Raw genomic sequence first — 67,439 nt, 5'->3', positions numbered from 1 at the left:
CTCTGAGCTGGCTCCACTGTATACAGAAGGGCCAGAAATAGGGTTATGCAGGTGGCAATGACTATGACTTTGCTGCCTGGGTATAACTTGCTTTCCTCACTCACCTGCATGAGAGAATAGAAGGCCATTAGGGTATAAAAAATGGGGAACTCCAAACCCCAGAGCTATGTGGTAGCTATTAGACAAATAACCATCACTGTGCTTATAGTTTAACTTTCAGAGATTAAATTATGGAATGCTCACTGTAAGTTAGGGTTAGATCTTGACAAAGGGATCCAATTATTGGACTATTAAGAGGAATAAAAACAAAAACTTTTTTTTTTTAAGGAACTTAGTGCTGGGGACTAAAGATGAGAGGTCTTGGTAGCCAAGACTCTGAGGGAACAAGACAAAGCAGAGTTTTTATAAGTCCTCTAGAGTAATCAGGCAGCTAGGTGGCTCAGTGGCTAGAGTGTTGTGCCTGGAGTCAGGGAGACTCATCTTCCTGAGTTCAGATCTATCCATAGACATTTTCTAGCTGTGTGACTCTGGGCAAGTCACTTCACTTTGTTTGCCTCAGTTTCCTCATCTGTAAAGTGAGCTGGGGAAGAAAACGGCAAACTACTTCAGTATCTCTGCCAAGAAAACCCCAAATGGGGTCATGAAAAGCTGGAGACAACAACAAAACCAGAACAGTGATGTTTTGCCTTTTCTAAAAGAGCTAGGAAAGCCCATAGCTTTATGTAAGCTTTTCCATGAGGAAAAGATGGATGAGCATTTCATATGGGCCAGGAGGTGGAGGGGGTGGAGGTTATAGTCAAGCAGTGTTCCATAGAGACTACAATAGAGTAACCTCTTAGCAATGGAGATTGAGTCCAACACAAGACAAAGGCAGTGCAACAACATTACTAGAAGACATCAGCAGCCCAGCAGTGTTGGAGAAATGAACTGCCTGTCTGCACATGTGTCTTGGTCACACAGGTTCCTTAAGGGTGTCTACACATTTCCCTACACATTCATACTCTTCCCAATGATACTGTGTGTACTTGTGGGAGAATGCACCCCAGCTTTAAGGGGGAAATTGTCACTAATTTTCTTACTCTGCCATTTCACTAAATGCCTGGAGAAAGTCTGCAAACCATGTGGATGGGTTCACTAGAAATTTATTACATAATCTTACCTGCATTCTCAGTGTCCTGTTCACTATCCCATCTTCCTTTCTTTGCATCCTTGGTCCTTGACACAATGTCTAGTAGATAGCACATGCTTAATAAACTATTGTTGACAAACTGACTGAATCTGCTGTTTGGGGGTTACCCGCATGGCCTTACATCTTGTTTCTTCTGTGTGGCCAGTCCACCTTATTATTAGATCATACACTTGCTTAAGAACTACTTATCCTGGGCAACTCCTTGTTCATAGTGTGCTATAACCTGCTATTTGATTCATCCCCATTTTTAACAGATTGTATGTAGTCTTCCCTAGCTTGTAGTCATACAACATCACCAGAGGGGAGTTTGGTTTAAAGAAGAAGAGTGTTTCAGGGAGAAATCTGGGGTAACTAAAAGGCTCTGCAGCACATTCTCATCTTTCTGTCCAGTTTTGGACCCTATTCATCGTCTATTTGCAATATTTATTAGATAGGTATTGATAGACAGGTTCCATAGGTCGTCTAATCAACTGCATACAGTAGGCTGCAAAATTGCTATCCTTTGGAGCAGTTAGGTGGCGCAGTGGATAGAGCACCGGCCCTGGAGTCAGGAGTACCTGAGTTCAAATCCGGCCTCAGACACTTAACACTTACTAGCTGTGTGACCCTGGGCAAGTCACTTAACTCCAATTGCCTCACTTAAAAAAAAAAATCCTCAAAATTGCTATCCTTTGTCACCACCATTATGTCTAATTCAATACAAATGCCATAAACCCATACTCTATATAAGATCTCTCCACTAAAGTCCTACTCCGGTGTCTCACTGTGCTATAGAGGTGACTGAATTTTTTAGGACCATGTCTGCAGAACACAAGTTTTGTGCTAAGCCAGAAAGACTTCAAGTAAGGACCTGCTCAAACAAAATGTAGTTATCACTTGAGATTCAGCCTAGTCATGTTTTTTTTTTTAATTAATTAATTAATTAATTAATTAATTTTATTTTTTTTAGTGAGGCAATTGGAATTAAGTGACTTGCCCAGGGTCACACAGCTAGTAAGTGTCAAGTGTCTGAGGCCGGATTTGAACTCAGGTACTCCTGACTCCAGGGCCGGTGCTCTATCCACTGCGCCACCTAGCTGCCCCCTAGTCATGTTTTTAAAACAGCACAGTCCCTGCCCTCTGGGAGTTTATAAAAACTTCCACAGGAGCACTTTCATAGAAGGTAAACACAATCTCGTTTTCATTAGCCTTAACATCAAGCCATGCTACTACAAGGAGAGGGAAGAGGAGCAGAGGACATGGACCAGTCCCATCATTAGCAAAAAGAAAAATTTCCCAGAAGTCTCAGCTATAGTTCTTGAAAGCAACAAACATATGGTGTGGATGGTTCTATGAGAGAAGCATTGAGGGGTGGAGCCAAGATGGCAGAGAAAAGATAGCAAGCTGCCTGAGCTCTCCTTTGGTTCCCTCAAAAAGAAAAGCATTGATCCAATTTTTTTCCTCGATGTTTGGCCTCAAAAGGTTCTTGAGCACTCAGGGGATTTTGTTGCTGCTTGTCCAGTCAATGGGGTCCCTTCTCTGTGTCTGCAGCCACTACAGCAATGTGGCATGTGTATATGTTGGGGGCAGGGCATATATGTAAATCACTGGGGCCTGGAAAGTGGGATACAGCAGCCCAAGAACACTGAATGGTGATTGGTATATTAACAACTTGTCCCTTTGTGTACTAAAAGCATCCTATACCTGCCTGGATTAAGAATAAAAATTTAATTTGACATGTGTTGTGACTTTGTTCACGCTCATCAGGTCCTTAGAACAGTTAAGGGATCTTCTATCCAAAGAAGTGCCAAGGCCTCTGAGCTTTCATTTTTGCTGATCCCCTGAGTCCATTGCTCCATTTTTCAACTGAACTGATATTCCCCCTCCCAAATCATCTCTGTCTCTTTCTATTGCTCTCTGTATCTCAGCCTAGGACAAATATGGGTACTTGTTTTTAGTAAATAGGCTTAAGCTGAGTTAAACAATCCCATTGCCCATTGAAGAGTGAAAGAATTCGTACAAACCAGTTATTTGCTGATTTATTCCCTGTCAGTTCTTTTGGTGTCACACAGATCAAGTTTTAGAATTTCCCCTATGCAGGTCTTCATGAAGGTAAAACAAAAAATGGGAAAGAAAGGAGAGGAAGCTGTAGGCCTGGAAAAGATCTTAGAGTTCATCTCCAGGTGGTACAGTGGATAGAGCGCTTGGTTTGTAGTCAGGAAGGCCAAGTTCAAATCTGGCCTCAGACACTTATTACTTCCACTTATTACCACTAGCTTTCCTCAACTATAAAATAAGGAAGATAATAGCACTTGCCTCTTCAGGGTTGTTGGGAAGATCAAATGAGATAATATGTATAGGGGGCAGCTAGGTGGCTCAGTGGATAGAGCACCGGTCCTGGATTCAGGAGTACCTGAGTTCAAATCCGGCCTCAGACACTTAACACTTACTAGCTGTGTGACCTTGGGCAAGTCACTTAACCCCAATTGCCTCACTAAAAAAAAAAAAAGAGAGATAATATGTGTAAATCATTTGGAATAGTTCCTGGAATATAGTATATACTATATAACTATGTACTATATTCCTCTCTTCTTCCTCACTCAATCCAAGCCAAATCCCTCATTTTATAGATTAGAAAACTGAGGCCCAGAGATAAGCTAGAGAGCATATTTTTGGTTTTGTTGCTGTTGAGTTGCAGTTGTGTCTGACTCTCTGTGACCCCATTTTTGGGGAGATTGTCTTAGCAAAGATGTTGGAATGATTTACTATTTCCTCCTCCAGTTCATTTTACAGATGAGGAAATGAAACAAATAGGGTTAAGTGACTTGCTCAGGGTCACACAGCTAGCAATTGCCTAAGGCCATATTTGAACTAAGGAAGATGAGTCTTCCTCACTCTATTTACTCTTAGCTGCTGTTAGCACAGTCAGGATGGTGAATGGCCTTTGGTGTCTATGTCGTATGAGGACAAGGTGAAGGAAATGATGATGTTCAGCCTTGGACTCGGGGGACATGGCAGCTGTCCCCAAGCTATCACTGGGGAGAGGACTTAGACTTGTTTTATAGCCCCAAAACAAAGAACAGGAAGCAGTGGGGACCAGTTGTTATAAGATACAAATTTAGATAGGATGTCAGGAAAAAACTTCTTAATGACCAGAGCCAGCCAGAAGTGGTGGTAGGCTTCCCTTTGTTGGAGGTCTTCAAATTGAATCTGGATGACCACTTGTTAGTTATGAAATATTAGAATCTGCAAAAAAGATGTAGATTAGGCTACATGGACCTTGAGGCCTCTTATAACTCTAATTTCAGTAAATAAATGATCTAATCCTCATAAAGCACTTTTCAAACCTTACAGGTCCATCTCTATGTATTATTGTCCTTATCACCATCACTACCTATGTGAAGTGCCTTTCTCAAGGTTGCACATGGAGTTAGGAGCCCAGCTGGGATTAGAACCCAGGTTTTTCCCACTATACATAGAACAAGTTCTTTCTAGGTCTATAGTCTGATTTCCTGTTGGTCTGCCATGATTCCTGTTAGGCTTCAACTTGATTTTACAATTGTCTCTTTTGCAATTAGAAAACTATATTTAGGGGGCAGCTAGGTGGCACAGTGGATAGAGCACCGGCCCTGGAGTCAGGAGGACCTGAGTTCAAATCCAGCTCAGACACTTAACACTTGCTAGCTGCGTGACCCTGGGCAAGTCACTTAACCCCAATTGCCTCACAAAAAAAAAAAAAGAAAAGAAAACTGTATTTAGAACATTATACGAAGTAACAGCAACATTGTGTGATGATCAACTGTGATAGACTTAGCTCTTCTCAGCAATATAATAATCCAAGACAATTCCAAAGGACTCATGATGAAAAATGTTCTCCACATCCAGAAAAAAGAACTGTGGATTCTGAATTCAGATTGAACCAGACTGTTTCTACTTTTTTTGTGTTTTTTTCTTTTTTGAGGTTTTTGACTCTTCTTCTGAATGCATAAGTATGTTTAATGTGATTTTACGTATATAACCTATATCAGATTTGCTTTCTGCCTTGGGGAGAGGTGAGGGAAGGGAGGGAGGAAGAAAAATTTAGAACTAAAAATCTTATGAAAAATGTTGAAAACTATCTCTCCATGTAACTAGAAAAATAATAAAATCCTTTTATGATTTAAAAAAGAAAACTATATTGAGACAGATACATATTAAAGAATATTTCATTTATTCAGACATATATATGTTTATACACATAAAAGACAAGGAGGTTGGTTTTTTACACATTTACAAGAAAACAAAGTATGTCATTTAGGAATATGCCAGGCTATGATCTCAGTTTCATTATCTAGGCTACATCTGGTATGACTGGCAATCTTTAGCAGTGACAGCATTTAACTCCCTGGGATGTGATAATAATTAGCAAGGACAGATGTGCCAAGAATTTTCCAGAAGTTTCATATATATATATATTTACTGAGAGAGCAATCAAGATAGTGTGCAGGGGGGTTAATTAGAGCAGTGATGCTGCTTCCCTTTTTTTTTTTTAAAAACTCAATGGCAGGGGCAGCTAGGTGGCGCAGTGGATAGAGCACCGGCCCTGGAGTCAGGAGGATCTGAGTTCAAATCCGGCCTCAGACACTTAACACTTACTGGCTGTGTGACCCTGGGCAAGTCACTTAACCCTAATTGCCTCACCAAAAAAACCCCCAAAACAAAAAAACCTCCTACCATTGGAAAAAAAAAGTATAATTTCTCCTTTAGGAACCATTAGCCCTTGTCACGATGACTTAAAGAATTAATATCATGTAACGATTGGAATGACGCCACCTGCTGGAGACTTACTGTAGAAGAGTTCTGCCCATGAAGCGAAGGTCTTTGAGGGCAAGACCAGGAGTCTTTTCTTTGGTGTCAGGAAGTGACGCGGGCTAGCGGGAGGAGGAAGGAAGACACTGGCGCTCGCTCTGAGGCTTTTTCCTCTGGACTCTGGTGGAGAGCGGAGCTAGAAATGCACTATCCCTTTAATAGCTAGGAATCTAGGCCTTTCCCTCTCTCTTTACCAAATTCTTATTCTCCTTAATAAACGCTTAAAAGTCTAACTCTTGCTAAAGCTTATAATTTATTGGCGACCACTCATTAGATATTTTAGACAGTTTAGCTAGAATTTTAGCCCTTAACAATCAGGTATTTGAAACGTCCCCACGGCTGTTGGAATACACTATTATGGAGACTTTAAATTCTTGCTCACTACCTCAATGACGGAAATGGGAAATTTGAAGTGGTGAGAACCTTGGCAGCTACATGATCTTTCACAAACCTCTTTTCACTTGATTTGTTGTGGCCACCACCACAGCTTTTATGAATGTAAATATGGAAGTTATGCCAACTTCTTTCTACCTTGTCTTTAATAAAGACATGGAAGACCCAGTAGAGAAAAGAAAGCTATTAACCCCAAATGCTGACAACTACACCCTCTCCAAAATATTCCCACTTCAATAGCTTCTAGATTTCTTAGGGAATAAACTGACCTGGCCAGCTAGGATAAAAAGCAAATAGTTTGTTAAAGCCATCACCCAAAATCCCAGTCCACTTGGATACATATTGGGTGCTAATTTTAGAGAGAAAATATGTCCCATTAAGTCACTGAGGAAGTATGCCAGGTGTTTGTGGTGCTATGTGGGTTGAGTAGTTAGAAGTTGAGTTAGTATGTAACCCCTCTTCCTTCCAAAGGTAACCTGGCTAAAAATTCACATTGAATTACTCATTACAAACATGTTAATGTTCCCTTAGTCAAACTCTAAGGGCACATTCCTCCTTGCCTCCTGTGAAGGGAGGCATTACTTAATTGTTTATCTATTTGTGACAGCTAGCAATGGTGATTAAGTGTAGTTAATGTCCAGTCAGTCAAAGGATTGTGAAGAAACTCAGGAATTTTGGGACTGCGGGGTGGGGGTGGGTGAATATCCAGAACTTCAAAACTTGCACAAACACATTGGTAGAACTGCCAATCTCTGATTGTTTCTAGGTAATGATCCCAGAATTGAGATGGCAGGGTAGTCCAGTTCCTAGGCCCAGGGGCACTCTTTCTGCAGATTTTTTTTCTGCATGATGGAACAGGTAGAAAACGAATTCGTTTTTTTCTGCTTGACACTAGAGAAAAGAACCAGGAGCAATGGGTGAAAGATGGAGAAAGACCTACTTTGGCTTGATGTGAGGAAAAACTTCCTAATAATCAGACCTTTCCAAGGTCTGACAATGACTCCTTCCGGAAGTGGTGGGTTCTCCCTCCTTGGATATCTTTAGAAGCAGAAGCACCACTTATCCAGAAGGCTGTTGAGGGAATTCTTGGTTCAGGATGGGTTGGATGAGATAGCCTTGGGGGTCAAGCTTGGTAATGCTGAGATTCTGTGATTCAGGGTCAAAGTTTCTCTGTAGGAAAAACTTTCCACTTAAAATCTTATGGAAGTTTTCCCGTGAATAGGTATCTCCCACAAATGGAAAGGGGGTATTGTAGTAATAGAGAATAGAAGTGTTTAGTGTTTTCTTGCATCTCCCTAGCAATCCACAAGCAAACCAAATCTGGCAGCCTCAGCATCCCTACATTTCACTTGCTGGACATTTCAATGGTATTTACCCTGGGATATCACAATATACATGGCCATGACTTTGTACTTCCAGCATCTAGCACAATGCCTGATATTGAGCAGACATTTAATAAAGGCTGGTCAAATTAAATTGAACCATGTCAATCCCTCTAGTCCCTAGCATGGAGAGGCCCCCCCGGTTGTAGGGCACACAAGAAGTCCCATTTGTCACACAGACTAGAGTGTTTGGCTGAGGTTCACCACACCAGCAAGTTTGGCTCCATGAGGGTCTGGTCATCCCAATGTGCCTGGATATTGCTTTTTTTTTCCTTTTCCCTTCCCAATCAAGAACCTGTCCTCACTTCCCTAAGAAGTGTGTTTCAGTTTAATATTTTAGGTCTCCATTCACAGAGGGAACAGAATGGGCAGTGACAAGTCCTTGCTGGTCATTCTTCTTTTGCCAACAATTCCTGATGAATGTGTAGATGGCGAAGAAGGGGATGGTGAGGCATGGGATTCCCGCTACAAAGACCACGACAGCATACACCCAGCTAGGATAGGGCTGTTTTTCTAATTTAGGAAATTCCTCCTGGGGAGAGAAATATAACCCATGGTCAAGTCCAACAATTATACCCATGACACAATAGAGTCTAAAACTGAACATGGGGAGGAAAGGAAAAAATTCCTCCACTTGCCCTGCTTCTCCCAGGTCTTTGTGAATCAGAAGGGTAGGGAACAGCCTCCCTTGGCATGCAGATAGGCTTCCCCATCCCCAGGCCTTTGGACAGTCACCATGGATCTGTGTATAGGTATACTTCCCTATACTTACGTATGCAGGGTTCCAGATGCTGTATATCAATTCCTCGTTGACTTTTATAACAAAGTAGAACAGGAATATAACTAGCATGATGAGAGGACTGACTACCCTCCAGGTGACCTGCCAGAAGATATTTGGCTTATGACCAATCATAAACTCAATATCCTTGTTGAACCTAGGAATAAAGACCAAGAGAAGAATATGACCTCATGGACAAAACAAAATGAGAAACAGTCTTTTCCCCCAAAGTGGTGCTAACAATGTTCTACTGAAGTTAAATTAGATAAGTGAGGTTTTCTTAAAGTGAGGCACAGTTATGTCAACCCCCATTACAACATAGCTTGAGGGGGCAGCTAGGTGGCGCAGTGGATAGAGCACCGGCCCTGGAGTCAGGAGTACCTGAGTTCAAATCCGGCCTCAGACACTTAACACACACTTACTAGCTGTGTGACCCTGGGCAAGTCACTTAACCCCAATTGCCTCACAAAAAAACCCAAAACAACATAGCTTGAATGTAGGTCCAGCAGTGTATAGTTACTGCAAAGAGTGAAAAAAAAGTGTTGGTCCTGCCTATCTATTTAAATGCTACCTAACCTTCAAGGTCCAATTTGGGTATCATCTGCCCCCATGGTATCTTCTGTGATTACTCAAGAGTTCAAGTCCTGAACTAACTGTGTGATCTTGGGTAAATCACTTAACCTCTCTTTGCCTCAGTTTCCTCATCTATAAATTGTGTGTGTGTGTGTGTGTGTGTTGATAATAACACCTGCCTTCCAGGGTTGTTGTGAGGAACAAATGAGATAATATTTGTAAACCATTTAGCATGGTGTCTGGCACATAGTAGGTACTTAATAAATGCTTATTCCCTTCCTCCCCCTCCCCCTTTCAGAAGTGTTCTCTCTCTCTCCTCTGATTTCCTATAGGATTTAGCTTATACCATGTTTACATGACTTATGACATGCTACTTTATCTTGAACATGTTATTGTACCTTTCTTGATGTCATAATATATAATACATAATGCCTCCCACTAGAAGCCTTATGGAATCAGGGAATGTGTATTGGATACCTTTCGGTCTCCACCAGAACTCAAAACAGTGCCTTCAACATAGAAGGTAATAGTAGGGTGTTCAAATCAATTTTTCCCTCTGTAATCCATACCCCCATACAGGTATCAGATCGATACTCCTTAAGCTTGAGTCTTACTACATCACTTCCATGCTCAAGACACTGTAGTGGCTCCCTCTCACCTCCTGGACAAAATCCACTCCCCTGTTTAGCCTCAGAAATCCTTCAGTCTAGCTGCAGCCTCTCTTTCCAGACTGACTTTACATCATTCCCTCTCAGGAACTCTCTGCTCTGGGCAAAATGTTCCCCATACATGACATTCCATCTACTGCCTGTCAGCCTTTGCACAGGCTCCCTGTCACCATCGAACGGCACTTCACATTGCCTCTGCCTCTGGAATCCTTAGCTCCCTTCAAGGTTTTTCTCAAGTGCCACCTCCCGAGAGAGGCCTTTCCTGATCTACCCCCATCGTTTGTACTCTCCTCCCACCCTCCCTAATTACTATTTATGCATTTTCTCCTTACTTCTCTGTATATGTGTTATTTCTTCTATTGTAAGCACCTGTTTTATTTTAGTCCTTGGATCACCAGTGCCTAGCCGGGTGGTTGGCAATTAGGAGGAACTTCAATATTTCATGAATTATTGAATTTTATTTTAGAGATTTCTGGTGGCCCTTACACTGCTTGAATTTGTGAGAGAATTAGACACATTTGTACACTCATAGCTATTGAATTTTCTTGGCAATTTACTTCATTTTTTTTCTGCTTTTACTTTAATTTAAAACAGAGGTTCTTAACCTGAGGTCTATGAACTTTAAAAAAAAATTCTTTTGATAATTATATTTCACTCTAATTGGTCTCCTTTCCAATCCTATATGTTTTATTTTATACATTTTAAAACATTCTGGGGAGTCCATAGGCTTCATCAGACTGTTAAACAGGTCCAACACACACACACACACACACACACACACACACACAGATTAAGAAACTGCATTTAAAGTTTTTTAAAATTCCCCTGTGCCCTCATAAACCAGATGGCACTGTAATTCTGGTGTTATCCACCAGGGAGCAGGCAAGACCATGCTTCTGATTTCATTCCCCAGCTCTAATTCTTTCACTTTTTAAAAAAATGTGCCTCTTTTAAGCATCTCCACCAGAAGCCCACTTTTATTTCCTACCTGTCTATTCCATAAATGTAAACAACTGAAAACATTTCACAAAAGGCAATGATGAGCAGGGGGATGGATCCAGCATAGCTATCTAGCAGGGAGAGCCAGTACTGTCCCGAGTTCAGAGTGAAAATAAAGGCAGTGAGGTACATCACCAAACAAATTAGACCTGCAGCACAAACAAAGAAAAGGCCAATAGGTTATCTCTATAAGAGTAAAACAGAATGAAATTCCAGGGCAGGGCAGACAGCAGGCTTCAGATAACCTGAGGGTTTAAGATGGTGGGATTCCCTAGCCCATGAAGTTGCTGATTTTATTTTTGAAACCTCTCGTTTTACCTGAAATGACCCTTGCTCTGCTCCCATCTGAGGAGAACTTTATAATTTAGGTTTGTTGGAAAGAGCATTTTGTGAGCCAGCCTTTAATGGATGGCAATGAACCTCGGAGTGAGGGTGGTTTTGTTCCTTTGTGAATGGATTGAAGATAAGAGTAATTCCTCCCAAATAAAACCAGGTGCAAGCATTGGCTATGCAGGTGGAACTACTTCATCCCCAGGCTGACCCACATTAGATTAGTACCATGTGATCAAATGGAATCATGGATGCAAAATACTTCACAAACCTTAAGGTGATTTATGTGTCGACTATTACTATTATTATGCAAAATTGTAATTTCATTGGACCAGGGAACTCCTTCTACCAATGCATGTCAGCCCTGGTTCTACAGTTTGTACTCTTAAATGATTGCCTGGACTATGACAGGTTAAGTGTATGACCTGTATGTGTAAAAGGTGGGATTTGAACTCAGCTCTTCTAAACTGACTCTGAGGCCAGTCCTCTATCTTCCATGCTATTCCCTTCTGGGCTGTGCTTCTGACTCCATTTTTCACCATATAACTCAGTGGCCTGCTCTCTGCAGAGCTTCTCTGAGTGCCCGTGACCTTTTCACCCTCGAAGGGTCATCTCCCACTCAGGCCTCTTTTCCTACTGTGAGTTCTATGGCAGTAAGGCTCTGTGTTGAGGATGGGCTCAAGCTGGTCATGCTTCATTCCCCTCCCCACTTCCCATCTGTCTCTCAGCATGGTCCTGTATGGGTACCTTCTCCTCCCCTCCCCCTTTCAGCTCCCTTTTAGTGTCATCTTTCCCCATTAGAATGTAAACTCCTTGAGCGCAGGGGCAGTCTTTCTTTTTTGCCTTTCTTTGTATCCTGAAGTAAATAGTAAGCTCTTTTTTTGTGTGTGTGAGGCAATTGGGGTTAAGTGACTTGCCCAGGGTCACACAGCTAGTAAGTGCTAAGTGTCTGAGGCCAGATTTGAACTCAGTTCCTCCTGAATCCAGGACTGGTGCTCTATCCACTGTGCCACCTAGCTGCCCCAATAGTAAGCTCTTAATAAATGCTTGTTGGGTAGATTGTTATTACTCATAATAAATTTCAATTTATATGGCTTATGTCTGTGTGGAAATGGAGGTTTTATACATCAAATTGTCATTCCAATGTTATTGAAAAGGAATCCTACAGTGAATCCTTGGGCACAATGCAAGAACCTTTGTTGCAGATTGGTAAGTTTTTAGTTTTATCTATTTAGAAAATGCAGTTTTCATAGGGACAGCTAGGTGGGGCAGTGGATAGAGTTCCTGGCCTGGAGTCAGGAAGACTCAGCATTATGAGTTCAAATAATACTAGATATGTGAAACTGGGCAAGTGACTTAACCCTATTTGCCTCAGTTTTCTCATCTGTAAAATGATTTGGAGAAGGAAATGGTAAACCACTCCAGTATTTTTGTCAAGAAAACCTCAAAGGGCAGCTAGGTGGCGCAGTGGATAGAGCACCGGCCCCTGGAGTCAGGAGTACCTGAGTTCAAATCCAGCCTCAGACACTTAACACTTAACTAGCTGTGTGACCCTGGGCAAGTCACTTAACCCCAATTGCCTCACTAAAAAAAAAAAAAACTTTGGAAAAAAAAAAGAAAACCTCAAAAGGAGTCACAAAGAGTCAGACATGACTGGAAAATGACAAAGTCAACAATTTTCATAGGTTGGGTGTTTTCGTTTTATTTTGTTTTAAAGATAGGAACACCTTAACAAGAGAAGAAACCCTGTATAATGTAGCCACTGTATGTAACGGGGCATAGATGAGAGAGCTAATCTTGGAACTAAGAAAACCTGTTCAAGGCCTGCCTCTGACACATAATGACTGTGTGACACAGGTGAAGGTTCTTGATCTCCCAAGGCTCTCTAAGCAGCTCTCTAGGACTATTAGTTGCAAAAAAGGTGCTGATCTGATTTGATAGAAGGAATTCCTTTACCTGGGAGTTCCCTGTACCGATGACATTCCAGGTCTGGTTCTTATCCCCTGGTATATAACAGTTAGCCCATCCATTACAAATATTAGACTTGTCCCACCAAAAGGATCATGATAAAGGATTCTACTCTTATGCCCAAAGGGCGATAAAGCTGTGCATACCCTTTGACCCAGCAATACCACTTTTGGGTCTTTTCCCCAAAGAGATCATGGAGGGGGGAAAGGGACTCACCTGTACAAAAATATTTATAGCTGCTCTTTATGTGGTAGCAAGGAATTGGAAGTTGAGGGGGTGCCCATCCATTGGGGAATGGCTGGACAAGTTGTGGTATATGAACACAATGGAATACTATTGTGCTGTAAGAAATGATGAGCAGGAGGAGTTCAGAGAAACCTGGAGGGTCTTACGTGAGCTGATGATGAGTGAGATGAGCAGAACCAGAAGAACATTGTACACAGTATCATCAACATTGAGTGTTGACCTACTGTGATGGACTAGATTCTTCTCACCAATGCAATGGCACAGAAGAGTTCCAGGGAACTCATGATAGAAGAGGATCTCCAAATACAAGAAAAAAAAAAAAAAAGAACTGTGGAGTATAGATGCTGATTGAACCATACTATTTCTTTTGTTTTGGGTGCTATTGTTTTTTTTTTCTATTTTGAGGTTTTGCATTACTGCTCTGATTTTTTCTCTTATAACAGGATTAATGCAGAAATAGGATTAATGTTATTATGTGTATATATATATGTGTGTGTATATGTATATAGATATAGATATATAGATATAACCTACATCAGATTACCTGCTGTCTAGGGGAAGGGGGGAGGGAGGGGAGGGAGAAAAATCTGAAATTGTAAAGCTTGTATAAACAAAAGTTGAGAACTATATTTACATGTAACGGAAAAAATAAAATACCTTATATGTAATAAAAAATAAATAAATAAAGGATTCTACTCTAGACAACTCTGGTAGCAGATATTCAGAGACAGCACATACCTGTTAGAAGTTCCTTAGGACATTTTTTAGGGACGATCTTGAGGTCCAGCAGGGGAACAACTACACCCTCCATGTTTCCAAACATAGATGATAAGCCCAAACAGAACAGCATTATGAAGAAGAGGACAGACCACAGAGGTGAGAGTGGCATTTTGGTGATGGCTTCAGTGAAGACAATGAAGGCCAAACCAGTTCCCTCTACTCCCTATAGGACAAAAAGATTCATAGAGTTAAGGAACAGTCCATTTTATTAAACAAATGTCAATCATAGATGAGTTTCCTGAAACACCAGAGCTGTTCTCTGTTTCTTTCTCCCCTCTCTAAGCTCTAATTCTCCAAATGCTCAAGTCTTTGAAATAAAATCTTAACTATAGATATTCTAGAATCAAACTGATTTATAATCAAATGCAAGTTTATACAGTATACTTTGGTATTTTTCCTGTGTGTGGTTTCAATAAAGCAAGGAGTAGAGTGAAGTTTTGGTAAAATACTATTAGTTTGATCCATGCCTACAACTGGGGGTGCTCACACACACACACACACACACACACACACACACACACACACACACACACACACGGACTCCAGAACAGTTATCCTTAATTCATGGCACTTTATTTATCAGCTCTCAGTCAAAACCATAGCCCTTGAGTGCTCATCGATATTCTTACTGTAGTATAGGAAAAGTTGCCCCCAGGAGCCCAGTGTGGGGTATGCTATCCCATAGATTTCAGTATCACTGGCATGGAAGGGAAGGGGACACACCCAAGAACATGTGCACCTCAGGAACATACGAAGAGGGCACATGGAAAAGGGATACACCACGGAGCCAGGGAACATATATGAAAAGTCGCAGAGCAGAAACTTGTGTTTTCTGATCTCCCCATACATGAAAAGGTCAAACTAGGTAATTCAGGACCCAGCACCTAGTAATTCAGGCTTTTGTGTATCTCCAATTGGACTTCATTCAAGGCAATGAAGTGATCTGGTACCATTGTACCTATTAATTTCCCCTGGTTTGTATCCCTCTTTCTAGAAACATCCTGACCTAATCAATCAGATTACAACTGATTCTCCATCGTGCATGGCCTATACGTTTCCTTTGCTTTGTTATAGCACTCTTCAGAACACTATTCATCCAGAGGTCTAGCAACATTGAGTTGGAAGGAATCTTGAATATATTTTGGGCCAACTTCCTTCTTCAATAGACGAGGAAGCTGATGCCCTGAGACAACTTGCTTCAGGTTGAACAGATAGTAAGTGCCAAAAGAGAGATTCAATGACAGGCCTTCTGGTTCCAAGTCCTGTGCTCTTTCCACCATGTCATCCTGTGGCTTTAATATAGAATTAGATATACCTTATATTTACTGATTGTAGTTTGTCTCCACACTACTCCCCATGCCCTAACTTATTCACCAAAATTAAGTGATTCAAGTTAGCAAAAGTTTTTTATTAGCCCTAGTACTACAAGTATTAAAAACTGGGCTAGGAGAAATGAAATGATTTGAAAGAGATAAACTAATATTTAAATAAGATTAAATCTTTGTTAGCAGAACATGAATCATAAAAATGTGCCAAGTGAATGACAATATTATATAGCTCCCAGTCAACACACATTTAGGGCAGTGTTATCTCCGTATATTCTATTATATAAATAGACATGATACAATAATAATCCCTGGTGTTCTGTACTGATAGATAAGTGGTAATTGGTAAACCACTTAACATTCATTCATGAACCAAGTTCTTTCTGCCCTAGGACCAACTCTTAATTCTTGTTATTCTGGTGTCTGGAAGGAGGGAGATGAAGGAAGGTTTTAGTTGATCCTGGTCTCTGAACAGAAATTAGTGTGGTTCCCCGCCTCTTCCCCCCACCCCCCACCCCCCACCCCTGTAGAGATAACCTCATGAGTACATTTTAAGTCCTGTCCCTAGGCATTTATCAGGAATCATCCCAGGGAGCTGAGCTGCTCAAATGTACAAAATATATCATTTTAAGGCAACATATTTTTTTTAAACAGGCTCATTATAATGTTGTAGTAAGTCCTAGTGCCACAGCACCAAGCATTTATTAGGCACCTACTATACACCAGACACTGTACTAAGTTCTGGGGATACAAAGAAAGGCCAAAATCAGCCAGCCTTTGCTCTCAAGGAGGTCACATTTTAATGTATAATACAAAACTTAGAAGTCACATATAATTGTTAGATCTGGAAGGGACCATAAAGGTCATGTAGGTCAATTCTCTGAGTGTTTAGATAAAAAAACTAATTGAGGAGCAGCTAGGTTGTACAGTGGATAAAGCATCGGCCCTGGATTCAGGAGTACCCGAGTTCAAATCCGACCTCAGACACTTGACACTTACTAGCTGTGCGACCCTGGGCAAGTCACTTAAGCCCCATTGCCTCACCAAAAAAAAACAAAAAAACCCCAAAAAACTAATTGAGACACAGAGGGGCTAAATGACTTGTCCTAAAGTCTTGCCATTAGTGGTGGAAATGGGGTTAGAACCAAGGCTCCCTAAAGCTTGGCACCTACTTAATCTCTTCTCTACAAAAAGACTTTTTTTGGGGGGGAAGCAATCAGGGTTAAGTGACTTCCCCAGGGTCACACAGGTAGTATGTGTCTGAGACCAGATTTAACTCAGACCCTCCTGACTCTGGGGCTGGTAATCTATTCACTGTGCCACCTAGCTACCCCCAAAGGATTCTTTGTGAAATATGTTGAGGAGAGCTTCAAGAAAGAAGGGATTAGTGACCAGAGTTGTCCTGTTGTTTTCCCTAGCCCGAATTTTCACATTTCTTTTTGCTCAGTTCCCTAGGAAATGTGGGTGGAATTAGGCAGACAGAAAAATGAAAACTCAGACTAGGGGAATGCAGGGAATGATAGTGTTTTCTACTTTCCTGTGACCAGCCTTGACTCTACACTATGTACAACCTAGCTTCTTAAATTATGGGTCTGAATGTGGGGATTTCTGCAACCTTGGTTCTGAACACACAGCATGCGCACATTGCACTGCACATGCTTTCACTGGGTCGCATAAAAATTTCTCTGGCAAAAAGGGGTTGCAAGTGGAAAAAATTTAAGAAGCCCTAGTGTAGAAAATGTTAGAAAGTTGAGATGTCATCTGATTGGCAGCTAGATGGCACCATAGAACATAGAATACTAAGTCAGTAAGATCTAAGTTCAAATATGACCTCAGACACATAAGCTATATGACCCTGGGCAAGTCACTTAACCTCTGTTTGACTCAGTTTCCTCAACTGTAAAATAGGGATGATAATAACACCTTCTTTCTAGGGTTGTGAAGATTGAATGAGATAATAAATGTGAAATCCTAAGTACAGTGCCTAGCACACAGTAAATTTTATATAAATGTTAGCTGTTGTTAATTATAAAAGTTCATTGGATCATAGCCTCCAAGTCAGAAGGAGTCTTAAAGTTTATGTAACTCACGCCACTCAATTTATAGCTAAGGTCCAGAGAATTTAGGTGACTTTTCTTTTCTTTTCTTTTCTTTTTTTTTCCTTTTTTTTTTTATTCTTTTTTTTTTTAAGTGAGGCAATTGGGGTTAAGTGACTTGCCCAGGGTCACACAGCTAGTAAGTGTTAAGTGTCTGAGGCCGGATTTGAACTCAGGTACTCCTGACTCCAGGGCTGGTGCTCTATCCACTGCGCCATCTAGCTGCCCCTCTTTTCTTTTTTTTTAAGTGACTTTAAGGTAGTAAGTGGGGTTGAAGCCAAATCCTCTGATTCCAAATGCAATGTTTTTTCCATTGTATCATGGTGCCTCTCTTAGAGGAAACTTGACAGTACAGCATCCAGATCTACCTCTGTGTTCTTCCTATGTTAGGCTAGCTCTCTAAACATCCTCTTCCAAGTGCAACTGAAGGGTGGCAGTTTGTTTTTTAGTAGACCATCATATTTCAGGTTCAAGGGACTCCTCCTTCAATGGGATGGAAGTTCAGGACCAGAAGAGGGAGAAGAAGCTAATGTTCATGAGGATACCTGGCTCCAGGGCCCCATCTGAGTCTTTCACTGCTTGGTAAACATGGTGAGGAGTGCAAAGTGGGAGGCAGATTGCAAACTGGAATGTTCACTTTCTTTCTTTCTTTTTTTTTTTTTGTGGGGCAATTTGGGTTAAGTGACTTGCCCAGGGTCACACAGCTAGGAAGTGTTAAGTGTCTCGGGCCGGATTTGAACTGATATACTCCTGACTCCAGGGCTGGTGCTCTATCCACTGTGCCACCTAGCTGCCCCTGTTCACTTACTTCTGATAGAAAAGAATTTATGTCACATGTTGCAAAAGTCAACTGTGCAAAGGCAGCGGGGTCGGTTGCATTACACCAAAGTTTCATTTCTTCAAAGTTGTCCTGTGTGACATTATCTTCAGGCAAATCAAATCCATTGGTCAAGGTCAGGATGTTTCTAGAAAGAGGGATACAAACCAGGGGAAATTAATAGGTACAATGGTACCAGATCACTTCATTGCCTTGAAATGAAGTCCAATTGCAGATACACAAAAGCCTGAATTACTAGGTGCTCAGGAGTATACTTGCTTCACTATAAGTACATATACTTACTAGGATCTGATATACTAGATACACAGAGTGGGCTAAAAGTCCTGAATATTTAAAAACTCCTTTATTTTTTGTTTTTAATTTATAATACCATAGCATCATATACAGTATATATAGGAAATAAGTTTACATTACATGTGAAAAATCAAATCTCATAAATGGCAAAATTTTTTTTTAAATCATTTTCAAAAAGTTATTAAGGGGGCAGTTAGGTGGCATAGTGGATAGAGCACTGGCCCCAGATTCAGGAGGACCTGAGTTCAAATCTGGCATCAGACACTAAACACTTACTGTGTGACCCTGAGCAAGTCCCTTAACCCCAATTGCCTCACAAAAAAAAAAAGAAAGAAAGAAAAAAAAAGTTATTAAAACAGAACCCTTTGTGACTTTTAGCCCATCCTGTATAAATATACTTTGTGGTATACTAAGTAAATCGGATCCTAGTATGTTGTTGTTGAGTCTTTTTCAGTCATGTCCAACTCTTCGTGACCCCATTCTTGGCAAAGATACTGGAGTGTTTTGCCATTTCTTTCTCCAGTTCATTTTACAGATGAGGAAACTGAGGCAAATAGGGTGAAGTGACTTGCCCAGGACCACATAAGTAATAAGTGTCAGAGGCCACATTTGAACTCATGAAGATGAATCTTTCTGATTCCAGGCCTGGCCCTGTATGCACTATGGCACCACACAGTATCCTAGTATTTTTTTTTTTTTTTGGTGGGGCAATGGGGGTTAAGTGACTTGCCCAAGGTCACACAGCTAGTAAGTGTTAAGTGTCTGAGGCTGGATTTGAACTCAGGTCCTCCTGAATCCAGGGCCAGTGCTTTATCCACTGTGCCACCTAGCTGCCCTCTATCCTAGTATTCTTGATTGCAAGCTATAGGGGATCTTAGAAAATATAGAGGCCAACCCCCTCTTTTCATAGAAGAGGAAAGTGAGATCCAAAGATTTTAAGTGACCTGCCCAGAGTCACAGACTTAATAAGTGTCTGAGGTTCAATTTAAGCCAAGTCTTCCTGGCTCTCAGTCCTAATCTATATTCACTAAAGAGTATACCATAAATGCCTCTATCCATGCATGTAACATAATACATAGTCCTTCAAATGCTAGAAACCTCGAGGCAACTTACTGACTGAAGCAGTCATCATATCTCTTGGTGGCCCGGAATCCAATGATGGAATATACCACAGTCGCAGCATAGACAGATGTGAAGCCATTGATCACAGAAATAATCACAGAATCCATCTCACAGTTGTTGCTATGGATCAAGAAACAAATATCAGTACAGAGGCTAAAAACCTTGCAAGTTTATTTACATGACAATGACTCATATTTGCCTGGTGATTTAAGGTCAATGAGAGCATTTATACTGACAATGCTTCATCCCCAACACATCCAGATAGGGGAGTAGAATCACAAGTCTGGTACTCATTAGCACATACCTGTGTGACCTTAGGCAAGCTGCTTAAACTCTCTGGGCTTCTATTTCATCATCTTTAAAATGAGGGGGTTAGCTTATGATTCCCAGGATCTCTTCTCCCCTCATCCTAGCATAAGCATTATTTTCCTTGTTTTATAGTTGAAGAAATCAAAGCTCAGCATCTGAGTGATGTATCCAAGGTCACACAACTACTATATGGCATGGACAAGACTTAAATTTGAACTTGGCCCCCCTGACTCTCAATCTGGGACTCTTCCTCCAACACTACATCTCTCTGTTCTTTGTGTGACACCTGTGGGGTGGGATGTCTGGGTCAGCTTGAGACTAATGCAACTTTGAGAACCCACAGTCTTGCCTTCCCTACCTTGGCACAGCAAACTTTTGGAAGGTTCTCTATTGGTTAGCCTGTCCAAAGCTGAAATCATCCTCAGAGGTTTGCTTTACCATTTATTCACTGAAAGCTTTTCCCACACGCATGATCACTTTCCCTATCCCTGGCATACATTTTACCCTTGGACTTGAGCCTTCAGCTGCCATGAATGCCCCACTGAAGTCTACAGCTTAGGTTTGCCACATCCCCTGGTACTTTCCTGTCATTTTCTAAGATGCTCCTACCTTCCCTGTGTAGAGATTTTGCTTCAAGAATACTTAGAGGGAGATGAGGAGGACTGATAAAAGGGGCTGGGGTAGAAATATATTGGAATTAGCTCAAACCAGCTTTTCAGAAAACCTGTTAAAACTGATTGTTAAATTTTCAGGGTGAGCATTTACACCTCAGAAATTGACAAAACCTACAAATGAAGGCTTGATTTATTATTCTGTTGATTGTCTACACTTAAGAAGGTTATAGAAAAAATGTAAATAATGTAGGTTAAATTTTAGAGTGTCTTGTGGCACAGATTTCCTCCTTGGAGAGCTGGTTGTTAAACATTTACTAGCACATCAATGGAAGGGCCACTGAAAGGGCCAGATAAATAGGGAAGAATGGCAAGGAACTGGGGGCAAAGCAACACCATTTTGTTTAGCAATGCCTCCCAGAAAAAAAGACCAAGTTGGCATCATTAATAAGTCCAGTCAAATTGTGCGATTATCAGCAGTGATAGACTTAGATATTCTCAATACATTTTGTTTGTTTTTTTCAGAGCAATGAGGGTTAAGTGACTTGCCTAGGGTCACACAGCTAGTAAGTGTCAAGTGTCTGAGGCTGGCTTTGAACTCAGGTCCTCCTGAATCCAGAGCTAGTGCTTTATCCACTGCACCACCTAGCTGCCCCATAATTTTTTTTTTTTTTTGGTAAGGCAATTGGGGTTAAGCGACTTGCCCAGGGTCACACAGCTAGTAAGTGTTAAGAGTCTGATGCCGGATTTGAACTCAGGTCCTCCTGAATCCAGGGCTGGTGCTCTATCCACTGTCCCACCTGACTTAGATATTCTCAACAATACAATGATCCAATACAATTCCAAAAGACACATGATGGAAAATGCTCTCCACATCCAGAAAAAAAAGAACTATGGAATCTGAATGCAGATCAAAGCATACTATTTTGAGTTCTTTTTCTTAAGGTTTTTCCCTTTTGTTCTGATTCTTCTTTCACAACGTGACTAATATGGAAATATGTTTAACATGATGGTACATATTTAACTTATATCAGATTGGTGGCTGTCTTGGGGAGGAGGAAAGGAAGAGGAGAAAATTTTGGAACTCAAAATCTTAGGAAAATGAAAGTTGAAAATTATCTGTACATGTAACTGGAAAAAAATAAAATACTATTAAGATTGGGGGGGAAAAAGTCCAGTTGAAGTGTCATGAATGTGGAGCTTAGTGATTGGCAGTCTTCTCTTTAGGGAGCTCGGCCTCATTGGATGCTTTGTCCTAGAGGGGTAGAATGAAGCGTGGTTGTGATGAGCTAAATGTAGATGACAGGTCACAGAGATAAACATGCTATAGCTCAGGGCAGCTAGATGGCGCAGTGGATAGAACACCGGCCCTGGAGTCAGGAGTACCTGAGTTCAAATCTGACCTCAGACACTTAACACTTACTAGCTGTGTGACCCTGGGCAAGTCACTTAACCCCCATTGCCCCGCAAAAAAAAAAAAAACACTTACTAGCTGTGTGACCCTGGGCAAGTCACTTAACCCCAATTGCCTCACCAAAAAAAAAACAAAACCCAAAAAATACCATGCTATAGCTCCCTGAAACCCCTTTAGCACCTAGTCAAAAGAAGTTGGGACAGGGAATATATGACTAGGAGGGAACATCTCATATATCATTCACATGTTCCCAGTTATTAGAATTATTAAAGACCTTGTTCTTGTTGTTTCAGTCATTTTCAGTCATGTCTGACTCTTCATGACCCCATTTGGGGTTTTCTTTGCAAAAATACTGAAGTGGGTTTCCATTTTCTTTTCTAGCTCATTTTACAGATAAGGAAACTGAGGCAAATAGGCTTAAGTGATTTACCCAGGGTCACACAAATTTACCTTAAAGAATATCTAATCAACTTCTTTCTGCAGATGAGAATACTGAAGAACATAGAGCCTACATGGTTTGAATACAGGACCTAGATGACTCCAGAGGAGAGAGTGAGGTTGGTGACGTTGAACAGCCCTCCCTCACTTAAATCCAATTCATTTGCAAGTCATGACATAACCTTCCTGATGTCATGGTCATCTTTGAGAATGAAGGACAGGGCCAGCTAGGTGGTGCAGTGGATAGAGCCCGGCCCTGGAGTCAGGAGTACCTGAGTTCAAATGTGGCCTCCGATGTTTGACACTTACTAGCTGTGTGACCCTGGGCAAGTCACTTAACCCCAATTGCCTCACCAAAAAAAAAAAAAAAAGAAAAGAAAGAAAGAAAAAAAAGAGAGAATGAAGGACAGACAACAACATAGCAACCCCAGAGAGAAAGGCTAGAAAGAATTTATGGGTCAGTGGAAATGAGGAGTGGACAAGCTGTCCCTTAAGTAAGTGCTTCTTCTCTCTGGGCATTTGATTATGAGCTCTGAGGGCATCTGAGGGCTAACAGATTACAATGAAGAACTTTAATGTCTGGCCCATCCTAACCATAAAATCATAGATTTAGAATTATAAGAGACCTCCAAAGCTATATAATCCAACCCCCTCATTTTACAGATAAGGAAACTGAGGCCCAGATAGATTAAAAAACTTTAATATGATATTCTAAGTTTACACCTGGAAATGTTCATGTGTATTGACATTGTTAAGTTCATAATAAAAAAGAAAAATTTTAAAAGAAAAAAAGTCAGCAAGTTCAAATGTGTCCTATTTATTCAGAATAAAGGCAAGGTGCATTAGACCCAGGAGACACACATTCAATTTTAGTAACTGGTGTGTTTCCAATATGCCTGCAGCATTCCCAGTCCCTAATTAAAGATCTGGATTAGAAGGTTGGAGCTAGGGAGCCATTTAAAGGTCACCTAGTGCAGCCCTGTTATTTTACAAGGGAGGAAATAGAAGCCCAGGGAGAGGAAGTCCTCTATTGAAGGTTCCACAATAAGTTAATAGTCGTTGTTATTGTTTGTCCTTCATTTTCAAAGAGGACCATGACATCGGGGTGAAGTCATGACTTGCACTGAATTGGATTTAAGTGAGAGAGGGCTGTGCAAGGTCACCAACCTCATTCTCTCCTCCAGAGCCATCTGGGTCCAGTGGCAAGATATATATCAGGAGGGGCAGCTAGGTGGCGCAGTGGATAGAGCACCGGCCCGAGTCAGGAGTACCTGAGTTCAAATCTGGCCTCAGACACTTAACACTTACTAGCTGTGTGACCCTGGGCAAGTCACTTAACCCCAATTGCCTCACTAAAAAAACCAAACCAAAACAAAACAAAAAAAAGATATATATCAGGACAACTGAAGATGGCCTCGAATGTTTAAGCCAATTGGGGTTAAGTGACTTGCCCAGGGTCATACAGCTAGTACGCATCTGAGGTGAGATTTGAACTCAGGTCCTCCAACTTTATGGCCAGCACTCTATCCACTGTACCACCTAGCAGCAGAGCTGAGACAAAAACCCAGGTATCCAGAGTTCCAGTCCAGTACTCTTTAGACTCTTCCCAAGCTACAAAGTAATCTCCAACCCCTTCAGTGTAAGTGGATCATGAATTTAGATCCAGAAGGAACCTTAGAGATCTTGTTAAGTGACTTTCTTTTTTTAACCCTAGGTAGTACTTTCTCTGGCTCTCTGGCTCTCTGGCCCCTTCTCTGACTCAGGTGGGGCAGTGATTAGAGTGCTGGGCCTGGAGCCAGGAAGAGCTGAGTTCAAATGTGACCTCAGACATTTACTAGCTGGGTGACCCTGAACAAGTCACTTAACCATGTTTGCCTCACTTTCCTCATCTATAAAATGGGGATAATAATAGCACCTACCTCCCAGGGTTATTGGGAGGATCAAATGAGATAATAATTACAAAGTGCTTAGTACAGTGCCAAGCATGGAGTAAGTTATATATAAAAAACTTATTCCATATATTATATGTACATATAAATATTACTTACTCCATATACTATATTATCATATATGATATACAAATTAGCTATTATTATTTCAGTAGCCACCAAGAATTTCTAATCTAGTTAGGGACACAGCATATAAACATATGAGAAGTTATATAACAATAAAAGGCAATGGTAGCTATCACATATGACTCATTGCCAAATGAATGGTGTAGGCAATTAGGAGCTAAGACTGCAATAAGAAGAGAGACCATTGAGGCTAATGGAGTCTGAGAAAGCCTCACTGAGAAATAATAATAATACAAATAATATAAATGAATGAATGAATGAATGAATAAAATGAATGACTCACAATTGTATAGCACACTGGGGTTTGCAAAATGCTTAGCATATATTAATTACGTTGCTTGACCCACATGAAGAGGGGAGAAGACTTGGAAATAGGCCTCAGGATAAGGTAAGATTTGGCAAGGAAGAGAAGAAAGGAAAAATGACAGAGGCTTGTAGATGGGGAGTAGATAGATCACTCTGGCTGGAGTTGAAGGTTCTTTCTATGGAGATGAAGCGGGGACAACTGGAAAAGGTTCCTTTGTGGCTCATCTCAGTCACCATCTCTTCTGTGGGCCATTGTTGGGTCTTCTTGGTTGGCCATACTCTCTGTCTCCTTCCTCAAACATTTCTTACAACACTTTGTTTGGACTCTCCTTTGTCTCCTTCCCTTCTTCCCTTTAATCCCATTTATATCCACCCTGGCCATGTGCCTTTATCAACTCTCCACCCCCCCACACCATCACACATATACTGCAATGTCATGCACATAGTAGGCACTTAATAACTGTTATCAAGCTAAATTAAAGGAATATTGGGATAAGATTAAGGAAGGTCATGAATTCCAGCCTGTGGAGTGTGAAGGGTTTTTTGGAGGGTTTTGTTTTATTTTAGTGGGAGTATGATTAGAGCCATGTTTTAGGAAGGTTACTTAGGGGTGGAGAACAGAAGTAGAAAGGCTAGATTAGAGACTACTAAAATAATTTGGGTTTGAGATAATGAGAGTCTGGACTAGACCAGTAGCAGTAGGAATGGAAAGAAAAGTACAGATATGAGAAACATGGGGAAGAAAGACTAGATAATACTTGTTCACTGATTTGATTTTATGGTAGAGGGAGAGGGAGGATAGATGTTGAGAATAAACCATTGATGTCTATTTACTAAAGCGGGTCCCCAGAAGATCTCTACTAGGCAATTTTTTCTTGATTTTGCATATGCTAATGTCAAGGTATCAAGCTACATTATTCTATATCCTCAAAATTAATTAAACTATTTTTTTCTAAATATTCTATAGTTTAGAAGAATCTCCTCAGTTCATTCAAATAGTAGGCTTTTTTTTCCCACTAAACTAATAATGTAAGAAACATTTCTACTTTTTGAAGGGTTTTCATATGTATTCCTTTTTTCTTTTTTCATTTTACTAATAAACACCTTGAGGTAGGTATGGGAATTATTATCTCTGTTTTACAGAGAGAGAAACTGGGAGTGAGAGTATTAAGTAATTTGTCCAAGGGCTCATTCCAGATGACCTCTCAGACCCGGAACCAAATATAACTTTTCCTTTGTGTCAGATACCTACTGCACAGAATTGTAACTGGAGAATGAAATGAGGCCTCCGAAGGCCAGAGAGAATGAGTAGAACACTTGGGCGCCAGCATCCAACCAGGTGACTGGATTAACCAATTCTGTGACCTGTGAAGTCAAATAAAAAAGCATTAATCCTGTAGCTCAGAAACTCATGGTCTCTACCCTCTATCTCCCCCTTTTCTTGTCTCATAAGGGAAGCACAGTTTTCCAATAAGGCAAGAGAAACCAAGAAGCAGGGGGTGTCAATGAATTTCATACAATTTAAACTAATTGTTCCCTTCCTAGGTGTTGGGGTCCAATTTGCTTTTATCAATAATGCTTGCTTAGCAAGTACATATCGTTTGGAGGGAGCAGGAAGCACACAGGTCATTGTGAACACAGTCAGCATTGTGGACGTAGACAACTGAATGTTTTGATATGCCTTAAGATATTATGTAAAATTCTTGAAAATTCTGTGTAGGAGCTAATTCTTCTTCACTAGTAACTGTTTCTGTTTCACTACTCACAGAGTAAAAGTCAAGCTAACTCTCAACTAACTTTGCACAGTTTTAAATGAAGAAGACAAAGTGCTATTAAAAATGCAAATAGAGGGGCAGTTAGGTGGCGCAGTGGATAAAGCACCGGCCCTGGAGTCAGGAGTACCTGAGTTCAAATCTGGCTTCAGACACTTAACACTTACTAGCTGTGTGACCCTGGGCAAGTCACTTAACCCCAATTGCCTCACTAAAAACAAACAAACAAACAAAAAAATGCAAATAGGAAAAAAAAAAAGAGTGACTGTTGGGAAGTTTTTATGAAATTTAAAAAGGATGCCTTATAAATTGGATGGATGATCTAATCACTGCCTTTAGGAAACTGAGTAATATTTAAGTGTTATGAGGGTGAACAGCAGCCTTCTTATGGCTAGAGCACATCCCATTTGCCCCCATCAGAAAGGTCTTGAATCCTCAAAAAAGAAATAAAAAGAAAACCCCAAAGGTTCCACCAGGACTGCCTACATTAGACCATCCTTCAATGTTGCATGGGGGGCAGGGAGAGGTGATCAGTTGGGGAGAGAAGACAAGAGGTACTGCTGATTGGCTACAATTTAGTTATGAAGACTTGGTCTCACTGTGGATTACACTTGAGTCAGAAAATAGAGTTGGGGTCCAGGATTGAACATATTCAACTATATTTCTTAGCCACACTGCTAGCTGTATTCTACAGCAGTCAAAAGTGCTTACGTTGGGCGTGAAGAGGAAGACAATTCCATTGGTGGCCCCCTTCAGTGTCAAACCACGGATAAGGAAAATGGTCAGAACAATATAAGGAAGAGTTGATGTGATGTACACAGCCTGAAAGGAGAAGCAACATCATATTTTAAAATATGTGAAAATAGAACCAAATACTTTATCACAAGGAGCTCCCTTCCAGTGTAGAAATCTATGACCCTTTGATTCTGGCTTGAAAATAATTTGTCTACTAAAAATCAAAGTACAGTTGCCAAGTTTTGTCAATTTTATCTCTGAAATACCTCTTGCGTCCATTCCCTTCTCTCCACTCATACACTCACCACTAATTAATTCAGGCCCTTATCACCACTTGATGGGACTATTGCAAAAAGCCTCCTGATTGGCTTCCCAACTGTTATTCTCTTCCTTCTCCAATTCATTTCCCAGCAGTTGCCAAATGAATATCCCTAAAGTAAGGTCTGATCCTATTAAAAAAAAGTTCCAGGGGCAGCTAGGTGGCGCAGTGGATAGAGCACCAGCCCTGGAGCCAGGAGTACCTGGGTTCAAATCCGGCCTCAGACACTTAACACTTACTAGCTGTGTGACCCTGGGCAAGTCACTTAACCCCAATTGCCTCACTAAAAAAAAAAAAAAAGTTCCAGTGGCCCCCTGTTACCTTTAGGATAAAATACAAGCTTCTCTGTAATTTAATCCCTTCACAGTCTGCTTCTACATAGATAGCATCATGGAAACAATGAACATGAACTTGGACAGACTTCAAGACATAGTGGAAGACAGAAGGGCCTGACATGCTATGTGGTCCGTGGGCTTATGAAGGGTCAGACTGAACAACAACTAATATCCTTCACACCCTCTTCAGTTTAGCCAGAGGGTTCTACTCAGGGTATCCTACATGTGAACTCCATATCCTGTCTCCATTCCTTTGCATAGGCTGTTCCCTCGCCTGGAATGCCCTTTCTTCCTCTTCACCTCTGTCCTGGAGGATCCCTGGGTTCCATCAAAGCTCGGTTCAAGTGCCACCTTCTACCTGAAGACTATTCCCCAACCCACAGTCCCTAGTACTCTCTCCCTTTATTGTGTATCTACTTAGCATTTTGTTTGTATTTATGGGTACATGTTGTTTCCTCCCTATAGAATATAAGCTTCCTGAGGTAAGCTTGATGTCCCCAGTGTCTAGCACTGTGCCTGGCACAGAGTAGGCATTTGATAAATACTTGTTGTATCAATGAATGAATGAATGAACACATAAAATTGAAGTGTGATTAAAACCAGGGTATTTTTGAGGTGTCATTTCTCAGCAGTATTCGCCAAAATGGAATTAATTCTCTGTACCCTTATTCTGAGTAACAAAGCAAATACAAGTTAGATGACCAGATGTCTGGATTGGCCAAGGTGACACAAATTTTTTAATGTCCTTCTCTGAGTGGATAGGTGTCCTGGAAAAAAACAACAACTGGTGCCTTGCAAAGGCAGTTGAAATACTGACAAATAGTGTAATCCTGTGAAGGATTTTGTAAATTACCACAGATAAATGAAAGGAGCTATATTTATAAGTCATGTAGAGTTTAGTAAAAGGACTTGGATCAGGGAATCATTTCTATGTAGGGAAGGGAACAATTATTTATTAAACACCTACTATGTGCCAGGCTTTGTGCTAAGCATTTTACAAATATCTCATTTGATCCTAACAACCCTGTGAGATGCTTATCTCCACTTTACAGATGAGGAAACTGAGGCAGAGGTTAAATGACTTGCCTAGAGAAACACAGCTAGTAAGTGTCTGAGGCTGGATTTGAATTCAGTTCTTCTTGACTCTGGGTTCAGGGCTCTATCCACTGCACATTCTCTAGCCCTATTAATCTGCCTTCACCATAGGCTAGGATTCTATTTGGATCTTTTTTTTTGAAGCAGGATAGGAAGTGAATAAAACACTAGACTTGGAGTCAGGATGATCTTAATTCAAATCCTGCCCTTCACACTAACAGGCTGTGGAATTTGGGGCAAGTCACAGTATTTCTCAGCCTCATTTTCTTTATCTATAAAATGAGGACAGCAATGACACTGACATCATAGGGTTGTTGTAAGAGCCAAATGAGATAATATAATGTAAAGTATTTTGTAAAACTGAAAGTATTGTGTAAACATTAGCTGGTAGTAGTAGCAGCAGTATCAGTAGCAAAAGCAGTGGTGGTGGTAGTGGTGGTGGTGGTGGTGGTGGTAGTGGTGGTGGTGGTGGTGGTAGTAGTAGTAGTAGTAGTAGTAGTAGTAGTAGTAGTAGTAGTGTAGTAGCAGCAGCAGCACACACCATTAATCCTAGGTTCACCAGGATTCTGTATTGTTCATTTCTCCTAAGGAAGTGTGGAGTAGAGGATAGGGCAACAAACTAAGAGTCAGGAAGACTTGAGTGCAGATACCACATAAGGTACTTACTAGCTGTATGAACATGAGCAAGACACTTAGACTCTCTTTGGCTCAGTTTCTTCATCTATAAAATAAGTGTGTTGTACTCATTGTTAGGAAGCACAAATGGATAAAGTACTAGACTTGCTGTCAGGAAGACCTGAGTTCAAATTCTGCCTCAGTCACTTACTACCTGTATAACACCGAACAATTCACTTAACCTGTTTGCTTGAGTTTTCTCATCTGTAAAATGGAGATAATATTAGCCCCTCACAGGGTTGTTAGGATCAAATGAGAGTTGTTGTGAAAATAAAATGGATAACATTTGTCAAATGCTTTGCCAACTTTCAAGCACCATATAAATGCTAGTCATCATCATCATCAGTCCCTTTCAGCTCCCAATTTCTGATCCCATGATCTTTCTCTAACCTAGAGGTTGCATTTTTTTGTTTGTTTGTTTTGTTTTGTTTTTTTGAGGGGCAGTGAGGGTTAAGTGACTTGCCCAGGGTCACACAGCGAGTACATGTCAAGTATCTGAGGCTAGATTTGAACTCAGGTCCTCCTGAATCCAGGGACAGTGCTTTATCCACTGCGCCACCTAGCTGCACCCGGAAGCTGCAGTTTTAAAAGAAGTCATACTTAACTGTTTGGTCTTTTCCTCCCCCAACCCCTGCTATCACACCAATGGATTTAAGCCTGAATACCTTTCCAGATGTTTCAATGCCCCTGATGGTACACACATAAAGGACACTCCAAGCACATGTCAAACACAGCAAGATCCACCACTGAATATATCCTGAGTCATCGATGGAGGTAGAAATATTTAAAGTCTCTCGATACCAAAAATAATCCACCGAAGAACTCTTGGCACATTCCTCTGTATATTCTGAAAAGGGAACAAAACAAGTTTAGTCAATTTTTTGATATTCGCTCTGCAGTGAGTCAATTTAATGATCATTCTCTTTGGAAGAAGCCGCTGGCCCAGCATCCTCTGAAGCACAAGACTTGGAAGAGTTCCTGGGAACTGCCTTCTTGGAGGACTCTTCAGTCAAGAAGAAAGAGGCCCAGTGACATTGAGGTGACACAGTGGATAGAGCACTGGCCTTGGAGTCAGGAGGGCCTTAGTTTTGACCTCAGACACTTACATGCTGTGTGCTGGGCAAGTCACTTAACCCCAATTGTCTCTCCTCTTCCCCACGCCCTCAGAAGAAGAAGAAGGAGAAGGAGATGATGATCTAGAGACTAAGTGAGATGTGGATCAATGGAAAACTCTATTGAGCCAGGTTTTTTCTCCACCTTTTTTCCATTGCCCTTCAGACCCTTCAATGAAGACAGGAAGGAGCAAACCACTTTAAATTGGAAAGAAAGGCTATAATTCAATGTATCTACACTGGACCTTACTGGGAAATGACTTTTGGAGGGGGGGGGGGGAATGACTTTTTTTTTTTTGGTGAGGCAATTGGGGTTAAGTGACTTGTCCAGGGTCACACAGCTAGTAAGTGTTAAGTGTCAGAGACCGGTTTGAACTCAGGTCCTCCTGAATCCAGAGCCGGTGCTCTATCCCCTGTGCCACCTAGCTGCCCCGGGAAATGACTTTTTAATAGCTGTTGTTGTTTGTCCTTCATTCTCAATGAAGACCATGACATCAGGGTGATGTCATGACTTGCACTGAATTGGATTTAAGTGAAACAGGGCTATGCAAACTCACCAGCCTCACTCTCTCCTTCAGAGCAATCTGGGTTCAGTTGCAGGATAGATAGATAGATAGATAGATAGATAGATAGATAGATAGATAGATAGATAGATAGATAGATAGATAGATAGATAGATGATAGATAGATAGATATCAGGATAATTGGAGATGGCCCCTGATGTTTTAAGTGACTTCTCCAGGGTCACACAGCTAGTAAGTGTCTGGGGTGAGATTTTAACTCAGATCCTCTTGACTCCAGGGTCAGTGCTCTATCCACTGTGCCACCTAGCTGCAGTTGAACAGTATTAAATCTTTAGCAGGGTGCATGAGAAGGCTCTCATCCTGACTTCTCTGTACTGAGTTGGGTTTTGGGGAGTGAAGTCTTGGGAGTATGATCACAAAGGATAATTTCAAATATCATTTATAGGAGCTAAAGTTCTACAGAAAGTGCCATACTCTTATAAACTTCCTGATATACATGGCTTCAATGAGAAGTTTTGTATCTGCAGGTACATCTCTGTTGTACATAAAAATAAAAAGATAAACTGTTCTGGGCGCAGCTAGGTAGCACAGTGGATAAAGCACTGGCCCTGGATTCAGGAGGACCTGAGTTCATATCTGGCCTCAGACACTTGACACTTACTAGTTGTGTGGCCCGGGGCAAGTCACTTAACCCTCATTGCCCTGCCAAAAAAAAAAAAGGTAACTGGGACAGGGAGGGTGCAGATGATTCCTCACTATGAAATTCTAGGGGTCAACAATCCAATGCCTACCATGTGTCAGACACTGCTAGGTGCAAAATATACAAAGACAAAATGGAAAACTGTCCCTTTCCTCAAGGAACTTAAAATCTCTTCTTCCTCTTACTTTAGTAACATGCATTTCTATAGCACTTTTAAGACTTATGAAGTACTTTCATTGCAACAATCCTGTGAGGAAAGTAGTCTAAGCATAATCATGCCCATTCTATAGATGAACAAACTGAGATCTAATGAGATTAAGACACTGGCTCAAAGTTATACAGCTAGTAAGTGGCAGAACTTAGACTTGGACTCAGATCTGCTAACGCCAAAACTAGTACTCTTTTTTTTTTTTTTAAGTGAGGCAATTGGGGTTAAGTGACTTGCCCAGGGTCACACAGCTAGTAAGTGTTAAATGTCTGAGGCCTGATTTGAACTCAGGTACTCCTGACTCCAGGGCTGGTGCTCTATCCACTTCACCAACTAGCTGCCCCATTCTTTTTTTTTTTTTTAATTTTTATTTCTTTATTTTTTTAGTGAGGCAATTGGGGTTAAGTAACTTGCCCAGGGTCATACAACTAGTAAGTGTTAAGTGTCTGAGGCCAGATTTGAACTCAGGTACTCCTGACTCCAGGCTTGGTGCTCTAACCACTGTACCACCTAGCTGCCCCCAAAACTAGTACTCTTAAATACCATACCAATTTGCCTCATAAAAATTTCATTTCGACTAATGCAGAAATAGGATTAATGTTATTATGTGTATATATATGTGTGTATAGATTATATATATCTATATATGTGTATATGTATATAGATATAACCTATATCAGATTACCTGCTGTCTAGGGGAGAGGGGAGGGAGGGAGAAAAATCTGAAATTGTAAAGATTGTATAAACAAAAGTTGAGAACTATCTTTACATGTAACGGAAAAAATAAAATACCTTATATGTTAAAAAAAATTTCATTTCAAGCATGCGTTTCCATCTGGAAATTTATGGAGGGAGGAAGCAGGATATAGTGGAAAGGGTACTCAGTTTAGAAGCAGAACCTAAATTTAAATTCCTTCTCTGCAACTTGTATGAGCTTAAGGAAATCACTTCATTTCTCTGGGCCTCAATTTCCTCATCTGTAAAATGAGGACGGGGTTGGATTAGATGTCCTTTAAGGTCCCATCTGGCTTTAAAACTCTGATCCTCTGACCTAAGACATTTTCCTCTTTAAAATGTAATTTTTTTTAAAAGAAAGCCCACATGCAAGCAGAATAACTACCTCATTTCATGGTGATATTAGGTGTGCTCTATTTTAAACAAATCTTAAATTCCAAAATATACTCATGAAATTGAAAAATTAAGGAGTCATCATAATAATGATGACAATAACTTACATTCACCTACTGCTTTAAGTTTGCAAAATACTTTACATGCATTATCTTTATATGAAGAATTCTTCATATAAAATGGAAAGTTTTTCATGAAAAGATAGACTCAGCAAGGGGATTCCTTTTATTAACAAACTTCCATTTTACCTTACTCTGCTCAGTGCATTTAAGATACACGTTTGGTTTCTGTACCAGTTTTCTCATTTTGTGGTTCAATTGGTTAAAGGGACACACAGATGCAGTCATCCTGGAAAACCAAGTAGTGATTGAATAGCCCTGGTTTATACCGGCGGCCCCAGCTGTTACCTGTTTTGTTTTCACTGAGTGGGCATGTACTCCAAGGCAGGGGATCTTGGAAAGAGTTGAAGAAATACCACATGATCCAGGCAATGATGGTATTGTAGTACAAGCCTACCACAAAGGAGACAAACATGGAAGCAATGCCTAAAGGGAAAGAGGAAGAGGTTATTATGATTTACAATGAAATGTATCCACTTCAATTCAAAAAGCAAACATTTATTAAATACCTGCTATGTGTAAAGGCACTGTGACAGGCAAATGAAGGTTATTTACTTAATCCTAGTGCACAAGCTCCCTTTGACAGTCAAAGCAGTGATAAGGTGGTAGTAGACCTTTGGGAGGCTATATGGAAAAAGGTATATAAAGTCTAAAATTGCACTAAGATTTTTGGGACACCCTATACATTTCAGATATTTAATAGCTTTTTTGTTTGTTTGTTTTGCAGGGCAATGAGGGTTAAGTGACTTGCCCAGGGTCACACAGCTAGTAAGTGTCAAGTGTCTGAGGCCGGATTTGAACTCAGGTCCTCCTGTATCCAGGGCCGGTACTTTATCCACTGTGCCACCTAGCTGCCCCCTATTTAATAGCTTTTTAAAACACACACACACACACACACACACACACACACACACACACACACACACACACACACACACACCCCATCCTTTATTACAAGGAATTTTTCTAAAGAAAGAAAAGCCAGCAAAACCAATCAATGCTAGTGAGTCAATAGATATTTATTAAGTGCCTACTATGTGATGGGCTACTGCGCTAAACAATGGGAGAAGGCAAAAGACAATTCCTCTCTCAAGGAGGTCACAGTACATTGGGAAGACAACATGTACACAACTATGTATAAAAAAGCTATAGACAGGGCAGCTAGGTGGCGCAGTGGGTAAAGCACCGGCCCTGGATTCAGGAGGACCTGAGTTCAAATCTGACCTCAGACACTTGACACTTACTAGCTGTGTGGCCCTGGGCAAGTCACTTAACCCCAATTGCCTCACAAAACAAAAGGCTATAGGATAAATTGGAAATGATCAACAAAGGGAAGGCACTTATATTAAGGGGCATTGGAAAAGACTTCCTCTAGAAAGTGGGATTTTAGATGGGAATTGAAGGTATCCAGCTGGCAGAGATGAGGAGGGAGAGAATTCCAGGCATGGGAAACAGTCTAAGGAAATGTCCAGAGCCTGGGTATGGTGGACTGTCACGTGGGAGGAATAGCAAAGAGGTCAGTGTCACTGATATGTGTGTGTGTGTGTGTGTGTGTGTGTGTGTGTGTGTGTAAGAAGACTGGAAAGGTAGGAGAGGGCCAGATTATCCCACTGAAAAAAATCTGACATGTGCAATGTTTTACAACAATGGACCCCAATCTAGGGGGAAGAAGTATTTTTCCATATCTCTTCTTTGGGGTCAAGCTTCTTCTACAGCAAATTACAATAGGAGTACAAGTCAACTTCTATGGTAGGAAATTCAAGCTGAGTCAATTTCCCTAAAACACCAAGAGGGTGGAGCTTCACTGGCAACGTGAGGATACAATAAAACTTGTACTGCTCAAACTAACTTGGAGGTGGGGAAAGGAGGGAGTCAGTATCAGAGGCATGAATTAAAGACTAAAAAGGACCAGTTTTATTATGTTGCATTATGCATAATAGTTGTAATTAGGCTAAAAAAGTATTACTACTGGTTCTTAGGGATTACTTTTAAAGAATTCATGAGTATGATTTATAATTAGAACATCCATAATGATATATAAATGGGTGCTGCTAATAGGACCCTATTCTCCCAAAACTTCCAGGCATGAAAAATTGAATCATTTTGAATGCTTTCTTCTCCCTTGCTCCATAGTCTATTTGTCAGTAAGTACTACTAATTCTTCCTTTTAATGTTTCTCACATCCATCCCTTCTTTCACATTCTCATTGCCTTAACTCTAGTTCAGACACTCATAACCTCTATAAGATACATTACAAACTTCTGAATCACCCAATCAATCAAAAAGCATTTGTAAGTGGCACAGTAGCTAGAGCCCTGGGCCTGGAGTCAGGAAGACTCCTCTACATGAGTTCAAATCTAGCTTCAGACACTTAATAGCTGTGTGACCCTGGGCAAGTCACTTAACCCTTATTGTCCTGCAAAAAAAACAAACAAAAACCAAAAAAGAATGCATTTAGGGCTGAGTCCTGGCCTTACAGAGAAAGGCAAAAACAGTTCCTACTTTCACTAAATTTATATTCTATTGAAGGAAAAAAACATGTAAATAAGAACATGAATCATCCATACAGAATATATGGAAACTAACTTTAGAAGGGAAGGTATTAGCATCCCCAGATAATGGAAAAGGCCTCTTAGTGAAGATGTCATTCGAGCTGATCCTTGAAGAAGCTAAGGATTCTCAGAGGTGGAGGTAAAGAAGTGCTCTTCAAGCATGCGAGACAACCAATACAAAGAGATAGAGGCAGGAGATGTAGGAAGACAGAAGGCCAAGGATGCAAACAAATATGTTTTGAAAACAGAATTTGAGCTGGCATCAATGTCTTATGATAGCATATCCAGAACTCATTACATTCTACCAAACTGCCTTTCTAATGCTTTCTCTGGGAATCATCTACATAGCAATCATGGTTGAATTCATGGGAGATAAAGAGATCACCAAGCAAGATAGAATGGAGGGAAAAGAGACAGGGGCCCAAGACAGAGCCTTGGTCTACATCCAGAATTTTTTTTTTTTTTGGTGAGGCAATTGGGGTTAAATGACTTGCCCAGGGTCACACAGCTAGTAAGTGTAAAGTATCTGAAGCTGAGTTTGAATTCGGGGCCTCCTGACTCCAGGGCCAGTGCTCTATCCACTGCACCACCTAGCTGCCCCATAACTTTTGAGGGGGGCGGCAATAAGGGTTAAATGACTTGCCCAGGGTCACACAGCTGCTAAGTGTCAAGTGTCTGAGACCAAATTTGAACTCACGTCCTCCTGACTCCAGGGCTGGTGCTCTATACACTGCGCCACCTAGCTGCCCCATAATTTTTTTCCAGTTACATGTAAGGGTAGTTTTCAACATTCATTTTCATAAGTTTTAGAGTTCCAAATTTTTCTCCTTCCCTCCCTTTCCTCTCCCCTCCACAAGACATCAAACAAGTTATATATGTACAATGCACAAGTGTTCTTTTTATCATTTCTATGGGAGTGGATAGTATGCGTCATCATTACTCCCTTGGGATTGTCTTGCATCATTGTATTGCTGAGAGTACTTAAGTCATTCACAATTGCTCATTGAACATTACTGCTGTCACTATGCACAATGTCCTCCCAGTGCTCTGCTCACTTCACTATACATCAGTTCATATGAGTCTTTGCAGGTTTTTCTGGTATCATCCTGATTGTCATTTCCCACAGCATAATACCACTCCACTTCAGTCATTCCTCAATTGATGGATATTCCCTTGATTCCCAGTTCTTAGCCACCACAAAGAGTTGCTATAAATATTTTTTGTACAATTTTCCCCCCTTTTCTCTTTTTCACAATTACTATTGTTAACTGTTTCCCTCCATCCTATTCCCTTCCCCATGATATTTACTCTATTATCTATCTTCTTTCACCCTATCCCTCTTCAAAAGGGATTTGTTTCTGTCTGTCCCCTCCCCCAATCTGCCCTTCCTTCTTTTGTCCCTCTCTCTTTATCCCCTTCCCCTCCTATTTTCCTACAGGGGAGTGTGTATGTTATTCCCTCCTTGAACCATTTCTGATAAGATTGAGGTCTTTGAGCCAATTGTGTACATCCATAATTAATGAGCATTACATAAATGATTATCTCCTAAGAAGGATGATATGGAGAACCAGAAAAGAGCAGGGTTGGGGGCAGCTAGGTGGCCCAGTGGATAAAGCCCTGGATTCAGGAGGACCTGAGTTCAAATCTGGTCTCAGATACTTGACACTTACTAGCTGTGTGACTCTGGGCAAATCATTTAACCCCCATTGCCCTGCAAAAAAAAAAAGAAAAGAAAAGAGCAGGGTCATGAAAACCCAGAGAGGAGATAATATCTCAGAGATGATTCATATAGGGAAATGCTAGAGAAAGGTCAAGAAGGAGGAGAACCATGAAAGGCAATTCGGCAATTAAGGAATCACTGGTAACTGGAGAAAAACAGTTTCAATTGAATGAGGTCAAAAGCCAGACTGAAGAAAGTTTAGAAGAGAGAAGAAAAGGAGGCAAAGACATTTAGTATAGACAACATTTTCAAGGAATTTAGCTGAGAAAGGAAGGAAAACTATAGGATGATATGTAGCACAGATGGTAGGGTCAAGTGAGTGATTTTTATGAATGGAAGAAACATGACCATGGTTTTAGGCAGCAGGGAAGGAGCCAGTAGATAGCAAGAGATCGAAGATTAGAAAGAGTGAGGATGATGGTGGGGACAATCAACTAGAGAAGATAGGAGGGGATGGAATCAAGGGTATGTGTTGAGGGGTAGGTCTTGGCAAGGAGGAGGGTCTTCACTTCAGAGACTGAAGCAAAGGAGAGAGTAGAGGATGATGTCAGAAGGACTGAGGTGACAATAAGAGCAGATGAGCCCCACATTTGGGGATATCCATGATCTAACTCTACAGAACTTCTCTTACCTTTCCCCACATTATTTCCTTTCAAGAACTTTACATTCCATTGAAACTAGGCTATAAGCTTGAACCCCAGACTTAACATCCTGAGTGCTCCATACATTCATGCAAGCCACCTTTATATCACTTCCTCCTCACCTATAACTTTCAGAATCCTTCTTTTCCCTCAAAGCTCTTCAGTTTCTTCCTTGATGAAGCCTTCCCTGACAACCCTTACCCCAAGAGTAAAAGTAATCTCATCTTCTTCGAACCTCCCCAGAACATCTTATCTGACTTTCTTCTTATCCCAATTTGTACCATACTTATCTTCACCTGTGTAATTTCTCCTTTCCTTCTCTTCCAATTGTAACGATTGGAACGACGCCACCTGCTGGAGACTTACTGTAGAAGAGTTCCGCCCATGAAGTGATGGTCTTTGAGGGCAAGACCAGGAGTCTTTTCTTTGGCATCAGGAAGGGACGTTGGCTACTGAGAGGAAGAAGGAAGGGACTAGCGCTCTGTCTCGGGCTCTTTCCTGAGGACTCCAGAGGAGAAGGGAGATAGAAATGCGCTCTCCCTTTAATAAATAGGAATCTAGGCCTTTTCTTCTCTCTTTACCAAATTCTTATTCTCCTTAATAAATGCTTAAAAACATAACTCTTGCTAAAGCTTATAATTTATTGGCGACCACTCATTAGATATTTTAGACAGTTTAGCTAGAATTTTAGCTCTTAACACAATCCCTCCTCACAAACCCCCAGCAGTAGGGTAAGCTTCTTGAGGGACCAGGGTATTATGTTCTCATCATTAAGCACAGTGCTGGGCACTCAGAAGATTCTTAGTAAATGTTTGTTGAATCTTGAATCAAAGCTTAGGCCATCCTGCTGTTGAGACACAGGGCCTTTGTATGAGAAACAAATGTCTCTGACTGGAGCAAGCAAACACTGTTTTTCCTTCAAGTTATTCATCAAAAATTGCCTCTGCAATGGATGGGCACTTCAATCATTTTTTTTTCTATTGAATGCCACTGTTGGCCACATGCTTTGTATTCTGGGGAACTGATGATCCATTCCATTAATGAAGGAGACAATCAACTCTTACACAGGGTTTAAAAATATTTAAATCTTAATAGAAAAAAACAGCAGACATGGAGGCCAAAGTTAGATTCCCTGGAAATGTTCAAGACAGGGCTAGATGGATACTTGTCAGGGATGTTTTGGAGGTGATTCCTGTACCAAGCAAGGCACTGGGCCAGATGACCTCTAAGGTGCTCCTGATTACTGGGTCATCAGTACCTTTAGGTATCTGATCTTTGACATCCCCAAATAAATGTAAACTCACTTCCACAGTCACCCAGAAAAAACAAAACACCCCAAATGGGTCTGTCTAATTAAAGCATAAAACATTTTGTGCAGTGCTTAAGAAATGCAGGCTTAGGGGCAGCTAGATGGCATAGTGAATAGTGAATCCACTGGCCCTGGATTCAGGAGGACCTGAGTTCAAATCTGGCCTCAGACACTTAATACTTACTAGCTGTGTGACCCTGGGCAAGTCACTTAACCCCCATTGCCTCACAAAAAAAAAAAAGAGAGAAAAGAAATGCAGGCTTATAAGACTGAATGAGGGGGCAGCTAGGCAGTGCAGTGGATAGAGCACGGGCCCTGGAGTCAGGAGTACCTGAGTTCAAATCTGACCTCAGACACTTAACACTTACTAGCTGTGTGACCCTGAACAAGTCACTTAACCCCCAATTGCCTCACTAAAAACAAAACAAAACAAAAACAAACAAACAAGCAAAAAAAAGACTGAATGAATACAGTGATCGAATTCTGCATTGGAACAGTATCATGGAAATAAAAGCTGAAGAATCAAAGTTTGCTTCTTGACAATATTCCATCTCTAGTTAACCTGTTAAGGACAATTTCAGTTCTAATGACTTACCTAATCCCTTAAGGGTGGGATGAATCGAACTCCAGACACCAACACTGCCCTTCCTTAGCCTCTGTCCAATGGCAAACTCCAGATGAAGCAGTGGGATACCCTCAAGGACCAGCAGAATGAGGAATGGGATCATGAAGGCTCCTGGAATTGACAAAGAGGCCAAATGAGTATTTCTGATGCTAGAAAAACAGTATGAAAAAGACACATGGTTTGGGATCTGGAGATTCTTTATGAGTGAGTTCTTTAAGTATTTACTGTAAATATTAAATTTAGAAAGGAGTCATGTTATAGCAATGAGAAAGTATCAGGGATCAGAGGATCATGGACTGGAATGAAAAGGGACCTCAAAGGCCATCAAGCCCATCAAATTTCATTATACAAATGAGGAAGTTGAAGTCCAAGGAGGTTATGGAATTTGCACAAGGTCATACATATAGGTAGAAAGTATCAGAGGTGAGATTGGAACCACATCCTTCCATTTCAGTGAAAAATGGGCTTTGTGCTTTTTTATCATGACAATGTTTAGTCAATCAGTATTTATTGATCACCTCCCACCTCCCCCTTCCACATCTTGGTTTTGATAAATCACAGATCAACATAAGAAATTAAATGGAAATTTGGGGGGAATTTTGTAGAAGTTGCAGATGGCATGTGAAGGCCAGCAGATGACAGAAGAAATTTAGGAAATGTATAATATATCTATGTCTATATCTGTATCTATATACACATATACAACATATATAGTATTGCATAATATCAACATATTGTATCTTTTAATAGCACAAATATACTATGTTTTATACAGATTTTCCAGATCATCGGGGCACCATGCCCCTAACTCCCCTGCCCGCCCCCCCCCCCATTTGGAGAGGATAACTGTACTTTGTGTCAAGTATTATAGTCCTACAAAGTAGTATAAAGCATGGTCTCTGCTCTTTAGGGGATCACAGATCTAAAACTGGAAGAGTTTTCAGAGGCCATGTAGTCCATCTTTGTCCTTCCCTTCCATTTTTCAGATAAGGAACCTAAGACCTAGAATGATAAGTGACTTGTCCAAAGTTATACAGGCAGGATTTGGGTGTGAAGGCAGGATTTGAACTCGGGTCTTTAAGCTCTGGAGCCAGCACTCATTTTCCAAAGCTACATTACCTCCCTTCTAACATAACATGAAGAGTTAACAGCAAAGTTAAATGAAATAATGCCAATATAAGAGATATCCCTGGGAAGAATATGATCCATTGTTCAATAAATATAGAAAATGAGCTCAAAGATCAAATAACTGGTAGCTATTTTAATCTGGAAAGGCTTTACAAAGAAGGTGAGATATGAGTTGGGCCCTGGAAGATGTATTGGATTTGAAAAGGTGGGAAATTGCTTTAAAATGTTCCCCCAAACAATACAGCTTTCTCTCTTCCTTTTCAACTCTGGGCCCAGCTCATTATCCATCTTTATTGTCTGTCATAGACATACTCCTTGTTGGATAAGCTCTATTGGGTGTTTATTAGATACGTGTTGAAATCTAGTCAATAGACATTCTTCATCCATTTGGACTTTCCTGTGTGGATAGATAGGTCAAACTCCTTTAAGTGACTGATTACTGGTATTTTCTAGGAAGCTCTGCATTGTCTTGGGGCTTGATACAATCCACACAATGTCATGACAAGTCAGAGCATCTGGAGGACCTTGCCATCCACAGGGAATCCCTCCTCACTCTGGATTAGGCACTGGATTTTTTCCATCACAGTGGCAAATATTTCTGGCAAGCATACATCTCCCTGTTTTGTACACTGCCTGGTTTGTCATCAGAGGGTCATCGATCAAGGTTATTTCTGATCTCTAAATCATATGGCAGTGTTTTCTGTGGGCAGCTAATTCTATCCATGATATATGGATGCTTGCTAGTATGTGTATTAGTAAGAACCACCATGATCTACTAAACTAATTAATTGTGCTATGTTGGTTTGTTGTTCGTTTTTTAAATCCCAAGTATCTTTATCATGGCTTTGCTACATAGGCTTTAAGGCAATTTCCACAAACAAGTTGAAAAAAACCTCACAATATATTTACAAGTTCATTCATTTAATGAATATTTATTAATTCAACTGAACTTTAAAATTTGAAATGAGTATGCCTCTATTATGTATGTCAGAGGGAAATTATGCCTCAATTAAGATCTGGCAAAGGTTAAAATGTTAATATTTAGCAAATGCTTCTAAAACCTTGTCAGCTGTGTATGAGTATCATGAGGACCATATTGGGATTAAAGTTCATCATTCCCTGGAGCAACAGAGTGATAAAGATTTCCAAATATATAACTTAAATGGTTTCTGTGGACTCAAGCATTAGGACTAGTCCTAATCTTTGATGAGGAAACTACGAGGCTTTGCTTTATTTGATTGTTTATTCACACACTGATGATTTTAGGTAGACCAATAATTTTCAAATTATCTCTCCTGGACCGGTTTTCCAGGTCAGCAGTTTTTCCCAGAAGATATTTCACATTGCCCTCTATTTTTTTATTCATTTGAATTTGCTTGATTGTGTCTTGGTTCCTCATAAAGTCACTGGCTTCCACTTGTTCAATCCTTGTTCTTAGGCAATTATTTTCATCAGAGAACTTTTGTACCTCTTTTTCCATTTAGCCAATTTGACTCTTCAAGTTGTTGACTTTTTTCTCATGTCTTTCCTGCATCACCTTCATTTCTCTTTCCATTTTTTCCTCTACCTCTCTAACTTTATCTTCAAAGTCCTTTTTGAGCACCTCTATGGCCTGAGACCAATTCATATTTTTCTTGGAAGCTTTAGATATAGGGGCCCTGATGTTGACATCTTCCTCTGAGGGTGCCCCTTGGTCTTCCTTGTTATTGAAGAAACTTTCTATGGTCTTCACCTTTCTCTGTCTGCTCATCTTGCCTTTCTTTTACTTGACTTTTAGCTCCTTAAAGTGTGGCACTGTTTCCAGGCTTCATTATCCCAAGCTTAAGAAGTCCCAGGTGGTATGATTTAAGGAGAATCAGGTTCTTCACTCGCCCAGCCTCTTCCCTGGTCCTTAGATGACCCCAGACCAACTTGCTAATCAACTAGCTTTGTGTGTTGTGGTTGTTAGCTCCGAAGAGCCTGTGCCCCTCCCCAACCTGGGCCACTGCTACTCGAGCCTACCTCTTGGTTCTCAGCAGGGGTATAAAATCCAAGTTCTGCCTTAGCACCAGCATAAACCCCTGTAGTCTCCCCCCTGGCCAGGGCTCAGCCCACTCACCAGACTGTGAGCTTAGTTCCAGACAACACTGGCACTTCAGCTGATTCAGAGGCTCTGGGGGTCTCCTTCTCTGGTGAGGCCTTCCTGGGACTGGATCTGTGTCAGGGTGACTGTGGGGTTGGGCTCGACTCCTGTATCAGCACAGCAGCTCCCTCCTTCTGACCTTCCAAGCTGTTCTTGGTTAGAAGATGATTTCAGCACATTCTTCTGTGAGTTTTGCTGCTCCGGGCATTTTCCTATGGTGTTATTTGGATGTTTTTTGGAGCGATGTGTCATGAGTTCGGGAGCTCACTGCCTTTCCTCTGCCATCTTGGCTCCCTCACACACTGATGATTTTAGATGGCCGTTTGGCAGGGAATTTTTTCTTTGTATCACCATTATTTGATTGAAAGGTTTGAGTTGAACCACAAAGGTGGCAAATGATGGCTATATCCTTTTCCTTAACTTTATAAATCATTCAAGACGGTTGTACTGGGGGGTCTGGCACATATACAGAGTGCCTGGGAATGTATCTCTCTACATGAAGCTGAAGAGCTTACTTTAGGAGACTCAGGATGATGACAGGTAAGGGGAGTACTTTAGGGAGACTGTGGAGAATACATAGACATCCTATAGAACTGGTTCTGGTCTGCTTATGGACTGCTCTTTGATTGACTATTGAGACAGTCAACAGACGTCAGCTGTCTTCTATCATTTATCTAATGAGAGACTATAATGGGAGAGACCCTGAGGCATCCGTCCCTCTGAGGACATGCAACCCTAAGAAATGTCTTACCCCTTGGCCTCTTTTTTTTGGTTTGTTTTTTGGTTTGTTTTGCGGGGCAATGACGGTTAAGTGACTCGCCCAGGGTCACACAGATAGTAAGTGTAAAGTGTCTGAGGCCAGATTTGAACTCAGGTCCTCCTGAATCCAGGGCCAGTGCTTTATCCACTGCGTCACCTAGCTGCCCCCACACAGACAATATTTTTCAGAGGTGGGAATTGAACCCAGATCCCCCTGATGCCCAAAGGCCAAATCTCCTCTGACAGATGGAGTCTATACAACTAAAGCTCAAGAAATCCCTGTGAGTATCAAGTCAGGTTGGACAGTTTAAATTGGAGGTTAAACTTAATGTGAAAATAAGAACTAAGGAACATGATTGAACACTGCGCCACCTAGCTGCCCCTCCCTTGGCCTCTTTATTCCTTGTTGTCCATTCTCTGGCGAAGGGAGTAGAGTCTGTGACCTTGATGAAGTTTGAAAAGTCAGGAGAATGAACCAAAGGAATCTAGGAGTTGGAGATTAGGCCAAGTTGGATAGCCAGCTCAGCACTGATTCCCAAAAAGCAAAGAGTGACCTTCTGGACCTATGCCAGTGGAAGCTGAGATAAGGACTCATTCACCAGTCATGCCACATCAGAGCACGAATTTGGCGGAACCAACGTAATGTGGAAACTGAGCTAAGTGCTGAGTCTTCTCTCCGACATAGCTAGTACAGAGGAGAGTATACAACTGAGGGTTTGGGGAAGGAAGAGTTTGTACATTTCTTCTTGTTATGTCTTTGAAATAAATATCCCTTTGCAGAAGCTAATTAATATTAGGTGTTAAAATGGATCTGGTGCACTAGTCACTGTTTTTGGAGGGGTTTTTTGGTGGAGGGAACATAGACATTATGAGCTCAAGCTAATGGTAGTGGAGAATTTGTTGTTTTGGTTGTGTCCAACTCCTCATGACCCCATTTGGGGCTTTCTTGGCAAAGACACTGCAAGGGTTTGCCATTTCCTTCTCCAGCTCATTTTTACAGATGGAAAAACTGAGGCAAACAGGGTGAAGTGACTTGCCCTGGGTCACACAGCTAGTAAATATCTGAGGCCACATTTGAACTCGAGTCCTCTTGACTTCAGGGCCAGTGCTATATCTGCTACATCACCACCTAGACCTGCCAAATCCCTCAGGGTCCCCTAGAACATTAAAGGGGCAGATTTAGTAGACCTGACCCCACAAGAGTGTACATATTACATGGTGATAAGTGGAGTTGGATATTTTTGGCTCATTAGTGACAGTATTTTGTGCAAAATATGAGGCTAGCACCTGGCAATTTAACCCTCAAGTGCTTTTTGTTTGCTTTAATTCACTTTTCTGGTTCTTATGGTCCTATCAAAACTCAGGAAAGCCTCATGATAATAACTTGCCTTTATATAGTTTTCTAGTCTACCCTTCTCATTTTACAGGTGAGGAAATTGATAGGCCACAGAACCAAAGTGACTTGTCACCACATAGAGAGGTGGAATTAGAATCTGGATCTGGCAATGCTATAGCCATGGACTTCTTTGAGTGTGCTCCAGGTCTAGGGATCATATCATTGCCTCTACTGAAATAATGAGGCAAGTGATTGATAACCATCCTCTACCTATCAACCTCCAAACTTTTCATTAAGCTGGGTTATTGGTGTAAGCAAAAGGTCACTCAACCTTCATCAATATATTGATTACTTTTTATTTTAAGTGAGGCAATTGGGGTTAAGTGACTTGCCCAGGGTCACACAGCTAGTAAGTGTTAAGTGTCTGAGGCTGGATTTGAACTCAGGTCCTCCCGACTCCAGGGCCGGTGCTCTATCCACTATGCCATCTAGCTGCCCCTTGAATATTACTTTTGCTAGTCCATTTCTTTCTTTTCTTCATAAGGAGCAAAGACATGTCCTTTTTCTAGTATGTAATGATGTCTTAGGCTTCACCATAACATGTGGAAAGATTAGAATGTGTCTCTCCCAGAACATGGAGGAGAGACAGAAATATGAGTAGAAGAGGCAACCGGGACCAGCAAGATGGCTATTTTCCTATTCATCCATGCAATCTACTGCCATCTTAAGTCAGGATCCTCATTTTAAACACAGACACAAGGAAATATAGATGTTCTGCAGTTATGTGGCTCTAATCGCTGCTGTAGGGAAATGGGAAAATGAGTGCAATCATCTTGACAAAGGTCCTCCACAGCTTTGCACATAGAATGTTATTTGAAAGATGTTCAAAGAGCATGTAAATGCCATTAAGAACTTTTTTGGGGGTTTGGGGGGGGGGCTGGATCTGTAATTTCATCCATATAGGAAACTTCTGATAAGGAACCTACCACCACCAGTGTGGAGTCTTACCTAGAGAGCTGGCTGGACCATTTAAACTTTAAGTGATTTGTTTAATGTCACAGACAATATTTTTTGTTTTGTTTTGTTTTTGTTTGTTTGTTTTGTGGGGCAATGAGGGTTAAGTGACTTGCCCAGGGTCACACAGATAGTGTCCAGTGTCTGAGGCAGGATTTGAAGTCAGGTCTTCCTGAATCCAGGGCTGGTGCTTTATCCACTGCGCCATCTAGCTGCCCCCACACAGACAATATTTTTCAGAGGTGGGAATTGAACCCAGATGCCCCTGATGCCCAAAGGCCAAATCAGCTCTGACAGATGGAGTCTATACAACTAAAGCTCAAGAAATCCCTGTGAGTATCAAGTCAGGTTGGACAGTTTAAATTGGAGGTTTAACTTAATGTGAAAATAAAAAATAAAGAACATAATTGAATAGATACACATGAATTATGCACCCTACACATTGTGCGTGCACATGTGCACACACACACACACACACACAAACCTTGAACAAATTTTTCCAATAAATACCTATGTTACTCCTTGGGAATAACAGTAGCAGCTTGTGGGGATTGGGGGGGTGGGTAGAATTCATCCCTGAAAGCCTACAAAGTGCAACTTAGAAGAGGAAAATCATCTTTTACCAAATGATACCAAATTGAATCAAAGAGTTAAGGAAATTTCCAAATGTTTCTGACTAATTCCTAGATAAGAGCTGAGTCCCTGAAAGAACTTGATTCAACTGGGGATGAAGACAAGTAGGATAGGGGAGACAGAAAGGGAATGAACATGGGATTCTACTGGCATAGGACACTCCCTGGTAAGGAAATGCCGTCCACCAGTGTGGATCTGGGACTTCTCTGAACCCATTAGCCTTAAAGTGGTGCCTAGGGCACTGAGATGCTAAATGGTTTGCCCTGGATTGATCATACAGCCTAGAGCATTAAAAGCATAACAAATTAACATTATCCATATTCTATTTGTTTTTGGTTTTTTGGCAGGGCAATGAGGGTTAAGTGACTTGCCCAGGGTCACACAGCTAGTAAGTGTCAAGTGTCTGAGCTGAATTTGAATTCAGGTCCTCCTGAATTCAGGGCTGGGGTTTTATCCACTATGTCACCTAGCTGCCCCCATCCATATTCTATTATAATCCTATTTATTTTGTTAAATATTTCCCAATTACATTTTAATCTGGATCAAGCCACACTCTGCCCACTGGGGAGCCTTGTTTGACACCTCTGGTGTACTATGGAGTACCAAAAGAACCAGAAGATATTGGCTCATATATCTCACTTCAGATACGTCTGACCTCTTTGATCTAAGGTAAGCATGCTGAAGGCCAAAGACCATTGGGTTGGAAGCAAAGCACCTGATTGGGTTCAGATCCTGATTGTGCCACTTTAGCTGTGTGATTTGGGATGTGCCATATCACTTTTCTGGGCCTCAGTTTTATTATCTGTAAAATGGCTAGATGTTTGACTACATGACATCCAAGGGTTTATCTTACTCTAGATTTATAACCCTGGGAAGTTACTTTACCTCTTAAAGTCTCAGTTTCTTCATCTGTAAAAAACAAGTGTGTGGGGGATGGAGTAGAGGAGATGACAATACTGGACCCATCTACTTTATCTCAAAATGCTTCGTGAATGCAAATTATTATTAGAGAATAATTGAGTTATTTAGGACACATAACTAGGACAGGCATTGCAGATGGATATTGGATAGCAATAGATGGTTCTGGGCCTTTTCAGAATTTCCAATTTGGTATTTATTTGGGAATTTAATTTGTTCTTTTTCTAGCTTTTTTTAGTTGCATGCATGCCCAATTCACTGATCTCCTCTTTCTCTATTTTATTCATTTAGGCCAAACTAGCATATTTCTAATGATTAGCTATACCCAACAGTGGCTTAAGGATATAAATGAATTAATGTGAGATTAAGGGGCAATCCATATTGGTTGATTGATCCCAAGTAGTCTATTGTACCCTCAAAAATGTAAAAAGACTTAGGCTTCTTCTAAGAGGGGCTACTTTATGGAGGATCTATATGTAACCCAAAGCAGACAGGGCAATTCCCTCACAAAGAGTCTTGTGATGCTGAATGCTGCATGAGAAAGGACTCCTAAGTGGCTGAGAGACCTCTGAGATTGTAATCCTGTACAAGTATGGATAGACTTTGGAGAAGGAAGGGAGAAAGTGAAGTTCTAGAGAGATCATCTATGAGAGAAGGGGAAAAAAAATGTGGGTGGCTAAGAAAAGCCCCTGGAGTCACAGACATTTGGGTGAACTTGTCCCCTTAGATATGCCTCTTGATTCCCAGAGATTGCTGAACTCTCACAGACTGCTAAAAGCATTCTTCCCTAGTTAGAATGTTTCTCTTAGGGGCAGCTAGATGGCACAGTGGTAAAGCACCAGCCCTGGATTCAGGAGTACCTGAGTTCAAATCCGGCCTCAGACACTTAACACTTACTAGCTGTGTGACCCTGGGCAAGTCACTTAACCCCCATTGCCTCACTAAAAAAAAAAAAAAGAAAGAATGTTTCTCTTATTGGTTGATTTGAAATTACACCTTACTCCTAAACTGAAGGGCTCATTTACTCTTCTGTAGTCTATTATCTACTCTAACCTGTATAACTTCCCCAATTTCTATTTTACTATCACTTTTGATAAACATGTTACTCAGTATTCATGATTTGTCTTTTATGTAACCAGTTTTTGGTGGAAAAGAGCTGGCTAATCGTCCCTTTTAAAGTCAATAGCGGGGGCAGCTAGGTGGCACAGTGGATAGAGCACCGGCCCTGGAGTCAGGAGGACCTGAGTTCAAATCTGACCTCAGACACTTAACACTTACTAGCTGTGTGACCCTAGGCAAGTCACTTAATCCCAATTGCTTCACTAAAAAAAATTTTAAAAATAAACAAAGTGAATAGGGAAAGTGGCTTTTATTCTTAAACACTAAAAGAGAGCATTGTATTACTAGACTTCAAGCATTTGAAGTATGGTAGACAGATGCAATAAACCTCTTCGGAGATAGGAGAATAAAGGATCAATAGTCCTTCTCCTGCTCCCCACAAAGGCAGAAATCACAGTAGCCCTTGGAGACCGAGAGGGATAGATCTCAGATCTCAGATCAGATAACTAAATATATCCCTGCAACTGTGTAGCATGACTGTTGGCCAGAGTTCAAATTATTACAAGAGTCAATCTATTTACATGCATATTGCATACAAAAGAACATAGATAAGCATCCAAGAGGAAGAGAATAAGCTACAACCTACAGCAATGGAGGGAATGACCATGGCAATGAAATCCCAGATCCATTGAAATACTGAAGAATTTAGGTAATGCACATGCACAGTGGGACAAACAAATCAAAGTGACAGGCAGAATGACACAGTAAGCCAGGAATTTCATGAGACCAGAAGTAAGCAGTGAAAAAAATAACAAGATTTGGATAATTTGGGGGCCGGTGCAGTGGTTAAAATGCTAGCCCTGGATTCAGGAGGACCTGAGTTCAAATCCAACCTCAGACACTTAGACACTTGACACTTATTAGCTGTGTGACCCTGAGCAAGTCACTTAACCCTCATTGCCCCACCAAAAAAAAAAAAAAAAGAGAGAGAGAGAGAAGAAAGAAAATTTGTTTCTAGATAAGAAATTGAAATGTAGTTTACCTTTTCTCCGTGCAATAAACACTACTTTGCCATTGTGGTCTGGGATTTTGCAACCTGGGACATATGGCAAAGTTTTAAGGAGCACATGAAGATGAAGGTGGTAACATTCCTAACAGGTGCCTGATGCAATTAATGAGCTGCAGGTGCGGTATGAACTAGGAGGGATCTAGCTGCCTAGGTGAGTCAGGATAACCTGAGTTCAAATCTGGCCTCAAACACTAGCTATGTGACCCTGGGTAAAACACTTACTCTCTGCCATAGTTTTCTTAACCATTAAATGGGGAAAATAATAGCATCTCCTCCCCACGGTTGTTGTGAGGGTCAAGTAAGATGACATAAATAAACCAGTGGGCATGGGGGCAGCTAGGTGGTGCAGTGGATAAAGCACTGGCTCTGGATTCAGGGGGACCTGAGTTCAAATCCAACCCCACACACTTGACACTTACTAGCTGTGTGACCCTGGGCAAGTCACTTAACCCTCACTGCCCCACAAAAAAAAATGAAAACAATTAAAAAATAAAATAAACCAGTGGGCATATAGTAGTCACTTGATAAATACTTGTTTCCTTCCTTCCTTGGCTTTCTCCTGTATTTCTTTTCTTCTAAAGTTTAATGTGTACTGGAAAAGTGATAAGATAGGCACTATAACGTCCTAGGCTGTTGTTTGGTGGTAACCTTTTATAGAGTAGTTGTTTGGTCATTTTGTAATCATGTCTGACTCTTTATGACCCCATGTGGAGTTTTCTTGTGAAGATACTGGAGTGGTTTATCATTTCCTTCTCCAGCTTATTTTATAGCCAAGGAAACTGAGGCAAACATTGCTAAGTGAGTTGCTCAGTGTCACATAGTGAGTAAGTATCTAAGGCCAGATTTGAACTCAGGAAGATGAATCTTCCTGACTATGGTCCTGGCACTCTATCCACTGTGCTGCCTAGCTGCCCCTTTTATACAGTAAATGATAGGTGTTGTTTTTTTTCTTAGTCTTTTTTTTCTTTATCACACAGATGCAAAAAACAGGAAGAATGTCACGGGAGTTCTTAGAAAAGAGAACCTTTGAGAATCCTTGTGCCAGGATGATTATGTTTAACTTTCTTATCATTTAAGAATGGATCTCTTTAGCTTTATCTGTGTTAATGTTTGAATGTACACTTTACTGATTGATCACCATGCAATGGACCAGATTGCAAAGAGCTGGCTCAGCCCACTCATCAAGAACTCCATCTTGCCCATTCAGAAATCACTTCATTGTTTAATGATGGATTGTTACTGGGATCAAAAAAACAGTGAGCTGAAAATCATCATGAATCTATACATCTGTTGATTTCATCTAGAACTTATATTAAATGGCTATTCGTAGTTCATTCCTTCAGGCCAATTACCTCAGAATTCTCATTAATTTCAGTTATAACTCACCAAAAACTGACAGGATGGCCCTCTTTTTTAATCAGTTGGATGTTGATTCAAGTAAGTGTAAAGCAAGGGTATTTTAGTTTCAATTCGATTAGCTCTGACAAATACTTCTTGTTGTGGTGGTTCAGTTGTGTCTGACCCTGTGACCCCATTTGGGGTTTTCTTGGCAAAGATACTTGAGTGGTTTGTCATTTCCTTCTCCACTTCATTTCATAGATGAAGAAACTGAGGCAAACAGGGTGAAGTGACTTGCCCAGGGTCACACAGCCAGTCTCTGAGGCCAGATTTGAACTCAAGATGAGTCTTCCTGACTCTAGCTCTAGCACTCTAGGCACTGTGCTACCTAGCTGACAAATACCTATTAAGTGCTTATTATGTGTAAGGAAGTGTGCTACATGCTAGGGATACAAAGATGAAAAAACAACAATAGTGCCTACCCTCAATGAGCTTACGTTCTACTTATATCTTTATGTAGGGATAAATAGGACAGTAAGTAAAGATGGTTTTGGATCCCTTCTTAGACATATCTCAATGAGTTATGAGTAACCCACTCAAGCTCATAGGATAGGCTAATTCAGATGTAAACTCAGACCTCCATCTTTTCAGTTATGCTACCTCTTATGACTATCTTTGGATTTCACATTAGCTATAAGAGAACACCAGTGACACCTTAACCTGGGAGATTGATACCTGTTCTCATTAAACCACCAGTTTTATTATATGTCTAGGGTATACCAAGTCACAAGGCTTTAAACATTTTTAAGGATCATAGGTTTATATCTCCCTTTACTAACATCATTAACAATTTATTTCCATATCTTGCTCATTTTTCTCTAGTTTTTAATCATCTTAGCTGCAAAGTAAGTCATATAATTGATGTTACTTTGTATCTGTGTACTATTCGGAGCAGGAACCCTGAAAAACAGGATGTATTAGCTAAGCTTGGCAGCTTCCCTGGAAGCTAAAGTGTCCTGAGTAAATAGTCATTGTAAATCTACAACTAACTATGTCCCTGGTTGCTTTTACCTTTACTGATGACTGGGATGCTGTTGAGAGTGAACTGGGTTTACCATAGAGAGAATGTTCCATTCCTCCTTCCTCTTGTACAAAGCAAGTGTGGTACAGTTAGCTCAAGCTCCCCTATCCTTTCTGCCTCTCATCCCATTCCAGTCTCTCTAAAATGGAAAGGGAAAAAACAACCACCAAGGAAGCTGTCATAAACCAATAAATTTATCATGACATGTGCCTTAGAGAGAAATCTTTTTTTTTTTTTTTGCGGGGCAATGGGGGTTAAGTGACTTGCCCAGGGTCACACAGCTAGTAAGTGTCAAGTGTCTGAGGCTGGATTTGAACTCAGGTATTCCTGAATCCAGGACTGGTGCTTTATCCACTGTGCTATCTAGTCACCCCAAGAGAAATCATTTTAAGTGGTTTCATCCAAGAGAGGAATATATGTACTCTCTAGAATCAAAGAGTCTGCTGAGAGTCTTTATACCTTTAGATCGCAAAGGGGTCATTAAATCAGTTCTTTACAACCTCAGTACCCTCTGTTCTAGTAGTGGCTTATAATGACATTAAATTCAAGGAAGGAAGTGTAAGGGACTAAAATTCTAGCTATACTGTCTAAAATATCTAATGAGTGGCCGCCAATAAATTATAAGCTTTAGCAAGAGTTAGATTTTTAAGCATTTATTAAGGAGAATAAGAATTTGGTAAAGAGAGAGAGAGAAAGGCCTAGATTCAACTATCTATTAAAGGGAGAGCGCATTTCTAACTCCCTTCTCCACCCTGAGACCTGAGGAAAGAGAGTGAGAGCCAGCCTCGCCCCTTCTTCCTCCCACAAGCAAACTTCACTTCCTGAAGTCAAAGAAAAGCTGCATGGCCTTGCCCTCAGAGGCCTTCTCCTCCTCATGGTGGAGCTTTCCTACAGTAAGTCTCCAGCAGGTGGTGTCATTCCAATAGTTACAAATACCTACAGGTACCTACTGTGTGCCAGGCACTATACAAAAGACTTTACAAATATTATTTCATTTGATCCTCTCAAGAACCCTGGGAGGTAAGATCTATTATTATCATCCCCATTTTATCACTGAAAAAACAGAGGCAGACAAATCTTCAGTGACTTGCCCAAGGTCACTCACATAAATACTAAGTGTCTGAGGCTGATTTGAGGCTGGAGTCTACCTGACTTCAGGTCCCTCGCTCTTTCCACTGTATCCCCTTGCTGTCATAACAAGCATTATTAAGCACCTACTTTGTGCTATGTAATAGGGCAGGTATTTTTAAGCCAGGATATGGGCATTTGCTTTTTAAAAAAACTGATAACTTTTTCAGTATAGTTTCCTTTATAATCCTGTGTATTTTATTTTATGCATTTAAAAAATGTTATTCTGAAGGGTCCATAAGCTTCAGCAGATTGTCAGAGGGTCCAGGACACTCACAAAAAGAACCCTGCTCTAGGGGAAGCACAAAAATTAGCTAACACCTGGTACTTCCTTCAGTGGGACTTATAGCCTAAAGGAGAGTAAGACACAAAGATAGGTAACTAAAATACAATAATATGTAGTAAGGTAGACAATGAGGTATGGGGGGAAAATAACTGAACTTGGAGTCACAGGGCTTAAGTTCAAATACTTGCTCTGCCACAGTAAGATCCAGTCTGTGACACATAGGTTGTATTACCAAGTCTCCTGCCCCAAACAACCCCTAGGACTATGAGTTACTGATGAGTTAGTTAGTTATTCTGTTCAGTTACTTTTTTCAGTCATGTCCTACTCTTTTTGACCCCATATGGGGTTTTTAAAGACACTGGAATAGTTTGCCATTTTCTTTTTACAGATGAAGAAACTGAGGCAAACAGGGTTAAGTGACTTGCCCAGGATCACACTGCCAGTTGTATCTGAGGCTGCATTTGAACTCAGGAAGATGAGTTTTCCTGACTCTAGCCCCAGCACTCTATCAACTGTGCCACGTAGCTGATGGAGTTGGTTGTATGAATGGGTAAAAAAGGGAATTTTAACTGATGGGGAGTTTTTCACACCAGTGGAATCATGGGAAAGAATAAAGGAGAGAAAGCAGGGAACAAAGGAAAGAAGGGAAAGAAGAGTTCTCTGAGGGAAAGGAACTCCTGGTCTGGGCTGGGGGGACTGATGCCTTGGGGAAGCCAAAGAGTCAGAGAGAACTAAGATAGATTTTTATCAAAATGGTGACTTTAGAGAGAGGAAGTGAGGGAAATGGAACTGATTCAGGGGTGAAGCTATGGAATTAGCATAGTAGAACAGCCTTAAGAGCAAGGCCTGTAAAAAAAGAGGAAAAAAGAAAAGAGGAAAAGCTGAATTTGAGAAGGAGAGGAAAGAAGGAAAACCAGGATGTGTTCCTGGATATTAACATTTACCCAAGAAACTGAGTAAAAGTTTGTCAGAGATTTCCTAAGGACAGGGCCCAGGGAAGAGGGCTGGGTTCTCAGGTCAGGTGTTGCCTATCAGTTTTCTTTTCTTTTCTTTTATTTGTTTTGCTTTGTTTTTTATTATTTGTTTTTTGCTGGGCAATGAGGGTTAAGTGACTTGCCCAGGGTCACACAGCTAGTGTCAAGTGTCTGAGTCAGATCTGAACTCAGGTCCTCCTGAATCCAGAGCTGGTGCTTTATCCACTGCACCACCTAGCTGTGCCACACACTATCAGTTTTGACCTGAACCTGAATGGAATGCACTTGGAATAGAGGAAAAAAGAGATTCCACTACTAGGGGGCCCAGAGATCAGCCTAGGTAGGCATGGGTAAGGGTAGGCATGGAGAGAATTTTGAAGAATGACTTGAAACAGCTGGGACAAAGAGGGAAGGAGTAAAAGCCTAGTAGTTACTGGAAGAGCATTGCTTAATGTTTAAACTTATGCCAAGCTAACTGAACAACAGGATACTGGTGTGTTATCTACCTCCATTAATAGCCTGGGGAAGCTGGCTGGCCAGAGGGAGCCTAGCATCTGGGAACTACTTGGAGCAGGCTCCTATTTCCTAGTTACATAGACCAATATCTACCAATGTCATAGAACATTAGTCTATCATTACATAGCCCCAATACCTTTAGGGTCTTGGCTAGATAACTTTACCAATTCCTTCCTTTCTATGATCCCTTTGTTGTTGTTCAGTCATTTTTCAGGCTTCTCCTACTCTTTGTGACCCCATTTGGGGTTTTCTTGGCAGAGATACAGGAGTGGTTTTCCATTTCTTTCTCCAGCTTATTTTCCAGATGAGGAAAACTGAGGCAAAAAGGGCTAAGTGGCTTGCCCAGGATCACACAGCTATTAAGTGTCTGAGACCAGATTTGAATTCAGGTCTTCCTGACTCCAGGCCTGGTACCTCCAGGCACTGCATGACTTAGCAGCCCCAAGATTTTTCTAGTGCATGTTTTTGGTGGTTTCTTAAGGAATGAGCCAGATGAAGGCATTGACCAGGCTCTGCTCATTCCCTGAAAGAAGTTTGATCCTTTTAAAAACTATATTAACTTCATAAAGTATGGGGAGAAGTACCATCATTGACTGAATGGTGTAGGGTAAAGAATACTAGACTAGACTTTGAGTCAGAAGATCTAGGACTGGGGCAGCTAGGTGGCGCAGTGGATAAAGCACTGGCCTGGATTCAGGAGGACCTGAGTTCAAATCCTGCCTCGGACACTTGATACTTACTAGCTGTGTGAGCCTGGGCAACTCACTTAACCCTCATTGCCCTACCAAAAAAAAAAAAAAAAGATCTAGGACTAAATACTTTCCTTGCTGTTTGTTACTTGGCAAGTCTTCATGGAACAGGGTGAACAGAGTGCTGGACTTGGAATCAGGAAGACTAGCATTCAAATCTGGCCTCAGACTATGACCTTGGAACAATCACTTGACCTGAGACACAGTCTCTTCATTTGTAAAATGAGAGGGTTAGACTCAGTGACTTCCAAGCCTCCTTCCTGCTCTAAATCTATGACCTCATGATCCACATCTGGAAAATGAAGAGACTGGAATAGATACTTTCTAAAGTCTCTTGCTGCTTTCTGGCCACCTCCTTTGCAGCCTCACCAACCACCTTTTCTCTTCTTCCCCTCCAATTTTGGAACCATGAACCATACTCAAATCATCTATGTCATTGTTTCTGGATACGGTATTTCACTCTATGTTTTCACGGCCCCATGCACCACCCCAGTAATTTCCTGATCAAGGTGCCCCTTATTGGCCATTACTTCCCTATATGTTATGGGTGTCCATTAGAATGTAAGCTTTTCGAGAGCTGGGAATGTCTGCTTTTTTATCTCTATATGTAATTCTTCCCACAATGCTTGACATAGTGCATGCTCAATAAATACTTTTTCATTAATTTATTCATTCCAGATTTTATGATCTTACAATACTATGCTTTTAGAGACTTTCCTAAGGAACCTAACTGTGTCTTAGTCTCAGGGTATAGGCATTAATAAGGGAATTTATTTATGTATTCATTCATTCATTCATTCATTCATTCATTCATTCATTCATTCATTCATTTTTATGAAGGAGGTTCTAATTTTGTTTCTTATCTGACCCTAAGTACAAAAGAAGATACACAAGGCGTAGCACACAGATTGCGTATCTTTGAGGGGTTGGGATCATCCACTTTTGTTTAGGGGAATGTGAGTCTTCCTTCACTTTCTTGCTAAATTCTAATGATCAGTTTGGAATTAAAGGGAAGTGATGAGAGTGTTTTTCCCTCCTGTTTTCAAGAAGGAACAGTACTAATCATTAAAGTACAAACAGATCTCTGCTGCAGAGACAGATCAATGGCTCAGGAGACTCACTAAATCCTAGAGAACACTTATTTGTTGATTTAGAATCCCATGAGATAAACTGTAACTCAGGTACATAATGTATTGTCCTTGCTTGCATTCATCTCAAAGGCTTCCCAGTGACTGACAGAGAAGTTTTCAGAGGCTGAAGGAAGCTCTTCCATTTTTATCATTTGGTGTGGTTTTTTTTAAATACCCAACAAATAAAATTACTTTGCCATTTCACCTTGGAAAGAGGAGTATAAGATTTGGTGCTAAAACGAACCTTGGGAACCAACTAGCTCAAGGTCTTCATTTTACACATGAGGAAACCCAGAGCAACCAAAACTTTCTTCCAGATGTCAAGATCCTGAAGAATCAGAGTCCTCCTTTAGAAGACACATTTTTAGCCCTAGTCCTGATACAGAACTTCCCCTTTTCCCTTTTCTGGCCCCTCAGTATCCACTCTTCTCTTCCCCCCCCCTACTTCTCCACCTCCCCCTGCCCCCCCCCCACCACCACCACAGCATCCTATGGTCATTAACCCCTCTCCCTGGTGACCTTCCTACCACAGTGGAGTAAGATGGACTATTACTCTCTCTGCCACCTTGCCTGGGGATCCAGGTGCCCAAATAGGGAGGGATCATTAAATGGGTAAAGAATTACTGGAGGATTGCTGCTGCTCTTCTCCTCAACCCTGGTCTCCATATTAAACTCAACATTAACTCCCTAATCTCCATTGCCTCCACCTCCTCCCTCCGAATCTCAACATTGCTGCTGAAGTATGGAAAATGGGTAGAGAGTTAGAGGATCTGGGGGCAGCTAGGTGGTGCAGTGGATAAAGCACCAGCCCTGGATTCAGGGGGACCTGAGTTCAAATCCGGCCTCAGACACTTGACACTTACTAGCTGTGTGACCCTGGGCAAGTCACTTAACCCTCATTGCCCTGCAAAAAGAGAGAGAGAGAGGATCTGAGCTTGAATCTTAACTCTGTCGGTAGCTTTGGGTCCTTAGGCAGCCTCTTTACCTTTGAGGGCCTGTTTCCTCAGCTGTAAAATAAGGGGATTAGTTAGACTAAATGACCTGTAATGTCTCTGACAGCTCTAATTCTATTTTTCTATGATCCTAAATCTCTTTTTCTCACATTCCTTTCCCTTCTATAGTGTTCGCTGAAATCTGGCTTTTCCCAAAAGAAGATAACGCATCTCTTGGCATCCTTCCTAAGTCTAGCTGTCTCTCTCACACCCCTTGACACACAGAGCCGGGAGGAATTGGCTTATTCCTTGCTCCCCAATGCTACTTTCAGATCCCTTCCTATTTTACCATCAGCAGCAATCACCCCTGAAGAACTTGGTTCTCTCTAGATCCTTGCTGCTCCCATCTATGAATCTCTGCAGCTTTCTTCCTCCTCCCCAATGGATTCAAGACCTGTTTCATAATCTTCTACTCCATCTGACCTTCCCCCCCCACCCCCACCCCCACTAAAAACACCCAAGCTTTCCAGGTCCTTAACCTCCTCAAATCTCCTGATCTCTACCTTCAGTCAGCCTCAACCATACTTTCTGTCTTATCTTGTTCAGTCATTTTTCAGTCATGTCCAACTCTTCCTGGCTCCATCTGGGGTTTTCTTGGCAAAGGTAATGGAGTGGTTTGCCATTTCCTTCTCCAGCTCATTTTGCAGATGAGGAAACTGAGACCAACAGGGTTAAGGTGACTTGCCCAGGGTCACACAGCCATTAAGTGTCCAAGGCTGCATTTGAATTCAGGAAGATGAGGCTTTCTGACTCTAGGCCTAGCACTCTATCTACTGTACCACCTAACAGTCCCAAGCATGCACAGGAGTAGTCTTACCTTAGACAATCTGCCCTCCTCTCCCTACCCCGCCCCCCCCCCCCCAAACACTTTTTTCCAAGTCTCAGAATTTCTACTTAAGTGGTTTACCTAAAGGTTACACAGCTATAAATAGCATAGCTGGGATTTGAATTTAGATCTCTTAACTCCAGATTGAGTGTGTTTGCTATAGTAAACCACACCCAGCTCCAAATGTTTTCCTAAAACCACTGAGTTATCTCTCCAGGTCATGATCCTTCCTTGTTATTCAATAGCATGGGAAAGACATCAAGATGGGATGGAAAGAACACTGGCTTTGGAGTCAAGGGAGCCAGGTTCAGATTCTGCTTTTGACACTACCTGTTTGATGTTGGACGAGGCACTTAACCTTTTCTAGCATTGGTTTTCCTCCTCTGTAAGCATGAAAGGAAGTGAACTAGATTGCAACTCTTAACACTTAATGATACTAAATTATAAGCTATAATTCTACTCACAACCTGAGGAAAAGCTTCCCCCCCCCCCGCCCCAGCTGACCCATTTAACAGTTTTGTCCTCATGGGTTCCCTGAAAGGGTCTTGGGATACATACCCAGGGGTCCTTGGACCACACTTTAAGAACTGTAACCTCAGGAAAAGGCAGTACAAAGCTTCCAGAACAGCAATGCAATGCCCACTTCTATCATAAAACCCAAATTGCAGGGGTTTATAATCCCAGACTTTTCTGGGTTTATAGGAGTTCATAGGGGTTTTCTGGGTTTGCAGGGGTTTATAACCCCAGACATATGCTGAAGCTCCCTCTCCCAGGTGCAAATTTTCCTCACTAAAGTGGAATGTCCATTGGTGTTCTTTATAGAAAGCATCCAACCTCACATCATTAGTAACCTTGCAGGATGCAAAAGGTGGAATAAATGTGTTAACATTTAGATTGGTTTCATTTTCCTGGAGTACTTTGCATCTCTCCTCAGTCTTCATCTTACTTTGTTTCACTTATCTCTATCTCCCCAGAATTTACCACAAAATAGGTGATTAGTCAGTGTTTGTTGACCACATATGAGAAAGCAGGAAGGCTGATAAGGAAAAAGAGAAGGGGGGTGTGCTGGGAGAATTTTTTCTGCTCTTTTCTTGAGAGAGTATATTGCAATTTGTGTCTGGAATTTCCAGACCATAGGAGAGATGAGAATGTAAAATGAGTCAGTTCTGACAGAATCCCAGGAGCCCCCTTGAGGAACTATCACACTGGCACTTTGGGGAGCTGCAAGCACTAATTCAGGTCAAAGAGATTCATTCAAAAAATGAGTTGTTTGGTGCATAAAGACTTTATGAGGGGGCAACTAGGTGGTGCAGTGGATAAAGCACTAGCCCTGAATTTAGGAGGGTCTGAGTTCAAATTTGACCTCAGATACTTGATAATTTCAATCATGCAGAATTTCTGGTGTGAAAAATTTTCCACACATGCAAACTGGCAACTCATCTCTAACTTTGAAGCTCAAAGAGTTGACTGGGGTGCCAATTTGCCCATCCATCACACAATTACTAATGTCAGAGAAAAATCTTCCTAACTCCAAGGCCAGCCCTCTATCAATGGCCATATTGCTTCTGAAGATAAAAATACTTTTGGTAAATAATGACAAAAACTGTAGATTAAAAATCCTTGAGCCAACTCTGGACAGACCCATGTGGACCAATACACAACCTGCATGGGCCAACAATAGAATCTTACACTCCACCTTTACTACACTTACATGGTGTTCTCTGATTGAATGTAAGGTCCTTAAGGGCACAGATATTTTTATTTTTGTCTTTCTATTCCTTGTATTTAATATAGTGGCTGACACATAGTAGGCATTTAATAGATGTTTTTTGAATGAATAATTGAATGACTGATTTTTAAAAATCAATCTTATAGGGGCATCTAGGTGGCACAGTGTATAGAACACCAGCCCTGGATTCAGGAGGACCTGAGTTCAAATTCGGCCTCAGACACTTTACACGCTTACTAACTGTGTGACCCTGGGCAAGTCACTTAACCCCAATTGCCTCACACCCCCCCCCAAATCAATCGTATATTTTTAAAAATCCTTACTTAATGATAAATTATATAAGTGAGACACTAAAATTTTGGTGTCGAATGCCTTTTCCTCCTGCCTGTATTCTCTAGTCTTGTCCCCTTCAACTTATTTTTATTTATTTATTTGTTTGTTTATTTTTTTTCCGAGGCAATGGGTGTTAAGTAATTTGCCCAGGATCACACAGCTGGTAAGTGAAAAGTATCTGAGGTTTGATTTGAACTCAGGTCCTCAAGAATCCACTGTGCTACCTAACAACCCCTGGTACCCTCCAACTTAATGAGGAGAGAATGGGAAAGAATCAGAATAAAAGTTTTCACAATCACACTGCACTGAATATGTAAAACTCTGTCAGATCCACTTTTCCTTCAGCTTAAGGCTAGAATCCTGGAGGCACAGCCAAATGGACTGCAGAGATGTCAGTATACCACTTCCCCATCACTTTTCCCATTCCTGTACATATATACTTAAGCCTTGGGTAGCACTGAGTGCAATTCAGTTCAGTTAACATTTATCCAACACCTACTTGGGCAGAAGAGGTGAACTGTACTAGGCACTGGTAGAGGTTTAAAGTTTAGATGAGAATGATTCCTGCCCTCATGAAACTTTTAGTCTAGTGCCAAAAGTGCATGATTGAATGTTGCAAAAAAGTCTGCTTGCCCATTGTGCAGTTTAACTCAGCAGCTGCCACTGCCCCCATCCCCCCCACAGGATATGTAGAATAAACAGACACTACATACCTCCTCCATGACTCTGGCAGAGGTAAGGAAATCGCCACACATTTCCTAACCCCACACAAAAGCCGACACAGGTTAGCATGTACTGAGCCTTGTTGTCCCATTTGGGTCTTGAATCTGCTTCTTCTTTTTCAATGACATCAAGCTCATCAAGGGCCGTTATCCTACTCTCTAAGTCGGGATTCGGGAGCACAAGCCTCACCATGATGTGGTTTTCTTCACTAGCCCAAGCAAAGGCTTTCCCAAACAGTCAGTAAGATATGGCAGTCAGGGGAGAGTGGGAGCTCTAAGAGCTGGCTTCAGCTATTTATAGTGAACCTTTGACACTCTACCTCAAGCACCTGAGGCAGAAGGGAAGTGTCAGCAAAACATTTGATTCAGTAAGTCAACTCACTGCTCAGACACCTATTAATGCCTTATCTACCGAGGCTCCTGCTGAACACCAACATTCAGCAATTCCAGATGGAACAACTCAGGGGGCTGTTTGCTTTGAAAAATATTGCTCTCCAAGGAAGTTATGAAATACACCCAACCCTCCTATTGTGCAAACTCAGGCATAGTACAGATGTAGCACTATTAGTTACAAAGAGTAAAAACCTCAAATAGTATATAGAAAATTTAATACTCTAAGGGGAGGAGAAACCCCAGGCAAATAGATTATATCTTACAGTCTTTCCCGCAGGCTAATTAAATGCTGGATTGCCTGCAACAGAAAAAGAAAAGTTTTTCCTGGGACTACCTGTTCCTCTGGCTGGGTCCAACACAAAAGTCCTAGCCACCACACCCAAGATAATCCCTAACTCACTCTCAAAAGGTTCTATTGGCTCTAGGATGATAGCATGAAACACTTATGGATGGGTGCAGAATCATTACCTCTAAGCGAATCAGGATGAGCTCATGAACTTTTTTTTTTTAAAGATCTGATGTTTCGTTTCTTTGGGGGGGGGGGGCTGGGCAATGAGGGTTAAGTGACTTGCCCAGGGTCACACATCTAGGAAGTGTCAAGTGTCTGAGGTCAGATTTGAACTCAGGTCCTCCTGAATCCAGGGCCGGTGCTTTATCTACTGCACCACCTTTTTGAGGCAATTGGGGTTAAGTGACTTGCCCAGGGTCACAGAGCTAGTAAGTGTCTGAAGTGAGATTTGAACTCAGTCTTGGAGTCTTCTGGACTCCAGGGGTAGTGCTCTATCTACCATGCTTTGGGGGGGACTAGTAACCTGGGGAGGCTCACCTAGATGAGAATCTCCTAAAATACAAAGAGATATGGCAAATGGGAGGGAAGGGCATTACAAAGACCTGGGAGAGAAATGTATCAACAGGGAGGGGATTTTGGCATAATGGGCCATCAGTAAAATATGCAGCACCCATCCATATCTTGCATATCAATGTTCCAGGGTCAGAGCTACCTCTCCCCTGGGAGAGGTCAAGGATTGGGGAGGGGGGGGACGGGATCTTTAGGTTTCTTGGGTTCCTACAGCATTCCCATAACAACTGCACCACCTACCTGCCCCTAAGGTCATAAACTCTTGATGGAAAAGCACTAATCTGGAAAGGAGTCATTTCAATCTGCAGAATTAGCTGCTCTCCATGGAGCAGCAGGCTAGAAGCCTGAAATACTGGAGTGAGTGTTAGACTTGGAATCGGAAAAAGCCATGTTCATAACTTTTGTCTGACATACACCAGATCTCCATCTGAAGAAAGCCACTTAAACTCTCTGGGATTCAAAGAGCTCTCTAAGATTATATATTTAATTAGAGTTCGTTTTTAAACTGCCTTGGTGGAGGGAGTTCCCAAATGAAAGAAATGACAGATCATTAATGTATTGATGTATTGTGCTGCAGTGAATAAAGCACTGGGCCTGGAGTCAGAAAGACTCATCTTCATGAATTTAAACCTGGCCTCAGAGCCTTGACACTTATTAGCTGTGTGACCCTGTTTGCCTCAGTTTCCTTATCTGTAAAATGGGCTGGAGGAGGAACCGGCAAACCACTCCAGTGTCTTTGCAAAGAAAATCCCAAATGGGATCATGAATAGTCAGACATGACTTAAAAACAGCTGAACTAGGGGCAGTTAGTTAGGCCCTGGGTTCAGGAGGACCTGAATTCAAATCTAACCTCAGACACTTGACACTTGCTAGCTGTGTGACCCTGGGCAAGTCACTTAACCCTCATTGTCCTTCCAAAAAACCTGAACTGAACTGAACTGCAAGTTAGTGTGTATATCATGGACTATGACCAAAAACAGGCACTGAGTTTGATGTGGGATGGAATTAGAGTCAAATTGATCTTGAGTCGTCCCAAAAGAATTACAAGACTCAGTGACTCAGTTTCCCAAGTTATATTGCAATACTGTGAGTAAACACAGGTCTTGTGGTTAAATCCACTGCTCACCTCAGAGAGAGCAAATCTAAAAGGAAGTCTAGGAGGAGTTGGAGCTTCAGGAGTCAGCCTCAACTATTTATAGTGAAACTTTCCCATTGGACCTCAAGCACCCAAGATAGTGGCAAAATATTTTAATCTTTATCCCAGGATATGTTGCTTGTTCCCTTTGGGCACAGAATAAAAACAGCTCTGCTTGTGTTTTCAAAAGAGAATCGATGGGGGGTGGCTAGGTGGTGCAGTGGATAAAGCACCGACCCTGGATTCAGGACTACCTGAGTTCAAATCCAGCCTCAGACACTTGACACTTGACACTAGTTGTGTGACCCTGGGCAAGTCACTTAACCCTCATTGCTCCACTAAAAAAAAAAAAAAGAATAAAAGGGAATCTATGAACTCTATTTTCTTTCTTTTTTTTTTTTTTGCAGGGCCATGGGGGTTAAGTGACTTGCCCAGGGTCACATAGCTAGTAAGTGTCAAGTGTCTGAGACTGGATTTGAACTCAGGTACTCCGGAATCCAGGGCCAGTGCTTTATCCACTGCGCCACCTAGCTGCCCCTGAACTCTATTTTCATTTAGTGAAAACTTCCATTGGTCTTCTGGCTTAGTGTATAATGAAAATGCCAACACTGATACAATTCAACTCCTCTTTGAAATGTCCTTTAGATATTTAAAATGTCATTGGACAGGGATTTCACATTCAGCATATCAATGCCTTAGCTAATGTTTATAGATAGTTTGAAAATTGCATGATTTTTTAAGAATGGGCTTTATTGTGTGCTCAAAGGCATCCTTCTGTGGATTATATAGTGTCATAGATTTAGAGTTGGGAGGGACTTTAGCGTCCAATGTGCTCATTTTACAGATGAGGAAAAGTGCAGCCCAGAGACATTAAATAACTCACCATGGTCACACGAGTCAAGTAGGAGAGTTGAGATTTGAACCTAGGACCTCTAATTCCAACTTCAGTACTCCTTTCATGATGCCGTATTGTATGTATTTAGTCACCTGGTCATCTGTGGGATAGATGAGGACAATGACAAATGTAGTTCAGTAGTTGTTTGTCCTTCATTTTTTTTTTTTTGGCAGGGCAATGGGGGTTAAGTGACTTGCCCAGGGTCACACAGCTGGTAAGTGTCAAGTGTCTGAGGTTGGATTTGAACTCAGGTATTCCTGAATCCAGGGCCTGTGCTTTATCCACTGCTCCACCTAGCCGCCCCCATGTCCTTCATTCTTGAAAAGGACCAATGACATGCAGAAGGTTTCTTGACTTACAACTGGAAGACCTCTAAGAGAGCAAAGTAAGAAGAACAAGGGGAACAATTTACACAGTAGCCACATTATAGAGAAAAGCAGCTTTGAAATACTTTAGAATTCTGGTCATTATCATAATAGAACATATTTATTACATTTACATACCAACATTTTTTTTACTACTACTATTATTTACCTCATTTATATGCCAAAATTTGTAAGATTTCCAAAGCATTTTACAACACTCCTAAGAGATAAGTGCTTACTATTTTGAGGAAACAGAGCTAGACAGAAATTAAATGATTTGTCCAACATCACACATCTAGTAAATGTCTGAGGCCAGATTTATGGTTGAGTCTTCCTAACTTTAAGTTCAGTGTTCTTTGTATTGTAACATTTAGCTACCTCAATTCAATGATGAAACATGAGTAGAAAAGAATCAAGTTGAAACACACCATAGGCCTTCTGACAAAGAGGGGATGAACCTAAAATGCAGAGAGGCAAACATTTCCAGATAAAGTCACTGTGAGAATTTGTTTTGTTAGATATGTATGTATTAAAGGCCTTCTTTTTCTTTAAATTTGATCATTGGGGGGGCAGCTAGGTGGCGCAGTGGATAGAGCACCGGCCCTGGAGTCAGGAGTACCTGAGTTCAAATCTGGCCTCAGACACTTAACACTTACTAGCTGTGTGACCCTGGGCAAGTCACTTAACCCCAATTGCCTCACTAAAAAAACAAAACAAAAAAAAATTTGATCATTGGGGATGAGATAGTGGGAGGGACTTAACAAAAGAAAAAAACATATTACTTTTCATTACATTATGAGTACAATTGGCAGCTGTGATATAGTGGAACAAGTTGCATGTAGATTTGGAATATGAAAACCTGAGTTTAATCCCAGTTCTCATGTGTACCAGCTGTGTGACCTTGGGCATCTCATTACTGAGATGTGTCTCAGCCTCAGTTTCCTTATCTATAAAACAGGAATAATAATATTTGGTCTACATTTCTTATAAAGTTGCCATGGGGTTCACATAAGATAATGTATATGAAGCACTTTGTAAATATTAAAGCATAATATGATGTCAATGATAGTTATTTTTAAAACAATAAACAACACATATTTCAAAAAAAAAAAAGAGAGTCAGCACCAGACATGGTGAAGAATAGCATTACCAGAAGAAAAGAGAAAGAAATTGGTTATATTTTAATATGCAAGAATTATGTAGTTACTGATAATGAGAATAATTTCTGAATAAGATGTCTGCAGTTAGGTTAAACAATTTTTTAGAGCAAAGAGTAAATTAATGCAACATTAGAAGAAAAAATTAAAAATGAGAAAGTGATATGGTCTTCAATTAAAATAACATCAATTTGATCTATTTGCACGTTATTGATGCTAAAAAATGGGAAATGGATGGAGAAAAGGACATTAACCTTTCTAAG

The 67,439-nt window shown here is 41.1% G+C and overlaps 1 protein-coding gene across 1 annotated transcript; it reads right to left on the bottom strand.

The window, feature by feature from the left end:
- Positions 1-8,119: 8,119 nt before the first annotated feature.
- Positions 8,120-62,565, bottom strand: SLC6A19 (solute carrier family 6 member 19). The gene is made up of 12 exons (XM_043978040.1): positions 62,364-62,565; positions 40,501-40,641; positions 33,972-34,109; positions 30,558-30,739; positions 27,445-27,555; positions 26,214-26,326; positions 19,800-19,928; positions 18,363-18,519; positions 14,092-14,296; positions 10,799-10,958; positions 8,564-8,726; positions 8,120-8,323 (listed from the first exon to the last, which is right to left on the bottom strand). Exons 1-12 carry the CDS (start codon positions 62,563-62,565, stop codon positions 8,120-8,122), a joined length of 1,905 nt encoding a protein of 634 aa, XP_043833975.1.
- Positions 62,566-67,439: the final 4,874 nt, after the last annotated feature.

This window comes from Dromiciops gliroides, chromosome 1 (genome assembly GCF_019393635.1).
Source record: "Dromiciops gliroides isolate mDroGli1 chromosome 1, mDroGli1.pri, whole genome shotgun sequence".
In the NCBI taxonomy this organism is placed as follows: Eukaryota; Metazoa; Chordata; class Mammalia; order Microbiotheria; family Microbiotheriidae; genus Dromiciops; species Dromiciops gliroides.
Note: the sequence above shows the minus strand (reverse complement) of the source record. Positions and strands in the feature narration are given on the sequence as shown.

What these genes read in the sequence shown, in the direction of transcription:
- SLC6A19 (XM_043978040.1), bottom strand. Translation starts at nt 62,565, where the DNA reads ATGGTGAGGCTTGTGCTCCCGAATCCCGACTTAGAGAGTAGGATAACG. An exon ending in GCATTGAAACATCTGGAAAG is followed by an intron (nt 27,556 to 30,557) that starts GTATTCAGGCTT and finishes TTCTCCTTTCAG; the next exon opens with GCTGTGTACATCACATCAAC. An exon ending in TCCTAAGGAACTTCTAACAG is followed by an intron (nt 10,959 to 14,091) that starts GTATGTGCTGTC and finishes TTTGTGCTGCAG; the next exon opens with GTCTAATTTGTTTGGTGATG.